The following is a 71,942-nucleotide window of genomic DNA, read 5'->3' as shown; positions in this document are numbered from 1 at the left end:
ACTCCTTTAGACCACTCCTTTGGACCACTCCTTTGGACCACTCCTTTGGGCCACTACTATAGACCACTACCCTGGACCACTACTTTGGACTGCTACCCTGGACCACTACTTTGGACCAGTCATTTGGACCTCATAGATTCAGCCCTTGGGGAGGAAGTGAGTAGTTTACCTTGACTCAGGATGGAGTTGTGAGTTCTCTCCAGACTGAAGACAGTGAGCGAAGGGGCAGATGTTGAGCTTTGAGACACAACACTAAAGAGACGGGGAACAAGATTTATGTTGAGTGTGAGATATGCATGTAGGATAGGATGCAGCTGGAGAGGGTGAGGAGAGGAAGTGGACATGCCTTAGACCCAGTGTGGATGTATGAGTCAGGGTCTTCAAGACTCTTCTCTCAACAGTAGTCTGTGTCAGTGTCATTGAGTTGGCTGGCTTGGTGTTGGAGTCTCCTATAGACAGGCAGCAGTAGAGACTCTTTAAAACAGTAGCCTACGTCAGTGAGTTGGCTGGCTTGGTGCTGGAGTATCCTATAGACAGGCATCAGTAGAGACTCTTTAAAACAGTAGCCTACGTCATTGAGTTGGCTGGCTTGGTGGTGTCTCCTATAGACAGGCAGCAACAGTACAGGGTCATTGAGTTGGCTGGCTTGGTGCTGGAGTCTCCTATAGACAGGCAGCAACAGTACAGGGTCATTGAGTTGGCTGGCTTGGTGCTGGAGTCTCCTATAGACAGGCAGCAACAGTACAGGGTCATTGAGTTGGCTGGCTTGGTGCTGGAGTCTCCTATAGACAGGCAGCAACAGTACAGGGTCAGTGAGTTGGCTGGCTTGGTGCTGGAGTCTCCTATAGACAGGCAGCAACAGTACAGGGTCATTGAGTTGGCTGGCTTGGTGCTGGAGTCTCCTATAGACAGGCAGCAACAGTACAGGGTCATTGAGTTGGCTGGCTTGGTGCTGGAGTCTCCTATAGACAGGCAGCAACAGTACAGGGTCAGTGAGTTGGCTGGCTTGGTGCTGGAGTCTCCTATAGACAGGCAGCAACAGTACAGGGTCATTGAGTTGGCTGGCTTGGTGGTGTCTCCTATAGACAGGCAGCAACAGTACAGGGTCTAGATCCCCCATAAGACAATAGACTTAGTTTATTTCCAATCAGGATGTGATTAATGGAGATGTTGACTAGGATTGTACCCTAGCTCCCTCCTCCACTCCACTGTCCTCTTTGTGAATGAATACACCCCCATCAGGCCCTGTCCTGTTAATAGTACTGAATGACTTCCTGTCTGTGTCCTCATTACCCCTCATAGTGAGGTGAAATTACATTACTCTGAGTGTGTGTGTGTATATGTGTGTATGTGTGTGTGCGTGCACGTGTGTCTGAACATGCAAGATACAGAGCTCGTCTTTCATAGAGATACTATCCCTTCTACACACACACACATATATATATATATATACATATACACACGCACGCGCGCTCGCTCGCCTGTTTCCTGTCTGCTGCTGTTCCTCACACAGAGAACTGCCATGATCTCATGTATGACGAACATGTCTCAGTCACACACCATTACTCAACCAATCTACTCCGCTGTCTCAGTCACACACCACTACTCAACCAATCTACTCCGCTGTCTCAGTCACACACCACTACTCAACCAATCTACTCTGTTGTCTCAGTCACACACCACTACTCAACCAATCTATTCTGTTGTCTCAGTCACACACCACTACTCAACTAATCTATTCTGTTGTCTCAGTCACACACCACTACTCAACTAATCTATTCTGTTGTCTCAGTCACACACCACTACTCAACCAATCTACTCTGTTGTCTCAGTCACACACCACTACTCAACCAATCTACTCTGTACTACTCAACCAATCTATTCTGTTGTCTCAGTCACACACCACTACTCAACTAATCTATTCTGTTGTCTCAGTCACACACCACTACTCAACCAATCTACTCTGTACTACTCAACCAATCTACTCTGTTGTCTCAGTCACACACCACTACTCAACCAATCTACTCTGTTGTCTCAGTCACACACCACTACTCAACCAATCTAATAGATCTAATAGAAACCACTGTGGATCCAGAGTTACCCATCTAATAGAAACCACTGTGGATCCAGAGTTGCCTATATAATAGAAACCACTGTGGATCCAGAGTTACCCATCTAATAGAAACCACAGTGGATCCAGAGTTGCCTATATAATAGAAACCACTGTGGATCCAGAGTTGCCTATATAATAGAAACCACTGTGGGTCCAGAGTTGCCTATATAATAGAAACCACTGTGGATCCAGAGTTGCCTATATAATAGAAACCACTGTGGATCCAGAGTTGCCTATATAATAGAAACCACTGTGGATCCAGAGTTGCCTATATAATAGAAACCACTGTGGATCCAGAGTTGCCTATATAATAGAAACCACTGTGGATCCAGAGTTGCCTATATAATAGAAACCACTGTGGATCCAGAGTTGCCTATATAATAGAAACCACTGTGGATCCAGAGTTGCCTATATAATAGAAACCACTGTGGATCCAGAGTTGCCTATATAATAGAAACCACTGTGGATCCAGAGTTGCCTATATAATAGAAACCACTGTGGATCCAGAGTTGCCTATATAATAGAAACCACTGTGGATCCAGAGTTGCCTATATAATAGAAACCACTGTGGATCCAGAGTTGCCTATATAATAGAAACCACTGTGGATCCAGAGTTGCCTATATAATAGAAACCACTGTGGATCCAGAGTTGCCTATATAATAGAAACCACTGTGGATCCAGAGTTGCCTATATAATAGAAACCACTGTGGATCCAGAGTTGCCTACATAATAGAAACCACTGTGGATCCAGAGTTGCCTATATAATAGAAACCACTGTGGATCCAGAGTTGCCTATATAATAGAAACCACTGTGGATCCAGAGTTGCCTATATAATAGAAACCACTGTGGATCCAGAGTTGCCTATATAATAGAAACCACTGTGGATCCAGAGTTGCCTATATAATAGAAACCACTGTGGATCCAGAGTTGCCTATATAATAGAAACCTCTGTGGATCCAGAGTTGCCTATATAATAGAAACCACTGTGGATCCAGAGTTGCCTATATAATAGAAACCACTGTGGATCCAGAGTTGCCTATACCAATACCAATATACATGTATTTAGTCTGCAAAGACTCTCCGAACCTTGTTTTGTTTCTTATTCAGAAATACTTTCCTTAATTAGGCAAGTCAACATGTACGCCCAAAGCAGGAGGCGATATATATATATATAATTCTGGTGTTTTATCATGTGTTCTCTGTGTGTGTGTAGCTGTACCATGTGTTCTCTCTCTGTGTGTGTGTAGCTGTACCATGTGTTCTCTCTCTGTGTGTGTGTAGCTGTAACATGTGTTCTCTGTGTGTGTGTAGCTGTAACATGTGTTCTCTGTGTGTGTAGCTGTAACATGTGTTCTCTGTGTGTGTGTGTGTGTGTGTGTGTGTGTGTGTGTGTGTGTGTGTGTGTGTGTGTGTGTGTGTGTGTGTGTGTGTGTGTGTACTGTATGTGTGTTTTTTATCTGCTATAGCTAAAGGTAACTGTGTTCTCTGTGTGTGTCCACTCTAACCACTAGGCTACCCTGTCGCCCCTGTGTGTTTTATCTGCTATAGCTAAAGGTAACTGTGTTCTCTGTGTGTGTCCACTCTAACCACTAGACTACCCTGTCGCCCCTGTGTGTTTTATCTGCTATAGCTAAAGGTGTACATAAAGTGTATATTTTTGTATCTGTTTTCTAAATGATTCTACTTCTTGCATCAGTTACCTGATGTGGAATAGAGTTCCATGTAGTCATGGCTCTATGTAGTACTGTGGAATAGAGTTCCATGTAGTCATGGCTCTATGTAGTACTGTGGAATAGAGTTCCATGTAGTCATGGCTCTATGTAGTACTGTGGAATAGAGTTCCATGTAGTCATGGCTCTATGTAGTACTGTGGAATAGAGTTCCATGTAGTCATGGCTCTATGTAGTACTGTGGAATAGAGTTCCATGTAGTCATGGCTCTATGTAGTACTGTGGAATAGAGTTCCATGTAGTCATGGCTCTATGTAGTACTGTGGAATAGAGTTCCATGTAGTCATGGCTCTATGTAGTACTGTGGAATAGAGTTCCATGTAGTCATGGCTCTATGTAGTACTGTGGAATAGAGTTCCATGTAGTCATGGCTCTATGTAGTACTGTGGAATAGAGTTCCATGTGGTCATGGCTCTATGTAGTACTGTGGAATAGAGTTCCATGTAGTCATGGCTCTATGTAGTACTGTGGAATAGAGTTCCATGTAGTCATGTCTCTATGTAGTACTGTGGAATAGAGTTCCATGTAGTCATGGCTCTATGTAGTACTGTGGAATAGAGTTCCATGTAGTCATGGCTCTATGTAGTACTGTGGAATAGAGTTCCATGTAGTCATGTCTCTATGTAGTACTGTGGAATAGAGTTCCATGTAGTCATGGCTCTATGTAGTACTGTGGAATAGAGTTCCATGTAGTCATGGCTCTATGTAGTACTGTGGAATAGAGTTCCATGTAGTCATGGCTCTATGTAGTACTGTGGAATAGAGTTCCATGTAGTCATGGCTCTATGTAGTACTGTGGAATAGAGTTCCATGTAGTCATGGCTCTATGTAGTACTGTGGAATAGAGTTCCATGTGGTCATGGCTCTATGTAGTACTGTGGAATAGAGTTCCATGTAGTCATGGCTCTATGTAGTACTGTGGAATAGAGTTCCATGTAGTCATGGCTCTATGTAGTACTGTGGAATAGAGTTCCATGTAGTCATGGCTCTATGTAGTACTGTGGAATAGAGTTCCATGTAGTCATGGCTCTATGTAGTACTGTGGAATAGAGTTCCATGTAGTCATGGCTCTATGTAGTACTGTGGAATAGAGTTCCATGTAGTCATGGCTCTATGTAGTACTGTGGAATAGAGTTCCATGTAGTCATGGCTCTATGTAGTACTGTGGAATAGAGTTCCATGTAGTCATGGCTCTATGTAGTACTGTGGAATAGAGTTCCATGTAGTCATGGCTCTATGTAGTACTGTGGAATAGAGTTCCATGTAGTCATGGCTCTATGTAGTACTGTGGAATAGAGTTCCATGTAGTCATGGCTCTATGTAGTTACTGTGCACCTCCCAGAGTCTGTTATGGATTTGGGGACTGTGAAGAAGAGACCCCCCCTGGTGGGATGTCTCGTGGGGTATGCATGGGTGTCCCAGCTTGTCTCGTGGGGTATGCAATGGGTGTCCCAGCTTGTCTCATGGGGTATGCATGGGTGTCCCAGCTTGTCTCTTGGGGTATGCATGGGTGTCCCAGCTTGTCTCGTGGGGTATGCAATGGGTGCCCCAGCTTGTCTCGTGGGGTATGCAATGGGTGTCCCAGCTTGTCTCGTGGGGTATGCAATGGGTGTCCCAGTTTGTCTCGTGGGGTATGCAATGGGTGTCCCAGCTTGTCTCGTGGGGTATGCAATGGGTGTCCCAGCTGTCTCGTGGGGTATGCAATGGGTGTCCCAGCTTATCTCGTGGGGTATGCAATGGGTGTCCCAGCTTGTCTCGTGGGGTATGCAATGGGGGGCCCAGCTTGTCTCGTGGGGTATGCAATGGGTGTCCCAGTTTGTCTCGTGGGGTATGCATGGGTGTCCCAGCTTGTCTCTTGGGGTATGCATGGGTGTCCCAGCTTGTCTCTTGGGGTATGCATGGGTGTCCCAGCTTGTCTCGTGGGGTATGCATGGGTGTCCCAGCTTGTCTCGTGGGGTATGCATGGGTGTCCCAGCTTGTCTCGTGGGGTATGCAATGGGTGTCCCAGCTTGTCTCGTGGGGTATGCAATGGGTGTCCCAGTTTGTCTCGTGGGGTATGCAATGGGTGTCCCAGCTTGTCTCGTGGGGTATGCAATGGGGGGCCCAGCTTGTCTCGTGGGGTATGCAATGGGTGTCCCAGCTTGTCTCGTGGGGTATGCAATGGGTGTCCCAGCTTGTCTCGTGGGGTATGCAATGGGGGGCCCAGCTTGTCTCGTGGGGTATGCAATGGGTGTCCCAGCTTGTCTCTTGGGGTATGCATGGGTGTCCCCGCTTGTCTCGTGGGGTATGCATGGGTGTCCCAGCTTGTCTCTTGGGGTATGCAATGGGTGTCCCAGCTTGTCTCGTGGGGTATGCAATGGGTGTCCCAGCTTGTCTCGTGGGGTATGCAATGGGTGTCCCAGCTTGTCTCGTGGGGTATGCAATGGGTGTCCCAGTTTGTCTCGTGGGGTATGCAATGGGTGTCCCAGCTTGTCTCGTGGGGTATGCAATGGGGGGCCCAGCTTGTCTCATGGGGTATGCAATGGGTGTCCCAGCTTGTCTCGTGGGGTATGCAATGGGGGGCCCAGCTTGTCTCGTGGGGTATGCAATGGGTGTCCCAGCTTGTCTCGTGGGGTATGCAATGGGTGTCCCAGCTTGTCTCGTGGGGTATGCAATGGGGGGCCCAGCTTGTCTCGTGGGGTATGCAATGGGTGTCCCAGTTTGTCTCGTGGGGTATGCATGGGTGTCCCAGCTTGTCTCTTGGGTATGCATGGGTGTCCCAGCTTGTCTCTTGGGGTATGCATGGGTGTCCCAGCTTGTCTCGTGGGGTATGCATGGGTGTCCCAGCTTGTCTCGTGGGGTATGCATGGGTGTCCCAGCTTGTCTCGTGGGGTATGCAATGGGTGTCCCAGCTTGTCTCGTGGGGTATGCAATGGGTGTCCCAGTTTGTCTCGTGGGGTATGCAATGGGTGTCCCAGCTTGTCTCGTGGGGTATGCAATGGGGGGCCCAGCTTGTCTCGTGGGGTATGCAATGGGTGTCCCAGCTTGTCTCGTGGGGTATGCAATGGGTGTCCCAGCTTGTCTCGTGGGGTATGCAATGGGGGCCCAGCTTGTCTCGTGGGGTATGCAATGGGTGTCCCAGCTTGTCTCGTGGGGTATGCAATGGGTGTCCCAGCTGTCTCTTGGGGTATGCATGGGTGTCCCCGCTTGTCTCGTGGGGTATGCATGGGTGTCCCAGCTTGTCTCGTGGGGTATGCAATGGGTGTCCCAGCTTGTCTCGTGGGGTTATGCAATGGGTGTCCCAGCTTGTCTCGTGGGGTAATGCATGGGTGTCCCAGCTTGGTCTCGTGGTTGGGGGTATGCAATGGGTGTCCAGTTGTCTCGTGGGTATGCAATGGGTGTCCCAGCTTGTCTCGTGGGGTATGCCATGGGGGGCCCAGCTTGTCTCGTGGGGTATGCAATGGGTGTCCCAGCTTGTCTCGTGGGGTATGCAATGGGGGGCCCAGCTTGTCTCGTGGGGTATGCAATGGGTGTCCCAGCTTGTCTCGTGGGGTATGCAATGGGTGTCCCAGCTTGTCTCGTGGGGTATGCAATGGGGGGCCCAGCTTGTCTCGTGGGGTATGCAATGGGGGGCCCAGCTTGTCTCGTGGGGTATGCAATGGGGGGCCCAGCTTGTCTCGTGGGGTATGCAATGGGGGGCCCAGCTTGTCTCGTGGGGTATGCATGGGGGGCCCAGCTTGTCTCGTGGGGTATGCAATGGGGGGCCCAGCTTGTCTCGTGGGGTATGCATGGGGGGCCCAGCTTGTCTCGTGGGGTATGCAATGGGGGGCCCAGCTTGTCTCGTGGGGTATGCAATGGGGGCCCAGCTTGTCTCGTGGGGTATGCAATGGGGGGCCCAGCTTGTCTCGTGGGGTATGCAATGGGGGGCCCAGCTTGTCTCGTGGGGTATGCAATGGGGGGCCCAGCTTGTCTCGTGGGGTATGCAATGGGGGGCCCAGCTTGTCTCGTGGGGTATGCAATGGGGGGCCCAGCTTGTCTCGTGGGGTATGCAATGGGGGGCCCAGCTTGTCTCGTGGGGTATGCAATGGGTGTCCCAGCTTGTCTCGTGGGGTATGCAATGGGTGTCCCAGCTTGTCTCGTGGGGTATGCAATGGGGGGCCCAGCTTGTCTCGTGGGGTATGCAATGGGGGGCCCAGCTTGTCTCGTGGGGTATGCAATGGGGGGCCCAGCTTGTCTCGTGGGGTATGCAATGGGGGCCCAGCTTGTCTCGTGGGGTATGCAATGGGGGCCCAGCTTGTCTCGTGGGGTATGCAATGGGTGTCCCAGCTTGTCTCGTGGGGTATGCATGGGGGTCCCAGCTTGTCTCGTGGGGTATGCAATGGGGGGCCCAGCTTGTCTCGTGGGGTATGCAATGGGTGTCCCAGCTTGTCTCGTGGGGTATGCAATGGGTGTCCCAGCTTGTCTCGTGGGGTATGCAATGGGGGGCCCAGCTTGTCTCGTGGGGTATGCAATGGGGGGCCCAGCTTGTCTCGTGGGGTATGCAATGGGGGGCCCAGCTTGTCTCGTGGGGTATGCAATGGGTGTCCCAGCTTGTCTCGTGGGGTATGCAATGGGGGCCCAGCTTGTCTCGTGGGGTATGCAATGGGGGGCCCAGCTTGTCTCGTGGGGTATGCAATGGGGGGCCCAGCTTGTCTCGTGGGGTATGCAATGGGGGGCCCAGCTTGTCTCGTGGGGTATGCAATGGGGGGCCCAGCTTGTCTCGTGGGGTATGCAATGGGGGGCCCAGCTTGTCTCGTGGGGTATGCAATGGGGGGCCCAGCTTGTCTCGTGGGGTATGCAATGGGGGGCCCAGCTTGTCTCGTGGGGTATGCAATGGGGGGCCCAGCTTGTCTCGTGGGGTATGCAATGGGGGGCCCAGCTTGTCTCGTGGGGTATGCAATGGGGGGCCCAGCTTGTCTCGTGGGGTATGCAATGGGGGGCCCAGCTTGTCTCGTGGGGTATGCAATGGGGGGCCCAGCTTGTCTCGTGGGGTATGCAATGGGGGGCCCAGCTTGTCTCGTGGGGTATGCAATGGGGGGCCCAGCTTGTCTCGTGGGGTATGCAATGGGGGGCCCAGCTTGTCTCGTGGGGTATGCAATGGGGGGCCCAGCTTGTCTCGTGGGGTATGCAATGGGGGGCCCAGCTTGTCTCGTGGGGTATGCAATGGGGGGCCCAGCTTGTCTCGTGGGGTATGCAATGGGGGGCCCAGCTTGTCTCGTGGGGTATGCAATGGGGGGCCCAGCTTGTCTCGTGGGGTATGCAATGGGGGGCCCAGCTTGTCTCGTGGGGTATGCAATGGGTGTCCCAGCTTGTCTCGTGGGGTATGCAATGGGGGGCCCAGCTTGTCTCGTGGGGTATGCAATGGGGGGCCCAGCTTGTCTCGTGGGGTATGCAATGGGGGTCCCAGCTTGTCTCGTGGGGTATGCAATGGGGGGCCCAGCTTGTCTCGTGGGGTATGCAATGGGGGGCCCAGCTTGTCTCGTGGGGTATGCAATGGGGGGCCCAGCTTGTCTCGTGGGGTATGCAATGGGGTCCCAGCTTGTCTCGTGGGGTATGCAATGGGTGTCCCAGCTTGTCTCGTGGGGTATGCAATGGGGGGCCCAGCTTGTCTCGTGGGGTATGCAATGGGGGGCCCAGCTTGTCTCGTGGGGTATGCAATGGGGGGCCCAGCTTGTCTCGTGGGGTATGCAATGGGGGGCCCAGCTTGTCTCGTGGGGTATGCAATGGGGTCCCAGCTTGTCTCGTGGGGTATGCAATGGGGGTCCCAGCTTGTCTCGTGGGGTATGCAATGGGGGGCCCAGCTTGTCTCGTGGGGTATGCAATGGGGGGCCCAGCTTGTCTCGTGGGGTATGCAATGGGGGGCCCAGCTTGTCTCGTGGGGTATGCAATGGGGGGCCCAGCTTGTCTCGTGGGGTATGCAATGGGGGGCCCAGCTTGTCTCGTGGGGTATGCAATGGGGGGCCCAGCTTGTCTCGTGGGGTATGCAATGGGGGGCCCAGCTTGTCTCGTGGGGTATGCAATGGGGGGCCCAGCTTGTCTCGTGGGGTATGCAATGGGGGGCCCAGCTTGTCTCGTGGGGTATGCAATGGGGGGCCCAGCTTGTCTCGTGGGGTATGCAATGGGGGGCCCAGCTTGTCTCGTGGGGTATGCAATGGGGGGCCCAGCTTGTCTCGTGGGGTATGCAATGGGGGGCCCAGCTTGTCTCGTGGGGTATGCAATGGGGGGCCCAGCTTGTCTCGTGGGGTATGCAATGGGGGGCCCAGCTTGTCTCGTGGGGTATGCAATGGGGGCCCAGCTTGTCTCGTGGGGTATGCAATGGGGGCCCAGCTTGTCTCGTGGGGTATGCAATGGGGGGCCCAGCTTGTCTCGTGGGGTATGCAATGGGGGGCCCAGCTTGTCTCGTGGGGTATGCAATGGGGGGCCCAGCTTGTCTCGTGGGGTATGCAATGGGGGGCCCAGCTTGTCTCGTGGGGTATGCAATGGGGGGCCCAGCTTGTCTCGTGGGGTATGCAATGGGGGGCCCAGCTTGTCTCGTGGGGTATGCAATGGGGGCCCAGCTTGTCTCGTGGGGTATGCAATGGGGGGCCCAGCTTGTCTCGTGGGGTATGCAATGGGGGGCCCAGCTTGTCTCGTGGGGTATGCAATGGGGGTCCCAGCTTGTCTCGTGGGGTATGCAATGGGGGCCCAGCTTGTCTCGTGGGGTATGCAATGGGGGGCCCAGCTTGTCTCGTGGGGTATGCAATGGGGGGCCCAGCTTGTCTCGTGGGGTATGCAATGGGGGTCCCAGCTTGTCTCGTGGGGTATGCAATGGGGGGCCCAGCTTGTCTCGTGGGGTATGCAATGGGGGGCCCAGCTTGTCTCGTGGGGTATGCAATGGGGGGCCCAGCTTGTCTCGTGGGGTATGCAATGGGGGGCCCAGCTTGTCTCGTGGGGTATGCAATGGGGGGCCCAGCTTGTCTCGTGGGGTATGCAATGGGGGGCCCAGCTTGTCTCGTGGGGTATGCAATGGGGGGCCCAGCTTGTCTCGTGGGGTATGCAATGGGGGCCCAGCTTGTCTCGTGGGGTATGCAATGGGGGTCCCAGCTTGTCTCGTGGGGTATGCAATGGGGGTCCCAGCTTGTCTCGTGGGGTATGCAATGGGGGGCCCAGCTTGTCTCGTGGGGTATGCAATGGGGGCCCAGCTTGTCTCGTGGGGTATGCAATGGGGGGCCCAGCTTGTCTCGTGGGGTATGCAATGGGGGTCCCAGCTTGTCTCGTGGGGTATGCAATGGGGGGCCCAGCTTGTCTCGTGGGGTATGCAATGGGGGGCCCAGCTTGTCTCGTGGGGTATGCAATGGGGGGCCCAGCTTGTCTCGTGGGGTATGCAATGGGGGGCCCAGCTTGTCTCGTGGGGTATGCAATGGGGGTCCCAGCTTGTCTCGTGGGGTATGCATGGGGGTCCCAGCTTGTCTCGTGGGGTATGCAATGGGGGGCCCAGCTTGTCTCGTGGGGTATGCATGGGGGTCCCAGCTTGTCTCGTGGGGTATGCAATGGGTGTCCCAGCTTGTCTCGTGGGGTATGCAATGGGGGTCCCAGCTTGTCTCGTGGGGTATGCAATGGGGGTCCCAGCTTGTCTCGTGGGGTATGCAATGGGTGTCCCAGCTTGTCTCGTGGGGTATGCAATGGGGGCCCAGCTTGTCTCGTGGGGTATGCAATGGGGGTCCCAGCTTGTCTCGTGGGGTATGCAATGGGGGTCCCAGCTTGTCTCGTGGGGTATGCAATGGGGGGCCCAGCTTGTCTCGTGGGGTATGCAATGGGGGTCCCAGCTTGTCTCGTGGGGTATGCAATGGGGGGCCCAGCTTGTCTCGTGGGGTATGCAATGGGGGGCCCAGCTTGTCTCGTGGGGTATGCAATGGGGGGCCCAGCTTGTCTCGTGGGGTATGCAATGGGGGGCCCAGCTTGTCTCGTGGGGTATGCAATGGGGGGCCCAGCTTGTCTCGTGGGGTATGCAATGGGGGGCCCAGCTTGTCTCGTGGGGTATGCAATGGGGGGCCCAGCTTGTCTCGTGGGGTATGCAATGGGGGGCCCAGCTTGTCTCGTGGGGTATGCAATGGGGGGCCCAGCTTGTCTCGTGGGGTATGCAATGGGGGCCCAGCTTGTCTCGTGGGGTATGCAATGGGGGGCCCAGCTGTGTCACGTCAATATCCACAGGGGTAGTCAATGCAGTGTCTCCTCTACTTTGAGCCAGGGGATTGACATGCTGTTATTGATGTTAGCTCTCTGAGTACATCTAAGGCCCAGCTTGTCTCGTGGGGTATGCATGGGTGTCCCAGCTTGTCTCGTGGGGTATGCAATGGGGGTCCCAGCTTGTCTCGTGGGGTATGCAATGGGTGTCCCAGCTTGTCTCGTGGGGTATGCAATGGGTGTCCCAGCTTGTCTCGTGGGGTATGCAATGGGTGGCCCAGCTTGTCTCGTGGGGTATGCAATGGGTGTCCCAGCTTGTCTCGTGGGTTATGCAATGGGTGTCCCAGCTTGTCTCGTGGGGTATGCAATGGGGGTCCCAGCTTGTCTCGTGGGGTATGCAATGGGTGTCCCAGCTTGTCTCGTGGGGTATGCAATGGGGTCCCAGCTTGTCTCGTGGGGTATGCAATGGGTGTCCCAGCTTGTCTCGTGGGGTATGCATGGGTGTCCCAGCTTGTCTCGTGGGGTATGCAATGGGTGTCCCAGCTTGTCTCGTGGGGTATGCAATGGGTGTCCCAGCTTGTCTCGTGGGGTATGCAATGGGTGTCCCAGCTTGTCTCGTGGGGTATGCATGGGTGTCCCAGCTTGTCTCGTGGGGTATGCAATGGGGGTCCAGCTTGTCTCGTGGGGTATGCAATGGGTGTCCCAGCTTGTCTCGTGGGGTATGCAATGGGTGTCCCAGCTTGTCTCGTGGGGTATGCAATGGGGGGCCCAGCTTGTCTCGTGGGGTATGCAATGGGGGGCCCAGCTTGTCTCGTGGGGTATGCAATGGGGGGCCCAGCTTGTCTCGTGGGGTATGCAATGGGTGTCCCAGCTTGTCTCGTGGGGTATGCAATGGGTGTCCCAGCTTGTCTCGTGGGGTATGCAATGGGGCCCAGCTTGTCTCGTGGGGTATGCAATGGGGGCCCAGCTTGTCTCGTGGGGTATGCAATGGGGGGCCCAGCTTGTCTCGTGGGGTATGCAATGGGGGGCCCAGCTGTTTGAATAGACACACGTCAATACCTCTCACAAAGACAAGTATCAATGCAGTGAATCTCTCCTCTACTTTGAGCCAGGGAGATTGACATGCATGTTATTGATGTTAGCTCTCTGAGTACATCTAAGGGCCCAGCTGTGTCTCGTGGGGTATGCATGGGTGTCCCAGCTTGTCTCGTGGGGTATGCAATGGGTGTCCCAGCTTGTCTCGTGGGGTATGCAATGGGTGTCCCAGTTTGTCTCGTGGGGTATGCAATGGGTGTCCCAGCTTGTCTCGTGGGGTATGCAATGGGTGTCCCAGCTTGTCTCGTGGGTTATGCAATGGGTGTCCCCAGCTTGTCTCGTGGTTATGCAATGGGTGTCCCAGTTTGTCTCGTGGGGTAATGCAATGGGTGTCCCAGCTTGTCTCGTGGGGTATGCAAATGGGGTGTCCCAGCTTGTCTCGTGGGGTAGCAATGGGTGTCCCAGCTTGTCTCGTGGGGTATGCATGGGTGTCCCAGCTTGTCTCTTGGGGTATGCAGGGTGTCCCACTTGTCTCGTGGGTATGCAATGGGTGTCCCAGCTTGTCTCGTGGGGTATGCAATGGGTGTCCCAGCTTGTCTCGTGGGGTATGCATGGGTGTCCCAGCTTTGTCCCGTGGGGTATGCATGGGTGTCCCAGCTTGTTCGTGGGGTATGCATGGGTGTCCAAGCTTGTCTCGTGGGTAATGCAATGGGTGTCCAAGCTTGTCTCGTGGGGTATGCAATGGGTGCCCAGCTTGTCTCGTGGGGTATGCAATGGGGGCCCAGCTTGTCTCGTGGGGTATGCATGGGTGTCCCAGCTTGTCTCGTGGGGTATGCATGGGTGTCCAGCTTGTCTCGTGGGTATGCATGGGTGTCCAGCTGTCTCGTGGGGTATGCAATGGGTGTCCCAGTTTGTCTCGTGGGGTATGTAATGGTGTCCCAGTTTGTCTCGTGGGGTATGCAATGGGTGACCCAGTTTGTCTCGTGGGGTATGCAATGGGTGTCCCAGTTTGTCTCGTGGGGTATGCAATGGGTGTCCCAGTTGTCTCGTGGGGTATGCAATGGTGTCCCAGTTTGTCTCGTGGGGTATGCATGGGTGTCCCAGCTTGTCTCGTGGGGTATGCCAATGGGTGTCCCAGTTTGTCTCGTGGGGTATGCATGGGTGTCCCAGCTTGTCTCGTGGGGTATGCATGGGTGTCCCAGCTTGTCTCGTGGGGTATGCATGGGTGTCCCAGCTTGTCTCGTGGGGTATGCAATGGGTGTCCCAGTTTGTCTCGTGGGGTATGCATGGGTGTCCCAGCTTGTCTCGTGGGGTATGCATGGGTGTCCCAGCTTGTCTCGTGGGGTATGCAATGGGTGTCCCAGCTTGTGTCGTGGGGTATGCATGGGTGTCCCAGCTTGTCTCGTGGGGTATGCAATGGGGGGCCCAGCTTGTCTCGTGGGGTATGCATGGGTGTCCCAGCTTGTCTCGTGGGTATGCATGGGTGTCCCAGCTTGTCTCTTGGGGTATGCATGGGTGTCCCAGCTTGTCTCGTGGGGTATGCAATGGGTGTCCCAGCTTGTCTCATGGGGTATGCATGGGTGTCCCAGCTTGTCTCGTGGGGTATGCATGGGTGTCCCAGCTTGTCTCGTGGGGGTATGCAATGGGTGTCCAAGCTTGTCTCGTGGGGTATGCAATGGGTGTCCAAGCTTGTCTCGTGGGGTATGCAATGGGGTGTCCCAGCTTGTCTCGTGGGGTATGCAATGGGGGGCCCAGCTTGTCTCGTGGGGTATGCATGGGGGGCCCAGCTTGTCTCGTGGGGTATGCAATGGGGGGCCCAGCTTGTCTCGTGGGGTATGCAATGGGTGTCCCAGCTTGTCTCGTGGGGTATGCAATGGGGGGCCCAGCTTGTCTCTTGGGGTATGCAAAGGGGGCCCAGCTGTCTCGTGGGGTATGCATGGGGGGCCCAGCTTGTCTCGTGGGGTATGCATGGGGGGCCCAGCTTGTCTCGTGGGTATGCAATGGGGGCCCAGCTTGTCTCGTGGGTATGCATGGGTGTCCCAGCTTGTCTCGTGGGTATGCAATGGGTGTCCCAGCTTGTCTCGTGGGGTATGCAATGGGGGGCCCAGCTTGTCTCGTGGGGTATGCAATGGGTGTCCCAGCTTGTCTCGTGGGGTATGCAATGGGTGTCCCAGCTTGTCTCGTGGGGTATGCAATGGGTGTCCCAGCTTGTCTCGTGGGGTATGCAATGGGTGTCCCAGCTTGTCTCGTGGGGTATGCAATGGGGGCCCAGCTTGTCTCGTGGGGTATGCAATGGGTGTCCCAGCTTGTCTCGTGGGGTATGCAATGGGTGTCCCAGCTTGTCTCGTGGGGTATGCAATGGGTGTCCCAGCTTGTCTCGTGGGGTATGCAATGGGTGTCCCAGTTTGTCTCGTGGGGTATGCAATGGGGGGCCCAGCTTGTCTCGTGGGGTATGAAATGGGGGCCCAGCTTGTCTCGTGGGGTATGCAATGGGGGGCCCAGCTTGTCTCGTGGGGTATGCAATGGGGGGCCCAGCTTGTCTCGTGGGGTATGCAATGGGGGGCCCAGCTTGTCTCGTGGGGTATGCAATGGGGGGCCCAGCTTGTCTCGTGGGGTATGCAATGGGGGGCCCAGCTTGTCTCGTGGGGTATGCAATGGGGGGCCCAGCTTGTCTCGTGGGGTATGCAATGGGGGGCCCAGCTGTTTGAATAGACACACGTCAATACCTCTCACAAAGACAAGTAGTCAATGCAGTGAATCTCTCCTCTACTTTGAGCCAGGAGAGATTGACATGCATGTTATTGATGTTAGCTCTCTGAGTACATCTAAGGGCCCAGCTGTGCTCGTGGGGTATGCATGGGTGTCCCAGCTTGTCTCTTGGGGTATGCAATGGGTGTCCCAGCTTGTCTCGTGGGTATGCAATGGGTGTCCCAGTTTGTCTCGTGGGGTATGCAATGGGTGTCCCAGCTTGTCTCGTGGGGTATGCAATGGGTGTCCCAGCTTGTCTCGTGGGGTATGCAATGGGGGGCCCAGCTTGTCTCGTGGGGTATGCAATGGGGGGCCCAGCTTGTCTCGTGGGGTATGCAATGGGGGGCCCAGTTGTCTCGTGGGGTATGCAATGGGTGTCCAGTTTGTCTCGTGGGGTATGCAATGGGTGTCCCAGCTTGTCTCGTGGGGTATGCAATGGGGGGCCCAGCTTGTCTCGTGGGGTATGCAATGGGGGGCCCAGCTTGTCTCGTGGGGTATGCAATGGGGGGCCCAGCTTGTCTCGTGGGGTATGCAATGGGGGGCCAGCTGTTTGAATAGACACACGTCAATACCTCTCACAAAGACAAGTAGTCAATGCAGTGAATCTCTCCTCTACTTTGAGCCAGGAGAGATTGACATGCATGTTATTGATGTTAGCTCTCTGAGTACATCTAAGGGCCCAGCTTGTGCTCGTGGGGTATGCATGGGTGTCCCAGCTTGTCTCTTGGGGTATGCAATGGGTGTCCCAGCTTGTCTCGTGGGTTATGCAATGGGTGTCCCAGTTTGTCTCGTGGGGTATGCAATGGGTGTCCCAGCTTGTCTCGTGGGGTATGCAATGGGTGTCCCAGCTTGTCTCGTGGGTTATGCAATGGGTGTCCCAGCTTGTCTCGTGGGTTATGCAATGGGTGTCCCAGTTTGTCTCGTGGGGTATGCAATGGGTGTCCCAGCTTGTCTCGTGGGGTATGCAATGGGTGTCCCAGCTTGTCTCGTGGGGTATGCAATGGGTGTCCCAGCTTGTCTCGTGGGGTATGCATGGGTGTCCCAGCTTGTCTCTTGGGGTATGCATGGGTGTCCCAGCTTGTCTCGTGGGGTATGCAATGGGTGTCCCAGCTTGTCTCGTGGGGTATGCAATGGGTGTCCCAGCTTGTCTCGTGGGGTATGCATGGGTGTCCAGCTTGTCTCGTGGGGTATGCATGGGTGTCCCAGCTTGTCTCGTGGGGTATGCAATGGGTGTCCAAGCTTGTCTCGTGGGGTATGCAATGGGTGTCCAAGCTTGTCTCGTGGGGTATGCAATGGGTGTCCCAGCTTGTCTCGTGGGGTATGCAATGGGGGCCCAGCTTGTCTCGTGGGGTATGCATGGGTGTCCCAGCTTGTCTCGTGGGGTATGCATGGGTGTCCCAGCTTGTCTCGTGGGGTATGCATGGGTGTCCCAGCTTGTCTCGTGGGGTATGCAATGGTGTCCCAGTTTTGTCTCGTGGGGTATGTAATGGGTGTCCCAGTTTGTCTCGTGGGTATGCAATGGGTGACCCCAGTTTGTCTCGTGGGTATGCAATGGGTGTCCCAGTTTGTCTCGTGGGGTATGCAATGGGTGTCCCAGTTTGTCTCGTGGGGTATGCAATGGGTGTCCCAGTTTGTCTCGTGGGGTATGCATGGGTGTCCCAGCTTGTCTCGTGGGGTATGCAATGGGTGTCCCAGTTTGTCTCGTGGGGTATGCATGGGTGTCCCAGCTTGTCTCGTGGGGTATGCATGGGTGTCCCAGCTTGTCTCGTGGGGTATGCATGGGTGTCCCAGCTTGTCTCGTGGGGTATGCAATGGGTGTCCCAGTTTTGTCTCGTGGGGTATGCATGGGTGTCCCAGCTTGTCTCGTGGGGTATGCATGGGTGTCCCAGCTTGTCTCGTGGGGTATGCAATGGGTGTCCCAGCTTGTGTCGTGGGGTATGCATGGGTGTCCCAGCTTGTCTCGTGGGGTATGCAATGGGGGGCCCAGCTTGTCTCGTGGGGTATGCATGGGTGTCCCAGCTTGTCTCGTGGGGTATGCATGGGTGTCCCAGCTTGTCTCTTGGGGTATGCATGGGTGTCCCAGCTTGTCTCGTGGGGTATGCAATGGGTGTCCCAGCTTGTCTCATGGGGTATGCATGGGTGTCCCAGCTTGTCTCGTGGGGTATGCATGGGTGTCCCAGCTTGTCTCGTGGGGTATGCAATGGGTGTCCAAGCTTGTCTCGTGGGGTATGCAATGGGTGTCCAAGCTTGTCTCGTGGGGTATGCAATGGGTGTCCCAGCTTGTCTCGTGGGGTATGCAATGGGGGGCCCAGCTTGTCTCGTGGGGTATGCATGGGGGGCCCAGCTTGTCTCGTGGGGTATGCAATGGGGGGCCCAGCTTGTCTCGTGGGGTATGCAATGGGTGTCCCAGCTTGTCTCGTGGGTATGCAATGGGGGGCCCAGCTTGTCTCTTGGGGTATGCAAAGGGGGGCCCAGCTTGTCTCGTGGGGTATGCATGGGGGGCCCAGCTTGTCTCGTGGGGTATGCATGGGGGGCCCAGCTTGTCTCGTGGGGTATGCAATGGGGGGCCCAGCTTGTCTCGTGGGGTATGCATGGGTGTCCCAGCTTGTCTCGTGGGGTATGCAATGGGTGTCCCAGCTTGTCTCGTGGGGTATGCAATGGGGGGCCCAGCTTGTCTCGTGGGGTATGCAATGGGTGTCCCAGCTTGTCTCGTGGGGTATGCAATGGGTGTCCCAGCTTGTCTCGTGGGGTATGCAATGGGTGTCCCAGCTTGTCTCGTGGGGTATGCAATGGGTGTCCCAGCTTGTCTCGTGGGTATGCAATGGGGGGCCCAGCTTGTCTCGTGGGGTATGCAATGGGTGTCCCAGCTTGTCTCGTGGGGTATGCAATGGGTGTCCCAGCTTGTCTCGTGGGGTATGCAATGGGTGTCCCAGCTTGTCTCGTGGGGTATGCAATGGGTGTCCCAGTTTGTCTCGTGGGGTATGCAATGGGGGGCCCAGCTTGTCTCGTGGGGTATGAAATGGGGGGCCCAGCTTGTCTCGTGGGGTATGCAATGGGGGGCCCAGCTTGTCTCGTGGGGTATGCAATGGGGGGCCCAGCTTGTCTCGTGGGGTATGCAATGGGGGGCCCAGCTTGTCTCGTGGGGTATGCAATGGGGGGCCCAGCTTGTCTCGTGGGGTATGCAATGGGGGCCCAGCTTGTCTCGTGGGGTATGCAATGGGGGGCCCAGCTTGTCTCGTGGGGTATGCAATGGGGGCCCAGCTTGTCTCGTGGGGTATGCAATGGGGGGCCCAGCTTGTCTCGTGGGGTATGCAATGGGGGGCCCAGCTTGTCTCGTGGGGTATGCAATGGGGGGCCCAGCTTGTCTCGTGGGGTATGCAATGGGGCGCCCAGCTTGTCTCGTGGGGTATGCAATGGGTGTCCCAGTTTGTCTCGTGGGGTATGTAATGGGTGTCCCAGTTTGTCTCGTGGGGTATGCAATGGGTGACCCAGTTTGTCTCGTGGGGTATGCAATGGGTGTCCCAGTTTGTCTCGTGGGGTATGCAATGGGTGTCCCAGTTTGTCTCGTGGGGTATGCAATGGGTGTCCCAGTTTGTCTCGTGGGGTATGCATGGGTGTCCCAGCTTGTCTCGTGGGGTATGCAATGGGTGTCCCAGTTTGTCTCGTGGGGTATGCATGGGTGTCCCAGCTTGTCTCGTGGGGTATGCATGGGTGTCCCAGCTTGTCTCGTGGGGTATGCATGGGTGTCCCAGCTTGTCTCGTGGGGTATGCAATGGGTGTCCCAGTTTGTCTCGTGGGGTATGCATGGGTGTCCCAGCTTGTCTCGTGGGGTATGCATGGGTGTCCCAGCTTGTCTCGTGGGGTATGCAATGGGTGTCCCAGCTTGTCTCGTGGGGTATGCATGGGTGTCCCAGCTTGTCTCGTGGGGTATGCAATGGGGGGCCCAGCTTGTCTCGTGGGGTATGCATGGGTGTCCCAGCTTGTCTCGTGGGGTATGCATGGGTGTCCCAGCTTGTCTCTTGGGGTATGCATGGGTGTCCCAGCTTGTCTCGTGGGGTATGCAATGGGTGTCCCAGCTTGTCTCATGGGGTATGCATGGGTGTCCCAGCTTGTCTCGTGGGGTATGCATGGGTGTCCCAGCTTGTCTCGTGGGGTATGCAATGGGTGTCCAAGCTTGTCTCGTGGGGTATGCAATGGGTGTCCAAGCTTGTCTCGTGGGGTATGCAATGGGTGTCCCAGCTTGTCTCGTGGGGTATGCAATGGGGGGCCCAGCTTGTCTCGTGGGGTATGCATGGGGGGCCCAGCTTGTCTCGTGGGGTATGCAATGGGGGGCCCAGCTTGTCTCGTGGGGTATGCAATGGGTGTCCCAGCTTGTCTCGTGGGGTATGCAATGGGGGGCCCAGCTTGTCTCTTGGGGTGTGCAATGGGGGGCCCAGCTTGTCTCGTGGGGTATGCATGGGGGGCCCAGCTTGTCTCGTGGGGTATGCAATGGGGGGCCCAGCTTGTCTCGTGGGGTATGCATGGGTGTCCCAGCTTGTCTCGTGGGGTATGCAATGGGTGTCCCAGCTTGTCTCGTGGGGTATGCAATGGGGGGCCCAGCTTGTCTCGTGGGGTATGCAATGGGTGTCCCAGCTTGTCTCGTGGGGTATGCAATGGGTGTCCCAGCTTGTCTCGTGGGGTATGCAATGGGTGTCCCAGCTTGTCTCGTGGGGTATGCAATGGGGGGCCCAGCTTGTCTCGTGGGGTATGCAATGGGTGTCCCAGCTTGTCTCGTGGGGTATGCAATGGGTGTCCCAGCTTGTCTCGTGGGTATGCAATGGTGTCCCAGCTTGTCTCGTGGGGTATGCAATGGGTGTCCCAGTTTGTCTCGTGGGGTATGCAATGGGGGCCCAGCTTGTCTCGTGGGGTATGAAATGGGGGGCCCAGCTTGTCTCGTGGGGTATGCAATGGGGGGCCCAGCTTGTCTCGTGGGGTATGCAATGGGGGGCCCAGCTTGTCTCGTGGGGTATGCAATGGGGGGCCCAGCTTGTCTCGTGGGGTATGCAATGGGGGGCCCAGCTTGTCTCGTGGGGTATGCAATGGGGGGCCCAGCTTGTCTCGTGGGGTATGCAATGGGGGGCCCAGCTTGTCTCGTGGGGTATGCAATGGGGGGCCCAGCTTGTCTCGTGGGGTATGCAATGGGGGGCCCAGCTTGTCTCGTGGGGTATGCAATGGGGGGCCCAGCTTGTCTCGTGGGGTATGCAATGGGGGGCCCAGCTTGTCTCGTGGGGTATGCATGGGTGTCCCAGCTTGTCTCGTGGGGTATGCATGGGTGTCCCAGCTTGTCTCGTGGGGTATGCATGGGTGTCCCAGCTTGTCTCGTGGGGTATGCAATGGGTGTCCCAGTTTGTCTCGTGGGGTATGCATGGGTGTCCCAGCTTGTCTCGTGGGGTATGCATGGGTGTCCCAGCTTGTCTCGTGGGGTATGCAATGGGTGTCCCGGCTTGTCTCGTGGGGTATGCATGGGTGTCCCAGCTTGTCTCGTGGGTATGCAATGGGGGCCCAGCTTGTCTCGTGGGGTATGCATGGGTGTCCCAGCTTGTCTCGTGGGGTATGCATGGGTGTCCCAGCTTGTCTCTTGGGGTATGCATGGGTGTCCCAGCTTGTCTCGTGGGGTATGCAATGGGTGTCCCAGCTTGTCTCATGGGGTATGCATGGGTGTCCCAGCTTGTCTCGTGGGGTATGCATGGGTGTCCCAGCTTGTCTCGTGGGGTATGCAATGGGTGTCCAAGCTTGTCTCGTGGGGTATGCAATGGGTGTCCAAGCTTGTCTCGTGGGGTATGCAATGGGTGTCCCAGCTTGTCTCGTGGGGTATGCAATGGGGGGCCCAGCTTGTCTCGTGGGTATGCATGGGGGGCCCAGCTTGTCTCGTGGGGTATGCAATGGGGGGCCCAGCTTGTCTCGTGGGGTATGCAATGGGTGTCCCAGCTTGTCTCGTGGGGTATGCAATGGGGGGCCCAGCTTGTCTCTTGGGGTGTGCAATGGGGGGCCCAGCTTGTCTCGTGGGGTATGCATGGGGGCCCAGCTTGTCTCGTGGGGTATGCAATGGGGGGCCCAGCTTGTCTCGTGGGGTATGCATGGGTGTCCCAGCTTGTCTCGTGGGGTATGCAATGGGTGTCCCAGCTTGTCTCGTGGGGTATGCAATGGGGGGCCCAGCTTGTCTCGTGGGGTATGCAATGGGTGTCCCAGCTTGTCTCGTGGGGTATGCAATGGGTGTCCCAGCTTGTCTCGTGGGTATGCAATGGTGTCCCAGCTTGTCTCGTGGGGTATGCAATGGGTGTCCCAGCTTGTCTCGTGGGGTATGCAATGGGGGGCCCAGCTTGTCTCGTGGGGTATGCAATGGGTGTCCCAGCTTGTCTCGTGGGGTATGCAATGGGTGTCCCAGCTTGTCTCGTGGGGTATGCAATGGGTGTCCCAGCTTGTCTCGTGGGGTATGCAATGGGTGTCCCAGTTTGTCTCGTGGGGTATGCAATGGGGGGCCCAGCTTGTCTCGTGGGGTATGAAATGGGGGGCCCAGCTTGTCTCGTGGGGTATGCAATGGGGGGCCCAGCTTGTCTCGTGGGGTATGCAATGGGGGGCCCAGCTTGTCTCGTGGGGTATGCAATGGGGGGCCCAGCTTGTCTCGTGGGGTATGCAATGGGGGGCCCAGCTTGTCTCGTGGGGTATGCAATGGGGGGGCCCAGCTTGTCTCGTGGGGTATGCAATGGGGGGCCCAGCTTGTCTCGTGGGGTATGCAATGGGGGGCCCAGCTTGTCTCGTGGGGTATGCAATGGGGGGCCCAGCTTGTCTCGTGGGGTATGCAATGGGGGGCCCAGCTTGTCTCGTGGGGTATGCAATGGGGGGCCCAGCTTGTCTCGTGGGGTATGCAATGGGGGGCCCAGCTTGTCTCGTGGGGTATGCAATGGGGGGCCCAGCTGTTTGAATAGACACACGTCAATACCTCTCACAAAGACAAGTAGTCAATGCAGTGAATCTCTCCTCTACTTTGAGCCAGGAGAGATTGACATGCATGTTATTGATGTTAGCTCTCTGAGTACATCTAAGGGCCCAGCTGTGCTCGTGGGGTATGCATGGGTGTCCCAGCTTGTCTCTTGGGGTATGCAATGGGTGTCCCAGCTTGTCTCGTGGGTTATGCAATGGGTGTCCCAGTTTGTCTCGTGGGGTATGCAATGGGTGTCCCAGCTTGTCTCGTGGGGTATGCAATGGGTGTCCCAGCTTGTCTCGTGGGTTATGCAATGGGTGTCCCAGCTTGTCTCGTGGGTTATGCAATGGGTGTCCCAGTTTGTCTCGTGGGGTATGCAATGGGTGTCCCAGCTTGTCTCGTGGGGTATGCAATGGGTGTCCCAGCTTGTCTCATGGGGTATGCAATGGGTGTCCCAGCTTGTCTCGTGGGGTATGCATGGGTGTCCCAGCTTGTCTCTTGGGGTATGCATGGGTGTCCCAGCTTGTCTCGTGGGGTATGCAATGGGTGTCCCAGCTTGTCTCGTGGGGTATGCAATGGGTGTCCCAGCTTGTCTCATGGGGTATGCATGGGTGTCCCAGCTTGTCTCGTGGGGTATGCATGGGTGTCCCAGCTTGTCTCGTGGGGTATGCAATGGGTGTCCAAGCTTGTCTCGTGGGGTATGCAATGGGTGTCCAAGCTTGTCTCGTGGGGTATGCAATGGGTGTCCCAGCTTGTCTCGTGGGGTATGCATGGGTGTCCCAGCTTGTCTCGTGGGTATGCAATGGGTGTCCCAGTTTGTCTCGTGGGGTATGTAATGGGTGTCCCAGTTTGTCTCGTGGGGTATGCAATGGGTGACCCAGTTTGTCTCGTGGGGTATGCAATGGGTGTCCCAGTTTGTCTCGTGGGGTATGCAATGGGTGTCCCAGTTTGTCTCGTGGGGTATGCAATGGGTGTCCCAGTTTGTCTCGTGGGGTATGCATGAGTGTCCCAGCTTGTCTCGTGGGGTATGCAATGGGTGTCCCAGTTTGTCTCGTGGGGTATGCATGGGTGTCCCAGCTTGTCTCGTGGGGTATGCATGGGTGTCCCAGCTTGTCTCGTGGGGTATGCATGGGTGTCCCAGCTTGTCTCGTGGGGTATGCAATGAGTGTCCCAGTTTGTCTCGTGGGGTATGCATGGGTGTCCCAGCTTGTCTCGTGGGGTATGCATGGGTGTCCCAGCTTGTCTCGTGGGGTATGCAATGGGTGTCCCAGCTTGTCTCGTGGGGTATGCATGGGTGTCCCAGCTTGTCTCGTGGGGTATGCAATGGGGGGCCCAGCTTGTCTCGTGGGGTATGCATGGGTGTCCCAGCTTGTCTCGTGGGGTATGCAATGGGGGGCCCAGCTTGTCTCGTGGGGTATGCAATGGGGGGCCCAGCTTGTCTCGTGGGGTATGCAATGGGGGGCCCAGCTTGTCTCGTGGGGTATGCAATGGGGGGCCCAGCTTGTCTTGTGGGGGTGTGCAATGGGGGGCCCAGCTTGTCTCTTGGGTATGCAATGGGGGGCCCAGCTTGTCTCGTGGGGTATGCAATGGGGGGCCCAGCTTGTCTCGTGGGGTATGCAATGGGGGGCCCAGCTTGTCTCGTGGGGTATGCAATGGGGGGCCCAGCTTGTCTCGTGGGGTATGCAATGGGGGGCCCAGCTTGTCTCGTGGGGTATGCAATGGGGGGCCCAGCTTGTCTCGTGGGGTATGCAATGGGGGGCCCAGCTTGTCTCGTGGGGTATGCAATGGGGGGCCCAGCTGTTTGAATAGACACACGTCAATACCTCTCACAAAGACAAGTAGTCAATGCAGTGAATCTCTCCTCTACTTTGAGCCAGGAGAGATTGACATGCATGTTATTGATGTTAGCTCTCTGAGTACATCTAAGGGCCCAGCTGTGCTCGTGGGGTATGCATGGGTGTCCCAGCTTGTCTCTTGGGGTATGCATGGGTGTCCCAGCTTGTCTCGTGGGGTATGCAATGGGTGTCCCAGCTTGTCTCGTGGGGTATGCAATGGGTGTCCCAGCTTGTCTCGTGGGGTATGCAATGGGTGTCCCAGCTTGTCTCATGGGGTATGCATGGGTGTCCCAGCTTGTCTCGTGGGGTATGCATGGGTGTCCCAGCTTGTCTCGTGGGGTATGCAATGGGTGTCCAAGCTTGTCTCGTGGGGTATGCAATGGGTGTCCAAGCTTGTCTCGTGGGTATGCAATGGGTGTCCCAGCTTGTCTCGTGGGGTATGCAATGGGGGGCCCAGCTTGTCTCGTGGGGTATGCATGGGTGTCCCAGCTTGTCTCGTGGGGTATGCATGGGTGTCCCAGCTTGTCTCGTGGGGTATGCATGGGTGTCCCAGTTGTCTCGTGGGGTATGTAATGGGTGTCCCAGTTTGTCTCGTGGGGTATGCAATGGGTGACCCAGTTTGTCTCGTGGGGTATGCAATGGGGGGCCCAGCTTGTCTCGTGGGGTATGAAATGGGGGGCCCAGCTTGTCTCGTGGGGTATGCAATGGGGGGCCCAGCTTGTCTCGTGGGTATGCAATGGGGGGCCCAGCTTGTATCGTGGGGTATGCAATGGGGGGCCCAGCTTGTCTCGTGGGGTATGCAATGGGGGGCCCAGCTTGTCTCGTGGGGTATGCAATGGGGGGCCCAGCTTGTCTCGTGGGGTATGCAATGGGGGGCCCAGCTTGTCTCGTGGGGTATGCAATGGGGGGCCCAGCTTGTCTCGTGGGGTATGCAATGGGGGGCCCAGCTTGTCTCGTGGGGTATGCAATGGGGGGCCAGCTTGTCTCGTGGGGTATGCAATGGGGGGCCCAGCTTGTCTCGTGGGGTATGCAATGGGGGGCCCAGCTTGTCTCGTGGGGTATGCAATGGGTGTCCCAGTTTGTCTCGTGGGGTATGTAATGGGTGTCCCAGTTTGTCTCGTGGGGTATGCAATGGGTGACCCAGTTTGTCTCGTGGGGTATGCAATGGGTGTCCCAGTTTGTCTCGTGGGGTATGCAATGGGTGTCCCAGTTTGTCTCGTGGGGTATGCAATGGGTGTCCCAGTTTGTCTCGTGGGGTATGCATGGGTGTCCCAGCTTGTCTCGTGGGGTATGCATGGGTGTCCCAGTTTGTCTCGTGGGGTATGCATGGGTGTCCAGCTTGTCTCGTGGGGTATGCATGGGTGTCCCAGCTTGTCTCGTGGGGTATGCATGGGTGTCCCAGCTTGTCTCGTGGGGTATGCAATGGGTGTCCCAGTTTGTCTCGTGGGGTATGCATGGGTGTCCCAGCTTGTCTCGTGGGGTATGCATGGGTGTCCCAGCTTGTCTCGTGGGGTATGCAATGGGTGTCCCAGCTTGTCTCGTGGGGTATGCATGGGTGTCCCAGCTTGTCTCGTGGGGTATGCAATGGGGGGCCCAGCTTGTCTCGTGGGGTATGCATGGGTGTCCCAGCTTGTCTCGTGGGGTATGCATGGGTGTCCCAGCTTGTCTCTTGGGGTATGCATGGGTGTCCCAGCTTGTCTCGTGGGGTATGCAATGGGTGTCCCAGCTTGTCTCGTGGGGTATGCATGGGTGTCCCAGCTTGTCTCGTGGGGTATGCATGGGTGTCCCAGCTTGTCTCGTGGGGTATGCAATGGGTGTCCAAGCTTGTCTCGTGGGGTATGCAATGGGTGTCCAAGCTTGTCTCGTGGGGTATGCAATGGGTGTCCCAGCTTGTCTCGTGGGGTATGCAATGGGGGGCCCAGCTTGTCTCGTGGGGTATGCATGGGGGGCCCAGCTTGTCTCGTGGGGTATGCAATGGGGGGCCCAGCTTGTCTCGTGGGGTATGCAATGGGTGTCCCAGCTTGTCTCGTGGGGTATGCAATGGGGGGCCCAGCTTGTCTCTTGGGGTGTGCAATGGGGGGCCCAGCTTGTCTCGTGGGGTATGCATGGGGGGCCCAGCTTGTCTCGTGGGGTATGCAATGGGGGGCCCAGCTTGTCTCGTGGGGTATGCATGGGTGTCCCAGCTTGTCTCGTGGGGTATGCAATGGGTGTCCCAGCTTGTCTCGTGGGGTATGCAATGGGGGGCCCAGCTTGTCTCGTGGGGTATGCAATGGGTGTCCCAGCTTGTCTCGTGGGGTATGCAATGGGTGTCCCAGCTTGTCTCGTGGGGTATGCAATGGGTGTCCCAGCTTGTCTCGTGGGGTATGCAATGGGTGTCCCAGCTTGTCTCGTGGGGTATGCAATGGGGGGCCCAGCTTGTCTCGTGGGGTATGCAATGGGTGTCCCAGCTTGTCTCGTGGGGTATGCAATGGGTGTCCCAGCTTGTCTCGTGGGGTATGCAATGGGTGTCCCAGCTTGTCTCGTGGGGTATGCAATGGGTGTCCCAGTTTGTCCCGTGGGGTATGCAATGGGGGGCCCAGCTTGTCTCGTGGGGTATGAAATGGGGGCCCAGCTTGTCTCGTGGGGTATGCAATGGGGGGCCCAGCTTGTCTCGTGGGGTATGCAATGGGGGGCCCAGCTTGTCTCGTGGGGTATGCAATGGGGGGCCCAGCTTGTCTCGTGGGGTATGCAATGGGGGGGCCCAGCTTGTCTCGTGGGGTATGCAATGGGGGGCCCAGCTTGTCTCGTGGGGTATGCAATGGGGGGCCCAGCTTGTCTCGTGGGGTATGCAATGGGGGGCCCAGCTTGTCTCGTGGGGTATGCAATGGGGGGCCCAGCTTGTCTCGTGGGGTATGCAATGGGGGCCCAGCTTGTCTCGTGGGGTATGCAATGGGGGGCCCAGCTTGTCTCGTGGGGTATGCAATGGGGGGCCCAGCTTGTCTCGTGGGGTATGCAATGGGGGGCCCAGCTTGTCTCGTGGGGTATGCAATGGGGGGCCCAGCTTGTCTCGTGGGTATGCAATGGGGGGCCCAGCTTGTCTCGTGGGGTATGCAATGGGGGGCCCAGCTTGTCTCGTGGGGTATGCAATGGGGGGCCCAGCTTGTCTCGTGGGGTATGCAATGGGGGGCCCAGCTTGTCTCGTGGGGTATGCAATGGGGGGCCCAGCTTGTCTCGTGGGGTATGCAATGGGGGGCCCAGCTTGTCTCGTGGGGTATGAAATGGGGGGCCCAGCTTGTCTCGTGGGGTATGCAATGGGGGGCCCAGCTTGTCTCGTGGGGTATGCAATGGGGGGCCCAGCTTGTCTCGTGGGGTATGCAATGGGGGGGCCAGCTTGTCTCGTGGGGTATGCAATGGGGGGCCCAGCTTGTCTCGTGGGGTATGCAATGGGGGGGCCAGCTTGTCTCGTGGGGTATGCAATGGGGGGCCCAGCTTGTCTCGTGGGGTATGCAATGGGGGGCCCAGCTTGTCTCGTGGGGTATGCAATGGGGGGCCCAGCTGTTTGAATAGACACACGTCAATACCTCTCACAAAGACAAGTAGTCAATGCAGTGAATCTCTCCTCTACTTTGAGCCAGGAGAGATTGACATGCATGTTATTGATGTTAGCTCTCTGAGTACATCTAAGGGCCCAGCTGTGCTGCTCTGTTCTGGGCCAACTGGAATTCGCCCTTGTTCTATTTTACAACACTCGACCATATGACTGGACAGGAGTCCAGGTTGGGATAAAACTAGAGAACTGTAGGACTTGTTTAGTTGATAGTGATGTCAAGAAAGGCGAGCAGCACTTTATTACAGACGGACCTCTTCCCCATCTTAGCTTGGGCCTCCCGAGTGACGCAGCGGTCTAAGGCACTGCATCTCAGTGCATAGTGGCGTCACTACAGACACCCTGGCTGTATCACAACCGGACGTGATTGAGAGTCCCATAGGGAGGCGCACAATTGGCCCAGAGTCGTCCAGGTTAGGGTTTGGCCGGTGTAGGCCATCATTGTAAATAAGAATGTGTTCTTAACTGACTTGCCTAGTTAAATAAAGGTTAAATAATAACATTTTTTAAATTATAATAATCTATGAGCCAGAATGACCTCAATTATCCATAAAATCCCTAGTTTGAAAGTGATTGTTTTTCTAGAAGCTGTGCTGCACCATCTCCCCGAAATTTTCTCCCACGTGGGCCAGCCGCCCAGCAATTAGAGTTCAACCAATGAGCTTCATCCCCTCGCCGTATGAGTGACAGATAGTCATAAGCATTACGATGCATCCCGCAGCAGAGCGAGAGACAGAGCAATGACGCGGGGCACAAATCTAAACACATTTTGCGACCTAGTACGCCATTTTCGGGGACCACCTTTTGGCTCGTGAGCCACTACTTTCACCATCTTTTTAAAAAAAGTATACAAATGTACCAGAGAATCTCTTCTATAACCTCAATGTCAACTTGTTGTAACATCGCGTTGCTGTTTTCACCTGTATAGATCTATACATCTATACATCATGATCATGTTTTCACCTGTATAGATCATGTATTTAGGATGTTTACAGTTTATTTTGATTGAGAATTGTTTTTTAACAAAAAAGTGAACTGATTCACTCTGACAGCCCCAACACATACAGTATACCATACAAGACATATACTACTATATACTACTAATGGAATGAACTGATTGACAGCCCCAACACATACAGTATACCATACAATACATATACTACCATATACTACTAATGGAATGACCTGATTGACAGCCCCAACACATACAGTATACCATACAAGACATATACTACTATATACTACTAGAACACAAGCACGTGCTATCCCTCAAACACACAGTGTACATGCACAATGCTCTCACAGACAAGGGGCAACGTCCTCCAACTGAACATCATCAAGGGGCAACGTCCTCCAACTGACCATCATCAAGGGGCAACGTCCTCCAACTGATCATCATCAAGGGGCAACGTCCTCCAACTGACCATCATCAAGGGGCAACGTCCTCCAACTGACCATAGAACATCATCAAGGGGCAACGTCCTCCAACTGACCATAGAACATCATCAAGGGGCAACGTCCTCCAACTGACCATCATCAAGGGGCAACGTCCTCCAACTGATCATCATCAAGGGGCAACGTCCTCCAACTGACCATCATCAAGGGGCAACGTCCTCCAACTGACCATCATCAAGGGGCAACGTCCTCCAACTGATCATCATCAAGGGGCAACGTCCTCCAACTGACCATCATCAAGGGGCAACGTCCTCCAACTGACCATCATCAAGGGGCAACGTCCTCCAACTGATCATCATCAAGGGGCAACGTCCTCCAACTGACCATCATCAAGGGGCAACGTCCTCCAACTGACCATCATCAAGGGGCAACGTCCTCCAACTGACCATAGAACATCATCAAGGGGCAACGTCCTCCAACTGATCATCATCAAGGGGCAACGTCCTCCAACTGATCATCATCAAGGGGCAACGTCCTCCAACTGATCATCATCAAGGGGCAACGTCCTCCAACTGACCATCATCAAGGGGCAACGTCCTCCAACTGACCATAGAACATCATCAAGGGGCAACGTCCTCCAACTGACCATAGAACATCATCAAGGGGCAACGTCCTCCAACTGACCATCATCAAGGGGCAACGTCCTCCAACTGACCATCATCAAGGGGCAACGTCCTCCAACTGATCATCATCAAGGGGCAACGTCCTCCAACTGAACATCATCAAGGGGCAACGTCCTCCAACTGAACATCATCAAGGGGCAACGTCCTCCAACTGATCATAGAACATCATCAAGGGGCAACGTCCTCCAACTGACCATCATCAAGGGGCAACGTCCTCCAACTGATCATCATCAAGGGGCAACGTCCTCCAACTGACCATAGAACATCATCAAGGGGCAACGTCCTCCAACTGATCATCATCAAGGGGCAACGTCCTCCAACTGATCATCATCAAGGGGCAACGTCCTCCAACTGACCATCATCAAGGGGCAACGTCCTCCAACTGACCATCATCAAGGGGCAACGTCCTCCAACTGAACATCATCAAGGGGCAACGTCCTCCAACTGACCATAGAACATCATCAAGGGGCAACGTCCTCCAACTGAACATCATCAAGGGGCAACGTCCTCCAACTGAACATCATCAAGGGGCAACGTCCTCCAACTGAACATCATCAAGGGGCAACGTCCTCCAACTGACCATCATCAAGGGGCAACGTCCTCCAACTGAACATCATCAAGGGGCAACATCCTCCAACTGAACATCATCAAGGGGCAACGTCCTCCAACTGACCATCATCAAGGGGCAACGTCCTCCAACTGATCATCATCAAGGGGTAACGTCCTCCAACTGACCATCATCAAGGGGCAACGTCCTCCAACTGACCAACATCAAGGGGCAACGTCCTCCAACTGACCATAGAACATCATCAAGGGGCAACGTCCTCCAACTGACCATAGAACATCATCAAGGGGCAACGTCCTCCAACTGACCATCATCAAGGGACAACATCCTCCAACAGACCATAGATCATGGAGGAATGCTGGAATGAAGACTCTCAGCCAGTTTGTGATCAGAGAACCTATAGCTCCCCCTACTGGATGAACACTAACAGCTGGGAAGGAGACCATCACCATGAGCTAGCACAACGTCTACATTACATATACAGGGACGTTGGGCCAGGAACTGAGAGGTTGCTGGATCGTTCTGAGCAATGCAGTAAGCCAACTGTTCCCTGGGCGATAAAGACGTGGACGTCGATTAAGGCAGCCCCCCCCCCCCCCCCCACACACCTCTCTGATTCAGACGGGTTGGGTTAAATGAGGAAGACACATTTAAGTTGAAGGCATTGAACTGAAATGAGTCTTTCACTTTTAACCCAACCCCCTTCTGTTGGCCAGCAAATGGGAGGGTTTTCAGAGGTTAAATGAAATGTATTCGGTATGCACAAGGGAACCCACACACCTGCAAAGCCCATGACACCTGTCTAAAGGTAAGTCTGAATGGGGAAAGGGGAAATACCTAACCTGGGGGGGGGGGGGGGTTGGGGACCCCCAGTCTGCCCGTGAAGTGTCTCCAGGAGGGCATGTTGAGACAACCTGTAGAAACTCCTGTCCTCCTCATCTGGACCCTTTCCAACATGGACACTCCTTCTGGACTCTCTCTGACTGGTGTTCAGCGCATCTTTCCAACATGGACACTTCTTCTTCTGGACTCTCTCTGACTGGTGTTCAGCGCATCTTTCCAACATGGACACTCCTTCTTCTGGACTCTCTCTGACTGGTGTTCAGCGCATCTTTCCAACATGGACACTTCTTCTGGACTCTCTCTGACTGGTGTTCAGCGCATCTTTCCAACATGGACACTTCTTCTGGACTCACTCTGACTGGTGTTCAGCGCATCTTTCCAACATGGACACTTCTTCTTCTGGACTCTCTCTGACTGGTGTTCAGCGCATCTTTCCAACATGGACACTTCTTCTGGACTCACTCTGACTGGTGTTCAGCGCATCTTTCCAACATGGACACTTCTTCTTCTGGACTCTCTCTGACTGGTGTTCAGCGCATCTTTCCAACATGGACACTCCTTCTGGACTCTCTCTGACTGGTGTTCAGCGCATCTTTCCAACATGGACACTTCTTCTGGACTCTCTCTGACTGGTGTTCAGCGCATCTTTCCAACATGGACACTCCTTCTGGACTCTCTCTGACTGGTGTTCAGCGCATCTTTAACCATTAAAACACTGGGGACTTCTACTAGTCTCCTCTTCCTGTTTGCTGTGTGTGTGTGGTGATAACATGTGAATTGCATCCCTGTCTCTTACTGGTTCTCTCTAACTGGATAGTTGAACCTATATCTGAACCGCCACTTATTTTGGCGACCACCACATGGTATATGCTCTTTTTTCAGGGGGAAATAGCGTGCTACATGTTTCTCAGATTTGATTCTCTGGAGAAAATCGACAGACACACATAAGTCAGTCTTATTCAATGTTTATTGACCAAATCAAAACAGAGTCAATGGGGTGAGTATACGTCGACTGATCAAGCTAGTAGACAGAAGTTCAAGTTCTAAATTAATAGTCCTACCGGTAAAAAAAGAAAATGACTCCAAGGTCAAAGGTTATCAAAAGAAGAAAAGCCTAAATATAAAACAAAAACCTTAATTCAAAGTTTAATAATATACATGAATTTAAATCGGAATGATTTACTGTACATAAAGAATTTCTGGTCCAAAATGGATATTTTCTCAAGAACAAAATGGACGTTTTTCCTCTTAAAAAAACAAAAACAAAAAACAGAACCCAGCTTCTGTTATTTAAATTTGCTCTTCACTCACAGAAAAAGGTCACATAACAATTTTTTTTTGTTGATCAGGGTTAAAACAAAATGGTTCATTTCTTAACGAAACACAGTATGTTTGTCTTCTGAAGGAAAATGAGATATTTACGTGAAAGCCGTCATCACAAAAAAAAAGATGAAAATGCTTCAGAGTAACTCACAACCTGAAAAGATGAAAATGCTTCAGAGTAACTCACAACCCGAAAAGATGCCACAATCAACATAAACTTCATAACAAAGTATTCTGCTTGTCATCAAAAGATAATTGTAAACGGAGACTTTCTTTGCCACTGTGGGATAATTAAGAGCGCAACCCCTTTAAGAGCAGTCATTCACTAGATTCAGCAGAGGGATGATTTGTTTCTTGAGCGGATGGTCAAGGAGCCGGAACACAAATCATTTGTAGACTGAAAATTGACCTCAAGAAGACCAAATAGATATAATATTTATCTTAAGCTTGTTTAGATTTGTATACAGTCAGATATATCCCTCTGTTACGCGTGGGAATACTATAGAACAGATTTACATATATATATCTAGCTCAGAAAACGCAGCAAATAATATCCCCTGTGGGCCACCAGTTGGGGAAGCCCCCCCCTACGGGCCAAGACCCCCCCCCCTCCCCTACTTTAAAGTAGCAGAATCTTGGTCCTCTTTAGTATCTCATTATTCCTATTTACTTTAAACAAAATTATCAAGACAAAATATCAAAACTGCACAAAAAATGAAAAATACATCGAAAAACAACAAAAACATCACAAAGAAACCGCAGATTCAGAGGCTCACGAAATAGCAAACTAAATTATATACAAGGTACTATAACAAACAAACATGCATAACTCCTCAAGACACTGAAGAACAGAAAATTAAAAATATTTATTTTCCAGGAGTCCAATAACCCGAACTCTTCGTCTTCTAGTCAGGTCAACTCAATAAACGACCGTTAACCGAACTTGAGATCGGCGAACGCAACTCACATTTTCACAAATCTCCTAATTAAATTCTCCAATTGAAAATCTCATATTTTTACATTTTCAAAACATGATTAGTTACCCATCTATATCTGAAGTTAGGATTGGACCCTATGAGAGCTGACAAACAACGCCGATCATGATAGTTACCCATCTATATCTGAAGTTAGGATTGGACCCTATGAGAGCTGACAAACAACGCCGATCATGATCGATTCCTGATGATAAAATGGATCTTTCCCCAGAAGTCAAGGATGTGGTAGACTGCATCTGCCGAGGGTAGGAGAAGACCCTCCATCTCTTTCTACATCCTCGTCTTCTCTGTCCTCTCTTCACTCTTCCTGTCCTCACTTTCTCCACATCTCTCTTTCCTGTTTGTCTCTGTGACCCGGTCTGCTCTCGTCTTCCTCTCTAATCCATAACTACAGTCTCTAAAGTGCTCCGATGGAAACTGGACTGAGAGAAAAGGCAAGTGCCCCCCCCCCAAAAAAAACAAAAAACAAAAAAAATGAAAGCAAATAAACATCTGCACCGTGTGTGTGTGTGTATGTGTGTGTGTGTGTGTGTATGTGTGTGTGTGTGTGTGTATGTGTGTGTGTGTATGTGTGAGTGTGTGTGTGTGTGTGTGTGTGTGTGTGTGTGTGTCATAGCGTCCCCCGTCATCATCTTCAGTACTTTGGCACTTTGGTGTAATCCTCAGTGTGTATGCTCTTACACAGCCCTATGGACAGGATCATACCCAGGAGCTGTGGAAAGCAGAGGGTAGAGGTCAGGTTAACAGTATCACTATATCTAAAGCCTCTCAGGACGGTTCTCTCAATAGCTGTGACCAATGTACGCTTCTGTAGCAGGAAGTGTCTACATACATTGAAAAACAAGAGCTGCTGTCTTGGAAGTCACGTGGATTAAGTCAGAGGTCAGAAGCTGTTTCTGACAGGCATTTATTCCTCTTAATGATAAACATCTGTCTGGCTGAGAGAGACCTGCCTGACCGATATGATAACAATCTGTCTGGCTGAGAGAGACCTGCCTGACCGATATGATAACAATCTGTCTGGCTGAGAGAGACCTGCCTGACCGATTCTATAGAATGTATATGTTGTTCTGGTCCAGTAGAATGTATATGTTGTTCTGGTCCAGTAGAATGTATATGTTGTTCTGGTCCTGTAGAATGTTGTTCTGGTCCTGTAGAATGTTGTTCTGGTCCTATAGAATGTTGTTCTGGTCCTATAGAATGTTGTTCTGGTCCTATAGAATGTTGTTCTGGTCCTATAGAATGTTGTTCTGGTCCTATAGAATGTTGTTCTGGTCCTATAGAATGTTGTTCTGGTCCTATAGAATGTTGTTCTGGTCCTATAGAATGTTGTTCTGGTCCTATAGAATGTATATGTTGTTCTGGTCCTATAGAATGTTGTTCTGGTTCTATAGAATGTTGTTCTGGTTCTATAGAATGTTGTTCTGGTTCTATAGAATGTTGTTCTGGTCCTATAGAATGTTGTTCTGGTCCTATAGAATGTTGTTCTGGTCCTATAGAATGTTGTTCTGGTCCTATAGAATGTTGTTCTGGTTCTATAGAATGTATATGTTGTTCTGGTTCTATAGAATGTACATGTTGTTCTTTACCTCGATGACAGCCACTCCCAGGCAGACCCCCAGGATCACTCCAACGTTGGCAAACAGCCAGCTCTCTACACTGGAGTTACAGCCCTGAGGGACAGACAGACAGACAGAGACAGAGACGACACAGACAGACAGACAGACAAAGAGAGAGACGACACAGACAGAGACACAGACAGAGACACAGACACAGACACAGACAGAGACACAGACACAGACACAGACGACACAGACAGAGACACAGACAGAGACGACACAGACAGAGACAGAGACAGAGACATAGACACAGACAGACATGTATATTAAACACAGTCCAATATATTAACAGATGAGGGTGGTGTTGAGTGATGTTCATGTTGTAAGTATCTCAGTGATGGAGTCAAACATTGTGACCATATTTCAATGGACCAGACTTCCATGGAGTACTGATACACGTGTAGCACAATGACAAGCCTCTAATGTAGGAGTGTTCTCTCAATCAATCAACCAATCAATCAACTAATATATGAAGAGGTCTTACCCTGTCGTAGACGGGCCAATCATTTGACTGTGCCTCACAGAAACCACTGTCGGAGGAGGAGTTACCCTCAACCAGAGACACGTTCTGACAGGAACACGGGAACAACAGCTGGGAACTGTTCACTACGACAGCATTACCATGCCAGTCCATATGACCACTCCATCCACAACACTCCATCTGGAGAGAGAGGGGGATGGACGGAGGGAAGGAGAGAGAGAGGGGGGGATGGACGGAGGGAAGGAGAGAGAGAGGGGGGGATGGACGGAGGGAAGGAGAGAGAGAGGGGGGGATGGACGGAGGGAAGGAGAGAGAGAGGGGGGGATGGACAGAGGGAAGGAGAGAGAGAGGGGGGGATGGACGGAGGGAAGGAGAGAGAGAGGGGGGGGATGGACGGAGGGAAGGAGAGAGAGAGGGGGGGGATGGACGGAGGGAAGGAGAGAGAGAGGGGGGGATGGACGGAGGGAAGGAGAGAGAGGGGGGGGGGATGGACGGAGGGAAGGAGAGAGAGGGGGGGGGGATGGACGGAGGGAAGGAGAGAGAGAGGGGGGGGATGGACGGAGGGAAGGAGAGAGAGGGGGGATGGACGGAGGGAAGGAGAGAGAGGGGGGGATGGACGGAGGGAAGGAGAGAGAGGGGGGGCATGGACGGAGGGAAGGAGAGAGAGGGGGGGGATGGACAAAGGGAAGGAGAGAGGGGGATGGACGGAGGGAAGGAGAGAGAGAGGGGGATGGACGGAGGGAAGGAGAGAGAGAGAGGGGGATGGACGGAGGGAAGGAGAGAGAGAGAGGGGGATGGACGGAGGGAAGGAGAGAGAGAGAGGGGGATGGACAAAGGGAAGGAGAGAGAGAGAGGGGGATGGACAAAGGGAAGGAGAGAGGGGGATGGATGGAGTGAGGGGGATGGACAGAGGGAAGGAGAGAGAGAGAGGGGGATGGACAAAGGGAAGGAGAGAGGGGGATGGACAAAGGGAAGGAGAGAGGGGGATGGACGGAGGGAAGGAGAGAGAGAGAGAGGGGGATGGACAGAGGGAAGGAGAGAGAGAGAGAGGGGGATGGACGGAGGGAAGGAGAGAGAGAGAGAGGGGGATGGACGGAGGGAAGGAGAGAGAGAGAGGGGGATGGACGGAGGGAAGGAGAGAGAGAGAGGGGGATGGACGGAGGGAAGGAGAGAGAGAGAGGGGGATGGACGGAGGGAAGGAGAGAGAGAGAGGGGGATGGACGGAGGGAAGGAGAGAGGAGAGAGGGGGATGGACGGAGGGAAGGAGAGAGAGAGAGGGGGATGGACGGAGGGAAGGAGAGAGAGAGAGGGGGATGGACGGAGGGAAGGAGAGGGGATGAGAAAGAGAAGGGGAGGGAGAGAGAGCAAAAGGGGAGACATAGACAAAGAGAGAGTGATGAGAGAGCGAGAGAGGGGGGGAGAGAGAGCGAGAGAGGGGGGGAGAGAGAGCAAGAGAGGGGAAGGGAGAGGTAGAGAGAAAGAGAGAAAGTGGGAGAGGGAGAGGAGAGTCATTAAAAGGTAGACAATAATAGAGAGGAAACATGTCCAGAGAGAGAATGAGCGGGGAACCCCAAGAAGTCCAGTCGTTTTCAGATAGATCACCGCTGACTAGCAACCCTATACTGTAAGTATTGTTTTACAATGAAGTTAGGACAATGTTGAAGCTGCTGAAGGCGTTTACAAGGAGCTGAGAGGTGGAGTTTTCTCCACTTCCTTTTTTGAAATCACTTTTCCAGACAGACGGAGCTTTAAGAGCGTAAAGGCCTTCGTGTCCATTTCTAACAGCTGTGGTTTGGCTCCACTGAACAATACCTTTCTAACAGCTGTGGTTTGGCTCCACTGAACAATCCCTTTCTAACCGCTGTGGTTTGGCTCCACTGAACAATCCATTTCTAACAGCTGTGGTTTGGCTCCACTGAACAATACCTTTCTAACAGCTGTGGTTTGGCTCCACTGAACAATACCTTTCTAACAGCTGTGGTTTGGCTCCACTGAACAATCCTTTTCTAACCGCTGTGGTTTGGCTCCACTGAACAATCCATTTCTAACCGCTGTGGTTTGGCTCCACTGAACAATCCATTTCTAACCACTGTGGTTTGGCTCCACTGAACAATCCATTTCTAACAGCTGTGGTTTGGCTCCACTGAACAATCCATTTCTAACAGCTGTGGTTTGGCTCCACTGAACAAACCATTTCGATGTCTTTTATGACGTGTGTCAAATGACAAGTCTCATTACTGTACAGAGAGCCTTGTACCAGCCTCACACCCTAGCCTCACACCCTAGCCTCACACCCTAGCCTCACACCCTAGCCTCCTTACATCAGACGGTTTGTTTCACTTCACTAACTGACAGTTCTTTTCAATTGGTTAAGATTCATTGTGTTTTAATACATTTTACAACACTTTTTCCACTTTACCGTAAAAACTACAGGTCCTGTTAAACCTCTCTTGGTCGACTGGTGTGGTGACTTTTGAACTGGTTGGAATTGACCTCCGTTGCAAGTCAAAATAACACCCCCCCCCCCCCTCGTAGTTCAAAATGGTTAGAGTTAAGGGAAGATGATCCTAGATCTGTGCTCTCCTCTCACCGTCCTCTGTATGTAATCCCAGGCCTGCTCGGTGGTGCTGTTCTTCCCAGGGTAGTTGCTCAGGATCTGGGTCACGATGTTGGACATCTCCTTATTTAGCTGAGACAGAGATAGAGACAGACACAGAGACAGACACAGAGACAGACACAGAGACAGACACAGAGACAGACACAGAGAGAGAGAAACAGAGACACAGAGACAGACACAGAGATAGACGAGAAAGAGAGATGGGGGGAAACCAGTCAGTAAACCAGTCATTCAATGAGTCAAATCAGACAGCCAGTGTTGGTTTCTAAACTACTCTAAAAGTTTCTAAACACAAACACAAAACCTGGAGAGAAAATACAATGCCCAGAACTAGAGATACAATAAATAAATCTGAGTAAATTCCTGTAGAAAAATATCCCTGACTATTGAAAACTAGCATTGTTTTGTAATGTGTAGATGTTACAGCTCCCACTCATCTCTGACCCCCCCCCCCCCCCACTCATCTCTGACCCCCCCCACTCATCTCTGACCCCCCCCCCCCACTCATCTCTGACCCCCCCCACTCATCTCTGACCCCCCCCACTCATCTCTGACCCCCCCCACTCATCTCTGACCCCCCCCCCACTCATATCTGACCCCTCCTTTTAACAAGGGTGTATAGGGCTCCAGTCTATCACTATATAGGGAATAGGGCTCTGGTCTATAGTAGTACCACTATATAGGGAATAGGGCTCTGGTCTATAGTAGTACCACTATATAGGGAATAGGGCTCTGGTCTATAGTAGTGCACTATATAGGGAATAGGGCTCTGGTCTATAGTAGTACCACTATATAGGGAATAGGGCTCTGGTCTATAGTAGTGCCACTATATAGGGAATAGGGCTCTGGTCTATAGTAGTACCACTATATAGGGAATAGGGCTCTGGTCTATAGTAGTACTACTATATAGGGAATAGGGCTCTGGTCTATAGTAGTACTACTATATAGGGAATAGGGCTCTGGTCTATAGTAGTACCACTATATAGGGAATAGGGCTCTGGTCTATAGTAGTACTACTATATAGGGAATAGGGCTCTGGTCTATAGTAGTACTACTATATAGGGAATAGGGCTCTGGTCTATAGTAGTACTACTATATAGGAATAGGGCTCTGGTCTATAGTAGTACTACTATATAGGGAATAGGGCTCTGGTCTATAGTAGTACCACTATATAGGGAATAGGGCTCTGGTCTATAGTAGTACCACTATATAGGGAATAGGGCTCTGGTCTATAGTAGTACCACTATATAGGGAATAGGGCTCTGGTCTATAGTAGTACCACTATATAGGGAATAGGGCTCTGGTCTATAGTAGTACCACTATATAGGGAATAGGGCTCTGGTCTATAGTAGTACCACTATATAGGGAATAGGGCTCTGGTCTATAGTAGTACCACTATATAGGGAATAGGGCTCTGGTCTATAGTAGTACCACTATATAGGGAATAGGGCTCTGGTCTATAGTAGTACCACTATATAGGGAATAGGGCTCTGGTCTATAGTAGTGCCACTATATAGGGAATAGGGCTCTGGTCTATAGTAGTACCACTATATAGGGAATAGGGCTCTGGTCTATAGTAGTACCACTATATAGGGAATAGGGCTCTGGTCTATAGTAGTACCACTATATAGGAAATAGGGCTCTGGTCTATAGTAGTACCACTATATAGGGAATAGGGCTCTGGTCTATAGTAGTACCACTATATAGGGAATAGGGCTCTGGTCTATAGTAGTACCACTATATAGGGAATAGGGCTCTGGTCTATAGTAGTACCACTATATAGGGAATAGGGCTCTGGTCTATAGTAGTACCACTATATAGAGAATAGGGCACTGGTCTATAGTAGTATCACTATATAGGGAATAGGGCACTGGTCTATAGTAGTACCACTATATAGGGAATAGGGCTCTGGTCTATAGTAGTACCACTATATAGGGAATAGGGCTCTGGTCTATAGTAGTACCACTATATAGGGAATAGGGCTCTTTCAGGTGTGTGTCGTTAAAGAGCAGAACGACAGGAAGTTGAAACGAGTTTTGTTTTGAACCTTTATTGAACCAGGAAGTCTCATTGAGGTCAGAAGGGAGACCTGGCATGTCTTCCTGTGGTGAGACATGTGCTCTCTCAATGAGCCTTTCCAACATTCCTCGCTTCCCATCTCCTCACTTCCTATATCCTCACCTCCTTCTCAACCGTAGGCCCAGCGACAGGCCCAGCGACAGGCCCAGCGACAGGCCCAGCGTGGTTAGCTACATGATTTGGAACATGTCTGTTGTGTTGAAATGCTTAGTTATAGTGAACAGAGTTTTACTGAGAAATCAGATACTGTTTAAAGTACTGAAGCAGCAACATGTCCAGTCTTGTCCATCTGGCAGAGAGGCTGCAGCCGCCGGCTGGTAGCTGAAAAATAACTGAAGCTGGAGACGCACATCTGGAGAGGCCTCAGTGTGGCGGTAGGGAGAGGCCTCAGTGTGGCGGTAGGGAGAGGCCTCAGTGTGGCGGTAGGGAGAGGCCTCAGTGTGGCGGTAGGGAGAGGCCTCAGTGTGGCGGTAGGGAGAGGCCTCAGTGTGGCGGTAGGGAGAGGCCTCAGTGTGGCGGTAGGGAGAGGCCTCAGTGTGGCGGTAGGGAGAGGCCTCAGTGTGGCGGTAGGGAGAGGCCTCAGTGTGGCGGTAGGGAGAGGCCTCAGTGTGGCGGTAGGGAGAGGCCTCAGTGTGGCGGTAGGGAGAGGCCTCAGTGTGGCGGTAGGGAGAGGCCTCAGTGTGGCGGTAGGGAGAGGCCTCAGTGTGGCGGTAGGGAGAGGCCTCAGTGTGGCGGTAGGGAGAGGCCTCAGTGTGGCGGTAGGGAGAGGCCTCAGTGTGGCGGTAGGGAGAGGCCTCAGTGTGGTGGTAGGGGAGGATCATATCTCCCTTCCTACCTACCTAAATCACTGAAGCTGGAGACGCACATCTCCCTCACTAACTTTAAGCATCGGCTGTCAGAGCAGCTCACAGATCACTGTACCTGTACACAGCCCATCTGTAAAAGAGCCCATCCAACTACCTCATCCCCATACTGTTATTATATATATTTATTTTGGTCCTTTGCACCCCAGTATCTCTACTTGCACATTCATCTTCTGCACATCTATCACTCCAGTGTTTAATTGCTAAATTGTAATTACTGTGCCACTATGGCCTAGTTATTGCCTTACCTCATTACCACACACTGTATATAGACCTTTCTATTGTGTTATTGACTGTATGTTTGTTTATTCCATGTGTAACTCTGTTGTTGTTTGTGTTGAACTGCTTTGCTTTATCTTGGCCAGGTTGCAATTGTAAATGAGAACTTGTTCTCACCTGGCCTGGCATCCTCCTCCCTAAGTAGTGCACTATAGAGGGAAGAGGGTGCCATTTGGGACTCAAACAATATTCGAGTCCGAGAGGTGGATTTCAGCTTTACGGCGTTTCCTAGTCAGATGTTTCCCTTCAGGTCCACTGGGAGAGACAGGCAGTGTGTGTGTGTGTGTGTGTGTGTGTGTTGTTGAGGTGGCTGAACCAAGCCAAACTATCCTATCCAGCCAGGATGGGTTCTGTTCCATTACAAGTCTATATCTTCTGCTACAATCTGCTAGGTCATTCCAAACCAGCTAGAAAGTTATAGAAGGTGTGTGTGTGTGTGTGTGTGTGTGTGTGCATGTTTCTCCAATTATCCACATCTGTGTTCACACATCTCTCCAGCTGGTGTGAGTGTGTTCCTACGAGCAGCAGTCACCCTCTCTTTGACCCCTCTCTCTCTCTCTGACCCCTCTCCTCACCGACACACACCTCTCTCTGACCGCTCTGCTCACCGACATACACACCTCGCTCTCTCTGACCCCTCTGCTTACTTCCTCTCACTGACAGACACACACCTGGCCAGGCTTTCCTCTGGTCCTCCTGGGGCCTCTGGGGCCAAGGCCTCCTTAAACAATAATCACCACCACTACACTAGTGCCTAGTTCCATATGTGTTATTTCATGTTGATGTCTTCCCTATTATTCTACATGTATATGTTGTTCTGGTCCAGTAGAACGTTGTTCTGGTCCTATAGAATGTATATGTTGTTCTGGTCCAGTAGAACGTTGTTCTGGTCCTATAGAATGTATATGTTGTTCTGGTCCTATAGAATGTTGTTCGTTCTGGTCCTATAGAATGTTGTTCTGGTCCTATAGAATGTTGTTCTGGTCCTATAGAATGTTGTTCTGGTCCTATAGAATGTATATGTTGTGCTGGTCCTATAGAATGTATATGTTGTGCTGGTCCTATAGAATGTTGTGCTGGTCCTATAGAATGTTGTTCTGGTCCTGTAGAATGTATATGTTGTTGTGGTCCTATAGAATGTTGTTCTAGTCCTATAGAATGTATATGTTGTTCTGGTCCTATAGAATGTTGTTCTGGTCCTGTAGAATGTCTATGTTATTCTGGCCCTATAGAATGCATATGTTATTCTGGCCCTATAGAATGCATATGTTATTCTGGCCCTATAGAATGCATATGTTATTCTGGCCCTATAGAATGCATATGTTGTTCTGGTCCAGTAGAATGCATATGTTGTTCTGGTCCAGTAGAATGTATATGTTATTCTGGCCCTATAGAATGCATATGTTATTCTGGTCCTATAGAATGCATATGTTGTTCTGGTCCTATAGAATGTACATGTTGTTCTGGTCCAGTAGAATGTATATGTTATTCTGGCCCTATAGAATGCATATGTTATTCTGGTCCTATAGAATGCATATGTTATTCTGGTCCTATAGAATGCATTAACAGAGCTTTTGGTAGCGTGTTCTGACTGAAAGTAATAAGGTGTAATCAGTCTCAGAACAAGGTGTTGTCTCAAGGGTGAAGGGTGAGTCATTTTCTACAGAACAGGTTGTGTTCAGGCGGGTTCAACATTCTGGAATGTTCAGGTACACAGACACACAGTGTAGAACAGACATGTAGTCTAGTGGTTCAGAGCTTTGGGCCAGTAACCAAAATATTGCTGGTTCGAATCCCCGAGCTGACTAATTGAAAAAATTCTGTTGATGTGCCCTTGAGCAAGGCACTTAACCCTAATTGCTCCTGTAAGTCACAGTGGATAAGTGTGTGTGCTAAATTACAAAATGACATACATTTCTCTTTCCTGAACTCGACCAACAACAGGTGTAAACAGGAAGTGACATCACTCACCAGGTCCTTCTGGAAGTAGATGAGTACACCGGCTGCCACCTGACCAATCAGAATCAGCAGCAGGCAGGTGAAGTACTGGGGAGGAAGAGAGGATCATGGGATATATGAGATGACAACACCGTGGCAACAGTCCATCATAACAATGCATAAACACATCCACCCAATCACCAGACATCATCCCCTGCAGCATCGTTCAGACAGCAACATGCCTTCAAATAGAAATGCATTATGTATTGACTAGGATGTGAACTTCCACATCATCTCCTAGATGCTGCTACAATATCCAACTGGAACAGCCACGGGGCTTTGTGTTGCTACAATATCCAACTGGAACAGCCACAAGGCTTTGTGTTGCTATAATATCCAACTGGAACAGCCACGGGGCTTTGTGTTGCTACAATAGCCAACTGGAACAGCCACGGGGCTTTGTGAGCGACTCCTCCCTGTACAGTAGCAGTAGTTTGTAATGCATTCACACTAGCATACACTGAGTGGACAAAACATTAGGAACATCTTCATAATATTGAGTTGCGCCCCCCTTTTTGTCCTCATAACAGCCTCAACTTGTCAGGTCGTGGACTCTACAAGGTGTTGAAAGAATTCCACAGGGTCTCTACAAGGTGTCGAAAGCCTTCCACAGGGTCTCTACAAGGTGTCGAAAGCCTTCCACAGGGACTCTACAAGGTGTCGAAAGCCTTCCACAGGGTCTCTACAAGGTGTTGAAAGCGTTCCACAGGGACTCTACAAGGTGTTGAAAGCCTTCCACAGGGACTGTACAAGGTGTTGAAAGCCTTCCACAGGGTCTCTACAAGGTGTTGAAAGCCTTCCACAGGGTCTCTACAAGGTGTTGAAAGCCTTCCACAGGGACTCTACAAGGTGTTGAAAGCCTTCCACAGGGTCTCTACAAGGTGTTGAAAGCCTTCCACAGGGACTCTACAAGGTGTTGAAAGCCTTCCACAGGGACTCTACAAGGTGTTGAAAGCCTTCCACAGGGATGCTGGTCCATGTTGACTCCAATGCTTCCCACAGTTGTGTCCAGTTGGCTGGATGTCCTTTGGGTGGTGGACCGTTCTTGATACACACAGGGAAACTGTTGAGAGTGAAAAACCCAGCATCGTTGCAGTTCTTGACACACTCAAACTGGTGCACCAGGTACCTACTACCGTACCCCGTTCAAAGGAACTTATATATGTTGTCTTGCCCATTCACCTTCTGAATGGCACACATACACAATCCATGTCTCAAGGATTAAAAAGACCTTTAACCAGTCTCCTCCCTTCATCTACACTGATTTGAAGTGGATGTAACAAGTGACATCAATAAGGGATCATAGCTTTAACCTGGATTCACCTGGTCAGTCTGTCATGGAAAGAGCAGGTGTTCCTAATGTTTTGTACACTCAGTGTAGATTTTTGAGATGCCAGCAATGTTTTAAAGATGGTTTTGACTTTAGATTCGTGCACCACTGATTGGTAGTCAGACCAGGCAGGCCTGTGTGCCTGTGTGTGTCTGTGTGTGAGTGCCTGTGTGTGTGTGCCTGTGCCTGTGTGTGTGTGTGCGTGTGTGTGTGCGTGCCTGTATGTGTGTGTGTGTGTGCGCCTGTGTGTGTGTGTGCCTGTGTGTGTGTGTGTGTGTGCCTGTGTGTGTGTGGCTGTGTGTGTGTGCCTGTGTGTGTGCTCACCAGGCCCAGCAGACAGCGGATCTCGTAGATAGCCCCCAGGCAACCCAGGAAGCCCATCAACATGGAGAGACCACCGACACCTATCAGGATGTAGGAAGCTATCTTCAGCGCTGTGGAGGACTCTTCTGTAGAGAGAAACAAAGCAACACTCTCAGGTTAGCACATTAGCATCGCTATGGTAAAAACCATATATAGGCTAGCATTTTAGCATACCTACAGTACACTATGGGGGACTCCTCTGTAGAGGTGGGAACAAGCAGACTCGTTAGCATATCTGCTATTAACGTATATAGGTTAGCAGTATTTAAGCAGTCTGATATAGGCTATGCACAGGCTAGCATGTTAGCATCGCTATGGTAAAAACCATATATAGGCTAGCATTTTAGCATACCTACAGTACACTATGGGGGACTCCTCTGTAGAGGTGGGAACAAGCAGACTCGTTAGCATATCTGCTGTTAACACATATAGGTTAGCAGTTTTTCAATAGACTACTGTGCAGGCTTGTATTTAAGCAGTCTGATGTAGGCGATACACAGGCTAGCATGTTAGCACACCTACTACACAGTGACAGGCATTTTAGCGTCGCTATGGTAAAAACCATATATAGGCTAGCATGTTAGCACACCTGCTACACAGTGACAGGCATTTTAGCATCGCTATGGTAAAAACCATATATAGGCTAGCATGTTAGCACACCTACTACACAGTGACAGGCATTTTACCCTAACCCATTCATCCCTTAGCAGACACTATGTTCTGCCTCACGTCTGACAGGTAGACAGACAGACAGTAGAATATAACAGACATCTTCCTATAAGGCAACTCATGCCCACCAAACCAAAAGGAGACCTGATCTCAAACCAGCATATCTGTTCATGGAAACAGGTCTGGGAATTCTGGCTTCTATAACATATCTGTTCATGGAAACAGGTCTGGGAATTCTGGCTTCTATAACAAATAAAAGTACTGGAGCCAGAGAGAGATTAGGTCTGCATTTCAAAATGGCACCCTTTTCCCTATGTAGTGCACTACTTTGGACCAAAAAAGTCCACAAAAAAAAGTTAAATATTGTGCACTATATAGGGAACAGGGTGCAATTTGGGACATAGATTTTGTCTGGCAACAGGAGGAATGATATATGTTACTCTGAGGACACTGTTCTCAGTGTGTGTGTGTGTGTGTGTGTGTGTCACTGCCAAACATTCTGAGGCTTCCAAAGGAAAAGAGATGTTTCTGTGGACCACTCCGGAGGTCTGGAACCAAAAAGTGTGCCATCACGGAGGCCCAAACATTCTGCAAAGCTCAGAAACCCACCACTGAGACACAGAGAGAACGGACAGTTCAACCTCATCTCAAGTATTTCGTTTAGGAGACGTCATCCTTGGAGACAGAGACGAGCTCCTGAGATCCCCCAGAGGTTTTCACTATAATGGCAGAAACATCTGGCACGCCGTGCAAATCAAAGTGTTTTTTTGTCAGCGTAGTGTCAGTGTAGTGTCAGCGCAGTGTCAGCGCAGTGTCAGCGCAGTGTCAGCGCAGTGTAGTGAAATGCTTATGCAAGATGTGAAACATGGCCAAATGTATATAGGTCATAGCGACAAAGCGAACTAAATAGACAGGAAAAACAGCATCCTATTTAATACTGTGATGAAATAGCTGTGGTTGGTTGGCGCTATACTCTAGCGTGTGACCAATGTGGAATACAGGATCCTATTTAATACTGTGATGAAATAGCTGTGGTTGGTTGGTGCTATACTCTAGCATGTGACCAATGTGGAATACAGGAAGTTCAATAATGCCATTGCTGGCTAATTTCTTCTTCTTCGTGGGATGACTGTGGCAATATTACTGAAGGAATATGTCAACCGCTGGATGGGAACCCTCATTCCCAGCAAAAGCAGTTTAACCAGACATGTCTCTGATTATTAGAGACAGACCCTGCAGCACATCACAGATCCCTCTCCTCATTACCGTTACTCTAACGTTGGAACATCTAGAGAACAGATCCCTCTCCTCATTACCGTTACTCTAACGTTGGAACGGCTAGAGAACAGATCCCTCTCCTCATTACCATTACTCTAACGTTGGAACGGCTAGAGAATAGATCCCTCTCCTCATTACCGTTACTCTAACGTTGGAACATCTAGAGAACAGATCCCTCTCTCCTCTAACGTTGGAACATCTAGAGAACAGATCCCTCTCCTCATTACCGTTACTCTAACGTTGGAACATCTAGAGAACAGATCCCTCTCCTCTAACGTTGGAACATCTAGAGAACAGATCCCTCTCCTCTAACGTTGGAACGGCTAGAGAACAGATCCCTCTCCTCATTACCGTTACTCTAACGTTGGAACATCTAGAGAACAGATCCCTCTCCTCTAATGTTGGAACATCTAGAGAACAGATCCCTCTCCTCTAACGTTGGAACATCTAGAGAACAGATCCCTCTCTCCTCTAACTTTGGAACATCTAGAGAACAGATCCCTCTCCTCTAACGTTGGAACATCTAGAGAACAGATCCCTCTCCTCATTACCGTTACTCTAACGTTGGAACATCTAGAGAACAGATCCCTCTCCTCTAACGTTGGAACATCTAGAGAACAGATCCCTCTCCTCTAACGTTGGAACATCTAGAGAACAGATCCCTCTCTCCTCTAACGTTGGAACATCTAGAGAACAGATCCCTCTCTCGTCTAACGTTGGAACATCTAGAGAACAGATCCCTCTCTCCTCTAACGTTGGAACATCTAGAGAACAGATCCCTCTCTCCTCTAACGTTGGAACATCTAGAGAACAGATCCCTCTCTCCTCTAACGTTGGAACATCTAGAGAACAGATCCCTCTCCTCTAACGTTGGAACATCTAGAGAACAGATCCCTCTCCTCTAACGTTGGAACATCTAGAGAACAGATCTCTCTCCTCTAACGTTGGAACAGCTAGAGAACAGATCCCTCTCTCCTCTAACGTTGGAACATCTAGAGAACAGATCCCTCTCCTCATTACCGTTACTCTAACGTTGGAACATCTAGAGAACAGATCCCTCTCCTCTAACGTTGGAACATCTAGAGAACAGATCCCTCTCTCCTCTAACTTTGGAACATCTAGAGAACAGATCCCTCTCCTCTAACGTTGGAACATCTAGAGAACAGATCCCTCTCCTCATTACCGTTACTCTAACGTTGGAACGGCTAGAGAACAGATCCCTCTCCTCTAACGTTGGAACATCTAGAGAACAGATCCCTCTCCTCTAACGTTGGAACATCTAGAGAACAGATCCCTCTCCTCTAACGTTGGAACATCTAGAGAACAGATCCCTCTCCTCTAACGTTGGAACATCTAGAGAACAGATCCCTCTCTCCTCTAACATTGGAACATCTAGAGAACAGATCCCTCTCCTCTAACGTTGGAACATCTAGAGAACAGATCCCTCTCCTCTAAGGTTGGAACATCTAGAGAACAGATCCCTCTCCTCTAAGGTTGGAACATCTAGAGAACAGATCCCTCTCTCCTCTAACGTTGGAACATCTAGAGAACAGATCCCTCTCCTCATTACCGTTACTCTAACGTTGGAACATCTAGAGAACAGATCCCTCTCCTCTAACGTTGGAACATCTAGAGAACAGATCCCTCTCCTCATTACCGTTACTCTAACGTTGGAACATCTAGAGAACAGATCCCTCTCCTCTAACGTTGGAACATCTAGAGAACAGATCCCTCTCTCCTCTAACATTGGAACATCTAGAGAACAGATCCCTCTCCTCATTACCGTTACTCTAACGTTGGAACATCTAGAGAACAGATCCCTCTCTCCTCTAACGTTGGAACATCTAGAGAACAGATCCCTCTCTCCTCTAACGTTGGAACATCTAGAGAACAGATCCCTCTCTCCTCTAACGTTGGAACATCTAGAGAACAGATCCCTCTCTCCTCTAACGTTGGAACATCTAGAGAACAGATCCCTCTCTCCTCTAACGTTGGAACATCTAGAGAACAGATCCCTCTCTCCTCTAACGTTGGAACATCTAGAGAACAGATCCCTCTCTCCTCTAACGTTGGAACGGCTAGAGAACAGATCCCTCTCCTCATTACCATTACTCTAACGTTGGAACGGCTAGAGAACAGATCCCTCTCCTCATTACCGTTACTCTAACGTTGGAACGGCTAGAGAACAGATCCCTCTCTCCTCTAACATTGGAACATCTAGAGAACAGATCCCTCTCCTCTAACGTTGGAACATCTAGAGAACAGATCCCTCTCCTCTAACGTTGGAACATCTAGAGAACAGATCCCTCTCTCCTCTAACGTTGGAACATCTAGAGAACGGCTAGGATAGCACCCCTGGGATAGAACCCGGGGGGAGTGGTGGGTGGAGGGAGTGGCAAGCAGCCTCTGGGATAGAACCCGGGGGGAGTGGTGGGTGGAGGGAGTGGCAAGCAGCCTCTGGGATAGAACCCGGGGAGAGTGGTGGGTGGAGGGAGAGGCACCTGGGATAGCACCCGGGGGAGTGGAGGGAGAGATGGGTACGACGCCTGCAGCTGGATCCCCAAAAACAAAGAAATCATAGGTTTACGTGGTGGGTGGAGGGCACGGTGGTGGGAGGAGGGCACGGTGGTGGGAGGAGGGCACGGTGGTGGGAGGAGGGCACGGTGGTGGGAGGAGGGCACGGTGGTGGGAGGAGGGAACGGTGGTGGGAGGAGGGAACGGTGGTGGGAGGAGGGCACGGTGGTGGGAGGAGGGCACGGTGGTGGGAGGAGGGCAACGGTGGTGGGAGGAGGGCACGGTGGTGGGAGGAGGGCGTGGGAGAACAGTGGTGGGAGGAGGGCGTGGGAGAACAGTGGTGGGAGGAGGGCGTGGGAGAACAGTGGTGGGAGGAGGGCGTGGGAGAACAGTGGTGGGAGGAGGGCGTGGGAGAACAGTGGTGGGAGGAGGGCGTGGGAGAACAGTGGTGGGAGGAGGGCGTGGGAGAACGGTGGTGGGAGGAGGGAGCGGTGGTGGGAGGAGGGAACGGTGGTGGGAGGAGGGAACGGTGGTGGGAGGAGGGCGTGGGAGAACAGTGGTGGGAGGAGGGAGCGGTGGTGGGAGGAGGGAGCGGTGGTGGGAGGAGGGCGTGGGAGAACCGTGGTGGAGGAGGGCGTGGGAGAACCGTGGTGGGAGGAGGGAGCGGTGGTGGGAGGAGGGAGCGGTGGTGGGAGGAGGGCGTGGGAGAACCGTGGTGGGAGGAGGGCGTGGGAGAACCGTGGTGGGAGGAGGGAGCGGTGGTGGGAGGAGGGAGCGGTGGTGGGAGGAGGGCGTGGGAGAACAGTGGTGAGAGGAGGGCGTGGGAGAACGGTGGTGGGAGGAGGGAGCGGTGGTGGGAGGAGGGCGTGGGAGAACAGTGGTGGGAGGAGGGTGTGGGAGAACCGTGGTGGGAGGAGGGAGCGGTGGTGGGAGGAGGGCGTGGGAGAACAGTGGTGGGAGGAGGGAGCGGTGGTGGGAGGAGGGCTTGGGAGAACCGTGGTGGGAGGAGGGAGCGGTGGTGGGAGGAGGGCGTGGAACTACTTAGTCAAATGTAGTGCACTATATGTAGGGAATAGGGTGCCACTTGGGACAACCAGCTCTGGAATGATCGTTAGGCTGGTTGGGCTTTGTTTCAACTCATCCTCACATAATTCCTGATTCAGGCCACTAAAGACTTTGGTACAAACCCTTACTACAGCTCACACCACTACATGCTACTATAAAGACCTTGGTATAAACCCTTACTACAGCTCACACCACTACATGCTACTATAAAGACCTTGGTATAAACCCTTACTACAGCTCACACTAGTGACGTCACGATAACAACATTTTACAAACAATATATACGACCAGGCCAAGTCTCACGATACCAATTAGTATCGCGATATCGACGGAGGGAGAAAAAAAATCTGTGGCCTAGCATCCTGTTCGCCCCGTCCCCCGCATCCTGTTAGCCCCGTGGCCTAGCATCCTGTTCGCCCCCCATCCTGGTCGCCCACCGCATCCTGTTCGCCCCCGCATCCTGGTCGCCCACCGCATCCTGTTCGCCCCCGCATCCTGTTCGCCCCGTCCCCCGCATCCTGTTAGCCCCGTGGCCTAGCCCCGTGGCCTACCATCCTGTTCGCCCCCCATCCTGTTCTCCCCCGCATCCTGTTCGCCCCGTCCCCCGCATCCTGTTCGCCCCGTCCCCCGCATCCTGTTAGCCCCCGTCCCCCGCATCCTGTTAGCCCCCGTCCCCCGCATCCTGTTCGCCCCCCGTCCCCCGCATCCTGTTCGCCCCCCGTCCCCCGCATCCTGTTCGCCCCCCGTATCCTGTTCGTCCCGTGGCCTAGCCTGAAATGACTGCCACATGACTGTCATTCCTCTGGTGAAATGACTGCCACATTACTATCATTCCTCTGGTGAAATGACTGCCACATTACTATCATTCCTCTGGTGAAATGACTGCCACATTACTGTCATTCCTCTGGTGAAATGACTGCCACATTACTGATTAGTTTAAAACGACCCGCGATGTGGTTTTGTGAAATTTTATCAAATGCGCACGAATCCCAGTAGAAAGAAATAAAAGGTTACTTCTGGTAATATGGGTCATATAGAAAAAAAGGGTAGAGGGCCTAGAGAGCTGCCCTGCGGTACACCAAACTTTAAAATGTTTGACATTAGAGAAGCTTCCACTAAAAGAAACCCCCCTGAGTTCTATTAGATAGATAGCTCTGAATCCACGGTAATTCAACAACCGGTTATGGTCAATAATATCAAAAGCTGCACTGAAATCAAACAACGCAGCTCCCACAATCTTCTAATTATCCATTTCTTTCAACCAATCATCAGTCATGTGTGTCAGTGCAGTACATGTTCAGTGCCCTTCTCTATAAGCATGCTGAAAGTCTGCTGTTAATTTATTTTGCAGAGAAATAGCATTGTACTTGATCAAACACAATTTTTTCCAACAGTTTGTTAAGAGCTGGCAGCAAGCTTATAGGTCTGCTGTTAGAACCAGTAAAGGCGGCTTTACCACTCTTGGGTAGTGGAATGACTTTGGCTTCCCTCCAGGCCTGAGGACAAAGACTTTCCTCTTAGGCTCAGATTAAAAATATGACAGATAGGAGTGGCTGTAGAGTCAGCTACCATCCTCAGTAGCTTTCCATCTAAGTTGTCGATGCCAGGAGGTTTGTCATTATTGTTCGTTAACAACAATTGTTCCAACTCTGCCACACTAACTTGACAGAATTCCAACTTGAAATGCTTTTCTTTCATTATTATAATTTATTTTTAATGCATGAATACAATTGCTCACTGTTCGTTGTTGGCATTTCCTGCCTAAGTTTCCTGTTGGCATTTCCTGCCTAACCCTAACCCACTTTGCCAATGAAGTAATCAATAAAATAAATTGGCAACATCAAATGGTTTTGTGATGAATAAAGCCATCTGATTGGGTGAAAGATGGAGTTGATTTACCTTTATTTACCTAGGCAAGTCAATCCATTTAAAGTACTCCAAAGATTTTTTTCCCCCCATTATTCTTTATATTTTTACCTTTATTTTATTTTATATATATATTTTATCTTTATTTAACCAGGCAAGTCAGTTATGAACAAATTCTTATTTTCAATGACGGCCTAGGAACAGTGGGTTAACTGCCTGTTCAGGGGCAGAACGAGAGATTTGTACCTTGTCAGCTCGGGGAGTTGAACTTGCAACCTTCTGGTTTCTAGTCCAACACTAACCACTAGGCTACCCTGCCCGGCCCATTGATCTAGGCTTCATAATAAAGAACTTGCAAAGTCAACTCAGACTGGCCTGTGCTCTTGGTTATAACAGATGATACATTGTATCAACATAAAGTCAACTCAGACTGGTCTGTGCTCTTGGTTATAACAGATGATACATTGTATCAACATAAAGTCAACTCAGACTGGTCTGTGCTCTTGGTTATAACAGATGATACATTGTATCAACATAAAGTCAACTCAGACTGGTCTGTGCTCTTGGTTATAACAGATGAAATGATACATTGTATCAACATAAAGTCAACTCAGACTGGTCTGTGCTCTTGGTTATAACAGATGATACATTGTATCAACATAAAGTCAACTCAGACTGGTCTGTGCTCTTGGTTATAACAGATGAAATGATACATTGTATCAACATAAAGTCAACTCAGACTGGTCTGTGCTCTTGGTTATAACAGATGAAATGATACATTGTATCAACATAAAGTCAACTCAGACTGGTCTGTGCTCTTGGTTATAACAGATGAAATGATACATTGTATCAACATAAAGTCAACTCAGACTGGTCTGTGCTCTTGGTTATAACAGATGATACATTGTATCAACATAAAGTCAACTCAGACTGGCCTGTGCTCTTGGTTATAACAGATGATACATTGTATCAACATAAAGTCAACTCAGACTGGTCTGTGCTCTTGGTTATAACAGATGAAATGATACATTGTATCAACATAAAGTCAACTCAGACTGGTCTGTGCTCTTGGTTATAACAGATGAAATGATACATTGTATCAACATAAAGTCAACTCAGACTGGCCTGTGCTCTTGGTTATAACAGATACATTGTATCAACATAAAGTCAACTCAGACTGGTCTGTGCTCTTGGTTATAACAGATGAAATGATACATTGTATCAACATAAAGTCAACTCAGACTGGTCTGTGCTCTTGGTTATAACAGATACATTGTATCAACATAAAGTCAACTCAGACTGGTCTGTGCTCTTGGTTATAACAGATGAAATGATACATTGTATCAACATAAAGTCAACTCAGACTGGTCTGTGCTCTTGGTTATAACAGATGAAATGATACATTGTATCAACATAAAGTCAACTCAGACTGGTCTGTGCTCTTGGTTATAACAGATGAAATGATACATTGTATCAACATAAAGTCAACTCAGACTGGTCTGTGCTCTTGGTTATAACAGATGATACATTGTATCAACATAAAGTCAACACAGACTGGTCTGTGCTCTTGGTTATAACAGATACATTGTATCAACATAAAGTCAACTCAGACTGGTCTGTGCTCTTGGTTATAACAGATACATTGTATCAACATAAAGTCAACTCAGACTGGTCTGTGCTCTTGGTTATAACAGATGATACATTGTATCAACATAAAGTCAACTCAGACTGGTCTGTGCTCTTGGTTATAACAGATGATACATTGTATCAACATAAAGTCAACACAGACTGGTCTGTGCTCTTGGTTATAACAGATACATTGTATCAACATAAAGTCAACTCAGACTGGTCTGTGCTCTTGGTTATAACAGATACATTGTATCAACATAAAGTCAACTCAGACTGGTCTGTGCTCTTGGTTATAACAGATGATACATTGTATCAACATAAAGTCAACTCAGACTGGTCTGTGCTCTTGGTTATAACAGATGATACATTGTATCAACATAAAGTCAACTCAGACTGGCCTGTGCTCTTGGTTATAACAGATGATACATTGTATCAACATAAAGTCAACTCAGACTGGTCTGTGCTCTTGGTTATAACAGATGAAATGATACATTGTATCAACATAAAGTCAACTCAGACTGGTCTGTGCTCTTGGTTATAACAGATGATACATTGTATCAACATAAAGTCAACTCAGACTGGTCTGTGCTCTTGGTTATAACAGATGAAATGATACATTGTATCAACATAAAGTCAACTCAGACTGGTCTGTGCTCTTGGTTATAACAGATGAAATGATACATTGTATCAACATAAAGTCAACTCAGACTGGCCTGTGCTCTTGGTTATAACAGATGATACATTGTATCAACATAAAGTCAACTCAGACTGGTCTGTGCTCTTGGTTATAACAGATGAAATGATACATTGTATCAACATAAAGTCAACTCAGACTGGTCTGTGCTCTTGGTTATAACAGATGAAATGATACATTGTATCAACATAAAGTCAACTCAGACTGGTCTGTGCTCTTGGTTATAACAGATACATTGTATCAACATAAAGTCAACTCAGACTGGTCTGTGCTCTTGGTTATAACAGATACATTGTATCAACATAAAGTCAACTCAGACTGGTCTGTGCTCTTGGTTATAACAGATGAAATGATACATTGTATCAACATAAAGTCAACTCAGACTGGCCTGTGCTCTTGGTTATAACTGATGAAATGATACATTGTATCAACATAAAGTCAACTCAGACTGGTCTGTGCTCTTGGTTATAACAGATGAAATGATACATTGTATCAACATAAAGTCAACTCAGACTGGTCTGTGCTCTTGGTTATAACAGATGATACATTGTATCAACATAAAGTCAACTCAGACTGGTCTGTGCTCTTGGTTATAACAGATGATACATTGTATCAACATAAAGTCAACTCAGACTGGTCTGTGCTCTTGGTTATAACAGATGATACATTGTATCAACATAAAGTCAACTCAGACTGGTCTGTGCTCTTGGTTATAACAGATGATACATTGTATCAACATAAAGTCAACTCAGACTGGTCTGTGCTCTTGGTTATAACAGATGATACATTGTATCAACATAAAGTCAACTCAGACTGGTCTGTGCTCTTGGTTATAACAGATGATACATTGTATCAACATAAAGTCAACTCAGACTGGTCTGTGCTCTTGGTTATAACAGATGATACATTGTATCAACATAAAGTCAACTCAGACTGGTCTGTGCTCTTGGTTATAACAGATGAAATGATACATTGTATCAACATAAAGTCAACTCAGACTGGTCTGTGCTCTTGGTTATAACAGATGATACATTGTATCAACATAAAGTCAACTCAGACTGGTCTGTGCTCTTGGTTATAACAGATGATACATTGTATCAACATAAAGTCAACTCAGACTGGTCTGTGCTCTTGGTTATAACAGATGAAATGATACATTGTATCAACATAAAGTCAACTCAGACTGGTCTGTGCTCTTGGTTATAACAGATGATACATTGTATCAACATAAAGTCAACTCAGACTGGTCTGTGCTCTTGGTTATAACAGATGAAATGATACATTGTATCAACATAAAGTCAACTCAGACTGGTCTGTGCTCTTGGTTATAACAGATGAAATGATACATTGTATCAACATAAAGTCAACTCAGACTGGTCTGTGCTCTTGGTTATAACAGATGAAATGATACATTGTATCAACATAAAGTCAACTCAGACTGGTCTGTGCTCTTGGTTATAACAGATGATACATTGTATCAACATAAAGTCAACTCAGACTGGCCTGTGCTCTTGGTTATAACAGATGATACATTGTATCAACATAAAGTCAACTCAGACTGGTCTGTGCTCTTGGTTATAACAGATGAAATGATACATTGTATCAACATAAAGTCAACTCAGACTGGTCTGTGCTCTTGGTTATAACAGATGAAATGATACATTGTATCAACATAAAGTCAACTCAGACTGGCCTGTGCTCTTGGTTATAACAGATACATTGTATCAACATAAAGTCAACTCAGACTGGTCTGTGCTCTTGGTTATAACAGATGAAATGATACATTGTATCAACATAAAGTCAACTCAGACTGGTCTGTGCTCTTGGTTATAACAGATACATTGTATCAACATAAAGTCAACTCAGACTGGTCTGTGCTCTTGGTTATAACAGATGAAATGATACATTGTATCAACATAAAGTCAACTCAGACTGGTCTGTGCTCTTGGTTATAACAGATGAAATGATACATTGTATCAACATAAAGTCAACTCAGACTGGTCTGTGCTCTTGGTTATAACAGATGAAATGATACATTGTATCAACATAAAGTCAACTCAGACTGGTCTGTGCTCTTGGTTATAACAGATGATACATTGTATCAACATAAAGTCAACACAGACTGGTCTGTGCTCTTGGTTATAACAGATACATTGTATCAACATAAAGTCAACTCAGACTGGTCTGTGCTCTTGGTTATAACAGATGATACATTGTATCAACATAAAGTCAACTCAGACTGGTCTGTGCTCTTGGTTATAACAGATGATACATTGTATCAACATAAAGTCAACACAGACTGGTCTGTGCTCTTGGTTATAACAGATACATTGTATCAACATAAAGTCAACTCAGACTGGTCTGTGCTCTTGGTTATAACAGATACATTGTATCAACATAAAGTCAACTCAGACTGGTCTGTGCTCTTGGTTATAACAGATGATACATTGTATCAACATAAAGTCAACTCAGACTGGTCTGTGCTCTTGGTTATAACAGATGATACATTGTATCAACATAAAGTCAACTCAGACTGGCCTGTGCTCTTGGTTATAACAGATGATACATTGTATCAACATAAAGTCAACTCAGACTGGTCTGTGCTCTTGGTTATAACAGATGAAATGATACATTGTATCAACATAAAGTCAACTCAGACTGGTCTGTGCTCTTGGTTATAACAGATGATACATTGTATCAACATAAAGTCAACTCAGACTGGTCTGTGCTCTTGGTTATAACAGATGAAATGATACATTGTATCAACATAAAGTCAACTCAGACTGGTCTGTGCTCTTGGTTATAACAGATGAAATGATACATTGTATCAACATAAAGTCAACTCAGACTGGCCTGTGCTCTTGGTTATAACAGATGATACATTGTATCAACATAAAGTCAACTCAGACTGGTCTGTGCTCTTGGTTATAACAGATGAAATGATACATTGTATCAACATAAAGTCAACTCAGACTGGTCTGTGCTCTTGGTTATAACAGATGAAATGATACATTGTATCAACATAAAGTCAACTCAGACTGGTCTGTGCTCTTGGTTATAACAGATACATTGTATCAACATAAAGTCAACTCAGACTGGTCTGTGCTCTTGGTTATAACAGATACATTGTATCAACATAAAGTCAACTCAGACTGGTCTGTGCTCTTGGTTATAACAGATGAAATGATACATTGTATCAACATAAAGTCAACTCAGACTGGTCTGTGCTCTTGGTTATAACAGATGAAATGATACATTGTATCAACATAAAGTCAACTCAGACTGGTCTGTGCTCTTGGTTATAACAGATGAAATGATACATTGTATCAACATAAAGTCAACTCAGACTGGCCTGTGCTCTTGGTTATAACTGATGAAATGATACATTGTATCAACATAAAGTCAACTCAGACTGGTCTGTGCTCTTGGTTATAACAGATGAAATGATACATTGTATCAACATAAAGTCAACTCAGACTGGTCTGTGCTCTTGGTTATAACAGATGATACATTGTATCAACATAAAGTCAACTCAGACTGGTCTGTGCTCTTGGTTATAACAGATGATACATTGTATCAACATAAAGTCAACTCAGACTGGTCTGTGCTCTTGGTTATAACAGATGATACATTGTATCAACATAAAGTCAACTCAGACTGGTCTGTGCTCTTGGTTATAACAGATGATACATTGTATCAACATAAAGTCAACTCAGACTGGTCTGTGCTCTTGGTTATAACAGATGATACATTGTATCAACATAAAGTCAACTCAGACTGGTCTGTGCTCTTGGTTATAACAGATGATACATTGTATCAACATAAAGTCAACTCAGACTGGTCTGTGCTCTTGGTTATAACAGATGATACATTGTATCAACATAAAGTCAACTCAGACTGGTCTGTGCTCTTGGTTATAACAGATGAAATGATACATTGTATCAACATAAAGTCAACTCAGACTGGCCTGTGCTCTTGGTTATAACAGATGATACATTGTATCAACATAAAGTCAACTCAGACTGGTCTGTGCTCTTGGTTATAACAGATGAAATGATACATTGTATCAACATAAAGTCAACTCAGACTGGTCTGTGCTCTTGGTTATAACAGATGATACATTGTATCAACATAAAGTCAACTCAGACTGGTCTGTGCTCTTGGTTATAACAGATGATACATTGTATCAACATAAAGTCAACTCAGACTGGTCTGTGCTCTTGGTTATAACAGATGATACATTGTATCAACATAAAGTCAACTCAGACTGGTCTGTGCTCTTGGTTATAACAGATGAAATGATACATTGTATCAACATAAAGTCAACTCAGACTGGCCTGTGCTCTTGGTTATAACAGATGAAATGATACATTGTATCAACATAAAGTCACATTACTGTCTTTATCATTCCTCTGGTGAAATGACTGCCACATTACTGTCATTCCTCTGGTGAAATGACTGCCACATTACTGTCATTCCTCTGGTGAAATGACTGCCACATTACTGTCATTCCTCTGGTGAAATGACTGCCACATTACTGTCATTCCTCTGGTGAAATGACTGCCACATTACTGTCATTCCTCTGGTGAAATGACTGCCACATTACTGTCATTCCTCTGGTGAAATGACTGCCACATTACTGTCATTCCTCTGGTGAAATGACTGCCACATTACTGTCATTCCTCTGGTGAAATGACTGCCACATTACCGTCATTCCTCTGGTGAAATGACTGCCACATTACCGTCATTCCTCTGGTGAAATGACTACCACATTACTGTCTTTCTACCATTCCTCTGGTGAAATGACTGCCACATTAGTATGTGTAGTTTGTTAAACTTACGCAGGATGACCATGAAGCTCTCCTTGTCCAGAAGGACCCACAGTCCGAACCCCATGATGAGGGCGCCAAACAGCTGCAGAGAAGGGGGGGGGGTGAGAGAGAGAGAGACAGAGAGTCAATACACAATGGTAAATAAGACTAAACTCCTCTACATCAGTCCTGTTAGTAGTGATGTTCCTCTACATCAGTCCTGTTCCATTCTAGTTTCTCTACATCAGTCCTGTTCCATTCTAGTTCCTCTACATCAGTCCTGTTCCATTCTAGTTTCTCTACATCAGTTCTGTTCCATTCTAGTTTCTCTACATCAGTCCTGTTCCATTCTAGTTCCTCTACATCAGTCCTGTTCCATTCTAGTTTCTCTACATCAGTCCTGTTCCATTCTAGTTTCTCTACATCAGTCCTGTTCCATTCTAGTTTCTCTACATCAGTCCTGTTCCATTCTAGTTTCTCTACATGTCTCTACATGTTAATAGTGAGATCACACCATACATTCACAGTGTAACTTAAAAGCCTTAAGCTCTGGATCACACTTAATTTACTCTGTTCAGAGATGGGAATGATGGATGGTAGAGAGAGGGGGGGGCTGTGGGAGCCAGGGACTGAGCGGATGAGTATCTCCGTGGTAACCAGGCCACAATCACTTAATCTGCTCTCTAATGAAGAAACCAGGGAGAGAGGGGGCATGAGAGAGAGCGAGGGCATGAGAGAGAGCGAGGGCATGAGAGAGAGAGAGCGAGCGCATGAGAGAGAGAGCGAGCATGAGAGAGAGCGAGCATGAGAGAGAGAGAGCATGAGAGAGAGCGAGCATGAGAGAGAGCGAGCATGAGAGAGAGAGAGCATGAGAGAGAGAGAGCATGAGAGAGAGAGAGCATGAGAGAGAGAGAGCATGAGAGAGAGAGAGCATGAGAGAGAGAGAGCATGAGAGAGAGAGAGCATGAGAGAGAGAGAGCATGAGAGAGAGAGAGAGCATGAGAGAGAGCGAGCATGAGAGAGAGCTAAAGGGCGAGCGAGAGTGAATGATGTCAGAGAATGAGAGAATGAATGATGTCAGAGAATGAGAGAGTGAAACAGAGGACAAAGGATGACAGAGTAGTTGGTGTGTGTTGATGAGTTCACATTCCCTCCCACCGACTCGACCTCAAACCGGTCCAACAGGGCAATAGAGCCGTGGCGGTCATGTCATATCGATCAGACGGTTATTGTCACGGTTTCATCCACTCAGAGGAGAGGCTGAGGTCCTGCACTGTATAGGCATGTGATCTGTGTCTGGGAAATAAGATACTTACGAAGAAGAGGACATTGAAGAGGAACAGGAAGTACTTGATTGCCTTCATGCAGCCTTTCCCCATTGTGATCGCTCTGTGAACAACAGAATACAAAATATTTAGTCATACTTTATTTGAAGAGTACTTAAGCATGAATATGATACGATCATGAAGATAAAAATCACAGGTCGGGTCAGACATCCCTGTGGTCGACTGAAGAGTTTAACACGATGCCATCAAAGTACAGAGGGGACATGATCCACATAGTGTGTGTGTGTGTGTCTGGATTTGCTGGTGTGAGAGGCCTACAGTATAAGTGGTGACAGACGCCTGGAACCCCCTGACCTGCTGGCTAAGCTGCTGAGATGATAGAGACCTGGATCTATAGGAGACAGACGCCTGACCTGACCTGCTGGCTAAGCTGCTGAGATGATAGAGACCTGGATGTATAGGAGACAGATGCCTGAAACCCCCTGACCTGCTGGCTAAGCTGCTGAGATGATAGAGACCTGGATCTATAGGAGACAGATGCCTGACCTGACCTGCTGGCTAAGCTGCTGAGATGATAGGGACCTGGATCTATAGGAGACAGATGCCTGACCTGACCTGCTGGCTAAGCTGCTGAGATGATAGGGACCTGGATCTATAGGAGACAGATGCCTGACCTGACCTGCTGGCTAAGCTGCTGAGATGATAGAGACCTGGATCTCTAGGAGACAGATGCCTGACCTGACCTGCTGGCTAAGCTGCTGAGATGATAGAGACCTGGATCTATAGGAGACCGAAGCCTGACCTGACCTGCTGGCTAAGCTGCTGAGATGATAGGGACCTGGATCTATAGGAGACAGATGCCTGGAACCCCCTGACCTGCTGGCTAAGCTGCTGAGATGATAGAGACCTGGATCTATAGGAGACAGATGCCTGACCTGACAGCTAAGCTGCTGAGATGATAGAGACCTGGATCTATAGGATTACCGATAGACAACCATCCATTGGTGGAAAAAGTACCCAAGTATCATACTTGAGTAAAAGATACCTTAATAGAAAATGTAAAAGTCACCCAGTAAAATACTACTTGAGTAAAAGTCTGAAAAGTATTTGGTTTTAAATATACTTAAGTATAAATCATTTCAAATTCCTCTACATTAAGCAAACCAGGCGGTATGTTGTTGTAGTAAAAACAGTAGGGATGTTCTCTGTTTAGTGAGTCCACCAGATCAGAGGCAGTAGGGATGTTCTCTGTTTAGTGAGTCCACCAGATCAGAGGCAGTAGGGATGTTCTCTGTTTAGTGAGTCCACCAGATCAGAGGCAGTAGGGATGACCAGGGATGTTCTCTGTTTAGTGAGTCCTCCAGATCAGAGGCAGTAGGGATGACCAGGGATGTTCTCTGTTTAGTGAGTCCACCAGATCAGAGGCAGTAGGGATGACCAGGGATGTTCTCTTGATAAGCACCATCAGACTGTACAACCAGCAACACAACCTGTATCAGACTGTACAACCAGCAACACAACCTCCATCAGACTGTGCAACCAGCAACACAACCTGTATCAGACTGTACAACCAGCAACACAACCTGTATCACACTGTGCAACCAGCAACACAACCTCCATCACACTGTACAACCAGCAACACAACCTGCATCACACTGTACAACCAGCAACACAACCTTCATCACACTGTACAACCAGCAACACAACCACCATCAGACTGTGCAACCAGCAACAGAACCTTCATCACACTGTACAACCAGCAACACAACCACCATCAGACTGTGCAACCAGCAACACAACCTTCATCACACTGTACAACCAGCAACATAACCTGCATCACACTGTACAACCAGCAACACAACCTGCATCACACTGTACAACCAGCAACACAACCTGTATCACACTGTACAACCAGCAACACAACCTGCATCACACTGTACAACCAGCAACACAACCTCCATCACACTGTACAACCAGCAACAACTCCAACAACCAGCAACACAATCTCCATCGGACTGTACAGCCAGCAACACAACCTGTATCACACTGTACAACCAGCAACCAGCAACACAACCTCCATCACACTGTACAACCAGCAACACAACCTCCAGACTGTACAACCACCAACACAACCTGTATCACACTGTACAACCACCAACACAACCTGTATCACACTGTACAACCACCAACACAACCTGTATCACAACCACCATCAGACTGTACAACCAGCAACACACAACCTCCAGACTGTACAACCAGCAACCTCCAGACTGTACAACCAGCAACACAACAACCTCCAGACTGTACAACCAGCAACACACAACCTCCAGACTGTACAACCAGCAACACACAACCTCCAGACTGTACAACCAGCAACACAATCTCCATCAGACTGTACAACCAGCAACACAATCTCAATCAGACTGTGCAACCAGCAACACACAACCTCCAGACTGTACAACCAGCAACACAGAGCAAAGTGAACAGCGAGCACAACAATCAATCTACCACAGCAACACAGCATGAAGCGGCGAACACTGGTCAAACATCGGACTTAAAACGGTCCCACAGCCATAAAACGGTGTACAACCAGCAACACAACCTCCAGACTGTACAACCACCAACACAACCTGTATCACACTGTACAACCACCAACACAACCTGTATCACACTGTACAACCACCAACACAACCTTCATCACACTGTACAACCACCAACACAACCTTCATCACACTGTACAACCACCAACACGACCTCCATCAGACTGTACAACCAGCAACACACAACCTCCAGACTGTACAACCTCCAGACTTGGGTTGTGCCGTGGCGGAGATCTTTGTGGGCTATACTCAGCCTTGTCTCAGGATGGTAAGTTGGTGGTTGAAGATATCCCTCTAGTGGTGTGGGGGCTGTGCTTTGGCAAAGTGGGTGGGGTTATATCCTTCCTGTTTGGCCCTGTCCGGGGGTGTCCTCGGATGGGGCCACAGTGTCTCCTGACCCCTCCTGTCTCAGCCTCCAGTATTTATGCTGCAGTAGTTTATGTGTCGGGGGGCTGGGGTCAGTTTGTTATATCTGGAGTACTTCTCCTGTCCTATTCGGTGTCCTGTGTGAATCTAAGTGTGTGTTCTCTAATTCTCTCCTTCTCTCTTTCTTTCTCTCTCTCGGAGGACCTGAGCCCTAGGACCATGCCCCAGGACTACCTGACATGATGACTCCTTGCTGTCCCCAGTCCACCTGGCCATGCTGCTGTTCCAGTTTCAACTGACCTGAGCCCTAGGACCATGCCCCAGGACTACCTGACATGATGACTCCTTGCTGTCCCCAGTCTACCTGGCCATGCTGCTGCTCCAGTTTCAACTTCCACCTGACTGTGCTGCTGCTCTAGTTTCAACTGTTCTGCCTTATTATTATTCGACCATGCTGGTCATTTATGAACATTGAACATCTTGACCATGTTCTGTTATAATCTCCACCCGGCACAGCCAGAAGAGGACTGGCCACCCCACATAGCCTGGTTCCTCTCTAGGTTTCTTCCTAGGTATTGGCCTTTCTAGGGAGTTTTTCCTAGCCACCGTGCTTCTCCACCTGCATTGCTTGCTGTTTGGGGTTTTAGGCTGGGTTTCTGTACAGCACTTTGAGATATCAGCTGATGTACGAAGGGCTATATAAATAAATTTGATTTGATTTGTACAACCAGCAACACAACAACCTCCAGACTGTACAACCAGCAACACAACAACCTCCAGACTGTACAACCAGCAACACACAACCTCCAGACTGTACAACCAGCAACACAATCTCAATCAGACTGTGCAACCAGCAACACACAACCTCCAGACTGTACAACCAGCAACACAGAGCAAAGTGAACAGCGAGCACAACAATCAATCTACCACAGCAACACAGCATGAAGCGGCGAACACTGGTCAAACATCGGACTTAAAACGGTCCCACAGCCAAGAGGCCCGAACGTGAATATATATTGAAACAAGGCTGTTCCAGTATGTTAACTAGTCAACAGAAGACCAGTTTACTGCCATGTTAACGATGTGTTCAAAGAGCCCCTTCAGCCACAAGACAGGCCAGTCGTTGGTCTGTGAGGCAGACAGTTAAACCAGGCTAAACGGTCTCAACATACTGTTTAAAAACACAGGGACACACAGTGGAAAACATGACAGGGCTGTAATATAGAAGAAGTGGACACCAACTTGCACACCAAGGATGCATCCTAAATCCCACCCTATCCCCTATATAGTGCACTACTGTTGACCTTGGCCCTATATAGCGCACTACTGTTGACCAGGGCCCTATATAGTGCACTACTGTTGACCAGGGCCCTATATAGTGCTGGATTGGAGAACACATTGGGAGAGATGTTCAACCATTCCTCAAAACAGAATCTGTCCAGAACCTTGATCTCCTTCGTCTGAGTTTACGAACGTGTCCTTGTTCAATTCAAACCGCAGGTTTTCAAATGTGTCTCAAGGTCTGGAGACTGAGACGGCCATTGGAAAAATGTTGATTGTGTGGTTTCATTTCTATGTGGATTTTAAATGTGTTGCTTGGGGTTATTGTCTTGCTGGGAGATCCACTTGTGGCCAACTGTCATTCTCCTGGCAGAGGAAACCAGTTTTTTTGGCAAAAATGTCCTGGTACTGGGTACAGTTCATGATGCTGTTGACCTTAACAACGGCCTCAGGACCAATGGAAGAAATATATCCCCAAAACATCAAAGATCCACCACTATATTTTTTACAGTAGGTTCGGGGTTCATTCTCATTTCGACAACCAAACCCACCATTTGGCCAAAGAGCTACATTTCCATCTCATTGGACTAAAGCACCAGTTCCAAATCCCGAGCCAATACCGTTTAGTAAACTCCAGGCGTTTACATTTGTTGGATGACAAGAAAATAGTGCTCTTATATTTAATTTTAGCAAAAATTATTTGCCTTCTTTAAGATGAAGAAATATGACCTAGTATCTTTTGTCATTCTGTTACCAAACCCAACCTGTACTGTTCTTTAAGAGTAAATGTGTTTCTGTAAAAAATGTTCAGTGGAAATAGTTAAAGTAGTCCTCGTGTAAATGTTGTTCGGTTCGTTCAACATTGCAATCAAATAAATAAATAAATAAATAAAATAAAAATGTAAGCTTATACTTCAATTCTGAGTCTAAGCATCATTCTGTTATCGTGGAATTACCCATCATCAATCACAGGTCTATATAAAAGGTAAAGAGCCCCCCGCGAAGACCAAAGACCTAAAACGAGCGAGGGTCCGGGCTATTGCCCCCCGACCGCAATATTGGAAGCAAATTGTTACATTTTCTGAAAATTCTCTGTTAAAAACGCCACCGTTCGCCGCCACCCAGCAGGTGAGCGTGAACTCCTCCGTTGCTTGTGGTCATTTGTCTTTGCGGTGTGTCTCTTCTCTTAGCGGGAATGTCTCATATCCAGAAAGGAACAGTGACTAAGATCAAATGAAGTCTCCTAGACTCTAACCTCAAAGCTGCTGTTGATGACATCATGGCAGTGATTTATTTTTTATCTGCTAAGTGCTGTAACATTATATAATAGAGACGCTCTATAACACAGTAGAGGGGCTCTATAACACAGTAGAGGGGCTCTATAACACAGTAGAGGGGCTCTATAACACAGTAGAGGGGCTCTATAACACAGTAGAGGGGCTCTATAACACAGTAGAGCCTCTATATAACACAGTAGAGCCTCTATATAACACAGTAGAGGGGCTATATAACACAGTAGAGGGGCTATATAACACAGTAGAGGGGCTATATAACACAGTAGAGGGGCTATATAACACAGTAGAGGGGCTATATAACACAGTAGAGCCTCTATATAACACAGTAGAGGGGCTATATAACACAGTAGAGAGGCTATATAACACAGTAGAGGGCTATATAACACAGTAGAGGGGCTATATAACACAGTAGAGGCTCTATATAACACAGTAGAAGTGCCTATATAACACAGTGAGAGGCTCTATAACACAGTGAGAGGGCTCTATAACACAGTAGAGGTGCTATATAACACAGTAGAGGCTCTATATAAACACAGTAGAGGTTGCTATATAACACAGTAGAGGCTCTATATAACCAGTAGAAGGGGCTTCTATAAACACATGTAGAGGCTCTATATAACACAAGTAGAGGCTCTAATAGTAACACAGTAGAGAGGCTATATAACACAGTGTATAGAGGGCTATATAACACAGTAGAGGGGCTATATAACACAGTAGAGAGGCTATATAACACAGTGAGCCTCTATAGACACAGTAGGCCTCTATATAACACAGTAGAGCCTCTATATAACACAGTAGAGCCTCTATATAACACAGTAGAGCCTCTATATAACACCGTAGAGCCTCTATATAACACAGTAGAGCCTCTATATAACACAGTTAGAGCCTCTATATAACACAGTAGAGCCTCTATATAACACAGTAGAGGCCTCTATATAACACAGTAGAGCCTCTATATAACACAGTAGAGCCTCTATATAACACAGTAGAGACTCTATAACACAGTAGAGGCTCTATAACACAGTAGAGGCTATATAATACAGTAGAGAGGCTATAATACAGTAGAGAGGCTATATAACAGTAGAGAGGCTATATAACACAGTAGAGAGGCTATATAATACAGTAGAGAGGCTATATAATACAAGTAGAGAGGCTATATAATACAGTAGAGAGGCTATATAACACAGTAGAGAGGCTATATAATACAGTAGAGGCTATATAATACAGTAGAGAGGCTATATAACACAGTAGAGGGGCTATATAACACAGTAGAGGGGCTATATAACACAGTAGAGGCTATATACAGTAGAGGCTATATACAGTAGAGGCTATATACAGTAGAGAGGCTATAATACAGTAGAGAGGCTATAATACAGTAGAGGGGCTATAATACAGTAGAGGGGCTATATAACACAGTAGAGAGGCTATATAACACAGTAGAGAGGCTATATAACACAGTAGAGGCTATATACAGTAGAGGCTATATACAGTAGAGAGGCTATAATACAGTAGAGAGGCTATAATACAGTAGAGAGGCTATAATACAGTAGAGGGGGCTATAACACAGTAGAGGCTCTATAACACAGTAGAGGGGGCTATATAACACAGTAGCGGGGCTATATAACACAGTAGAGGCTATATAATACAGTAGAGAGGCTATAATACAGTAGAGAGGCTATAACACAGTAGAGAGGCTATATAACACAGTAGAGAGGCTATATAACACAGTAGAGGGGCTATATAACCACAGTAGAGGGGGCTATATAACACAGTAGAGGGCTATATAACACAGTAGAGAGGCTATATAACACAGTAGAGAGGCTATAATACAGTAGAGAGGCTATAATACAGTAGAGAGGCTATAATACAGTAGAGGTGCTATATAACACAGTAGAGGTGCTATATAACACAGTAGAGGTGCTATATAACACAGTAGAGAGGCTATAATACAGTAGAGAGGCTATAATACAGTAGAGAGGCTATAATACAGTAGAGAGGCTATAATACAGTAGAGAGGCTATAATACAGTAGAGAGGCTATAATACAGTTGAGGGGCTATATTTTTTTTATATATTTTTTTATTTTATTTCACCTTTATTTAACCAGGTAGGCTAGTTGAGAACACCTTTATTTAACCAGGTAGGCTAGTTGAGAACACCTTTATTTAACCAGGTAGGCTAGTTGAGAACACCTTTATTTAACCAGGTAGGCTAGTTGAGAACACCTTTATTTAACCAGGTAGGCTAGTTGAGAACAAGTTCTCATTTGCAACTGCGACCTGGCCAAGATAAGCATAGCAGTGTGAGCATACAACAAAGAGTTACACATGGAGTAAACAATTAACAAGTCAATAACACAGTAGAAAACAAAGGGGGGGTCTATATACAATGTGTGCAAAAGGCATGAGGAGGTAGGCAAATAATTACAATTTTGCAGATTAACACTGGAGTGATAAAAGATCAGATGGTCATGTACAGGTAGAGATATTGGTGTGCAGAAGAGCAGAAAAGTAAATAAATAAAAACAGTATGGGGATGAGGTAGGTGAAAAGGGTGGGCTATTTACCATAGACTATGTACAGCTGCAGCGATCGGTTTAGCTGCTCAGATAGCTGATGTTTGAAGTTGGTGAGGGAGATGAAAGTCTCCAACTTCAGCGATTTTTGCAATTCGTTCCAGTCACAGGCAGCAGAGTACTGGAACGAAAGGCGGCCAAATGAGGTGTTGGCTTTAGGGATGATCAGTGAGATACACCTGCTGGAGCGCGTGCTACGGATGGGTGTTGCCATCGTGACCAGTGAGCTGAGATAAGGCGGAGCTTTACCTAGCATAGACTTGTAGATGACCTGGAGCCAGTGGTCTGGCGACGAATATGTAGCGAGGGCCAGCCGACTAGAGCATACAAGTCGCAGTGGTGGGTGGTATAAGGTGCTTTAGTGACAAAACGGATGGCACTGTGATAAACTGCATCCAGTTTGCTGAGTAGAGTGTTGGAAGCCATTTTGTAGATGACATCGCCGAAGTCGAGGATCGGTAGGATAGTCAGTTTTACTAGGGTAAGCTTGGCGGCTTGAGTGAAGGAGGCTTTGTGCGGAATAGAAAGCCGACTCTTGATTTGATTTTCGATTGGAGATGTTTGATATGAGTCTGGAAGGAGAGTTTGCAGTCTAGCCAGACACCTAGGTACTTATAGACGTCCACATATTCTAGGTCGGAACCATCCAGGGTGGTGATGCTAGTCGGGCATGCAGGTGGCAGGCAGCGACCGGTTGAAAAGCATGCATTTGGTTTTACTAGCGTTTAAGAGCAGTTGGAGGCCACGGAAGGAGTGTTGTATGGCATTGAAGCTTGTTTGGAGGTTAGATAGCACAGTGTCCAAAGACGGGCCGAAAGTATATAGAATGGTGTCGTCTGCGTAGAGGTGGATCAGGGAATCGCCCGCAGCAAGAGCAACATCATTGATATACACAGAGAAAAGAGTCGGCCCGAGAATTGAACCCTGTGGCACCCCCATAGAGACTGCCAGAGGACTGGACAGCATGCCCTCCGATTTGACACACTGAACTCTGTCTGCAAAGTAATTGGTGAACCAGGCAAGGCAGTCATCCGAAAAACCGAGGCTACAGAGTCTGCCGATAAGAATATGGTGATTGACAGAGTCGAAAGCCTTGGCAAGGTCGATGAAGACGGCTGCACAGTACTGTCTTTTATCGATGGCGGTTATGATGTCGTTTAGTACCTTGAGTGTGGCTGAGGTGCACCCATGACCGGCTCGGAAACCAGATTGCACAGCGGAGAAGGTACGGTGGGATTCGAGATGGTCAGTGACCTGTTTGTTGACTTGGCTTTCGAAGACCTTAGATAGGCAGGGCAGGATGGATATAGGTCTGTAACAGTTTGGGTCCAAGGTGTCTCCACCTTTGAAGAGGGGGATGACTGCGGCAGCTTTCCAATCCTTGGGGATCTCAGACGAGATGAAAGAGAGGTTGAACAGGCTGGTAATAGGGGTTGCGACAATGGTGGCAGATAGTTTCAGAAATAGAGGGTCCAGATTGTCAAGCCCAGCTGATTTGTACGGGTCCAGGTTTTGCAGCTCTTTCAGAACATCTGCTATCTGGATTGGGTAAAGGAGAACCTGGAGAGGCTTGGGCGAGGAGCTGCGGGGGGGGGCGGAGCTGTTGGCCGAGGTTGAAGTAGCCAGGCGGAAGGCATGGCCAGCCGTTGAGAAATGCTTATTTGAAGGTTTTCGATAATCATGGATTTATCAGTGGTGACCGTGTTACCTAGCCTCAGTGCAGTGGGCAGCTGGGAGGAGGTGCTCTTGTTCTCCATGGACTTCACAGTGTCCCAGAACTTTTTGGAGTTGGAGCTACAGGATGCAAACTTCTGCCTGAAGAAGAGCTGGCCTTAGCTTTCCTGACTGACTGCGTGTATTGGTTCCGGACTTCCCTGAACAGTTGCATATCACGGGGACTATTCGATGCTATTGCAGTCCGCCACAGGATGTTTTTGTGCTGGTCGAGGGCAGTCAGGTCGGGGTGAACCAAGGGCTGTATCTGTTCTTAGTTCTGCATTTTTTGAACGGAGCATGCTTATCTAAAATGGTGAGGAAGTTACTTTTAAAGAATGACCAGGCATCCTCAACTGACGGGATGAGGTCAATGTCCTTCCAGGATACCCGGGCCAGGTCGATTAGAAAGGCCTGCTCACAGAAGTGTTTTAGGGAGCGTTTGACAGTGATGAGGGGTGGTCGTTTGACTGCGGCTCCTTAGCGGATACAGGCAATGAGGGCAGTGATCGCTGAGATCCTGGTTGAAGACAGCGGAGGTGTATTTGGAGGGCCAGTTGGTCAGGATGACGTCTATGAGGGTGCCCTTGTTTACAGAGTTAGGGTTTGTACCTGGTGGGTTCCTTGATGATTTGTGTGAGATTGAGGGCATCTAGCTTAGATTGTAGGGACTGGCG

The 71,942-nt window shown here is 49.7% G+C and overlaps 1 protein-coding gene across 2 annotated transcripts; it reads right to left on the bottom strand.

Moving 5' to 3' along the window:
• Window positions 1-32,626: 32,626 nt before the first annotated feature.
• On the bottom strand, window positions 32,627-61,557 carry LOC109886907 (CD82 antigen-like). 2 transcript variants are annotated; one of them, XR_004207636.1, is made up of 9 exons: window positions 61,467-61,557; window positions 60,181-60,253; window positions 45,586-45,710; window positions 43,905-43,979; window positions 38,686-38,784; window positions 36,099-36,275; window positions 35,585-35,668; window positions 33,191-34,707; window positions 32,627-33,154 (listed from the first exon to the last, which is right to left on the bottom strand). XR_004207636.1 is itself a non-coding variant. In XM_031815998.1 (8 exons), exons 1-8 carry the CDS (start codon window positions 61,527-61,529, stop codon window positions 34,630-34,632), a joined length of 774 nt encoding a protein of 257 aa, XP_031671858.1. In that variant the 5' UTR covers window positions 61,530-61,557; the 3' UTR covers window positions 32,627-34,629. The 2 variants fall into 2 exon arrangements, 1 of the variants encoding a protein (XP_031671858.1); XM_031815998.1 differs by having other exon boundaries at window positions 32,627-34,707.
• Window positions 61,558-71,942: the final 10,385 nt, after the last annotated feature.

The sequence above is a fragment of the Oncorhynchus kisutch genome, unplaced genomic scaffold (genome assembly GCF_002021735.2).
Source record: "Oncorhynchus kisutch isolate 150728-3 unplaced genomic scaffold, Okis_V2 scaffold722, whole genome shotgun sequence".
Lineage (NCBI taxonomy): Eukaryota > Metazoa > Chordata > Actinopteri > Salmoniformes > Salmonidae > Oncorhynchus > Oncorhynchus kisutch.
The sequence above is the reverse complement of the archived record's forward strand: the minus strand, read 5'-3'. Positions and strand labels throughout refer to the sequence as shown.

Coding starts and splice junctions, on each gene's coding strand:
- LOC109886907 (XM_031815998.1), bottom strand. CDS start 61,529: ATGGGGAAAGGCTGCATGAAGGCAATCAAGTACTTCCTGTTCCTCTTC. Junction 38,785..43,904: donor TCTACTTCCAGAAGGACCTG/GTGAGTGATGTC, acceptor TCTCTGTCTCAG/CTAAATAAGGAGATGTCCAA. Junction 34,708..35,584: donor TGGGAGTGGCTGTCATCGAG/GTAAAGAACAAC, acceptor TGCTTTCCACAG/CTCCTGGGTATGATCCTGTC.